This window comes from Rhipicephalus sanguineus, chromosome 3 (assembly GCF_013339695.2).
Source record: "Rhipicephalus sanguineus isolate Rsan-2018 chromosome 3, BIME_Rsan_1.4, whole genome shotgun sequence".
Lineage (NCBI taxonomy): Eukaryota > Metazoa > Arthropoda > Arachnida > Ixodida > Ixodidae > Rhipicephalus > Rhipicephalus sanguineus.
The window spans coordinates 163,228,809-163,300,897 of record NC_051178.1 but is presented as its reverse complement, the minus strand read 5'-3'; the positions used below and the strand labels follow the sequence as shown (position 1 = coordinate 163,300,897).

The 72,089-nt window shown below is 46.2% G+C and overlaps 2 protein-coding genes and 1 long non-coding RNA gene across 4 annotated transcripts; all 3 read left to right on the top strand.

Moving 5' to 3' along the window:
- The first annotated feature begins 5,084 nt into the window (after positions 1–5,084).
- Positions 5,085–6,960, top strand: LOC125757970 (uncharacterized). The gene is made up of 3 exons (XR_007415610.1): positions 5,085–5,338; positions 5,872–6,052; positions 6,898–6,960. It is a non-coding gene; the product is annotated as an uncharacterized LOC125757970 (long non-coding RNA).
- A 29,049-nt stretch (positions 6,961–36,009) lies between these two features.
- On the top strand, positions 36,010–52,431 carry LOC119387619 (cobalamin trafficking protein CblD). Of its 2 annotated transcripts, none has more exons than XM_037655060.2 (8): positions 36,010–36,122; positions 36,504–36,542; positions 36,652–36,784; positions 38,341–38,564; positions 39,939–40,026; positions 45,333–45,469; positions 47,035–47,121; positions 52,113–52,431. In XM_037655060.2, exons 3-8 carry the CDS (start codon positions 36,652–36,654, stop codon positions 52,314–52,316), a joined length of 873 nt encoding a protein of 290 aa, XP_037510988.1. In that variant the 5' UTR covers positions 36,010–36,122; positions 36,504–36,542; the 3' UTR covers positions 52,317–52,431. The 2 variants fall into 2 exon arrangements, with proteins under 2 accessions (XP_037510988.1, XP_049269542.1); XM_049413585.1 differs by having other exon boundaries at positions 36,111–36,265.
- A 2,675-nt stretch (positions 52,432–55,106) lies between these two features.
- On the top strand, positions 55,107–58,914 carry LOC119387618 (mitochondrial protein C2orf69 homolog). Its single transcript, XM_037655059.2, has 2 exons — positions 55,107–55,346; positions 55,887–58,914. Exons 1-2 carry the CDS (start codon positions 55,116–55,118, stop codon positions 56,610–56,612), a joined length of 957 nt encoding a protein of 318 aa, XP_037510987.1. The 5' UTR covers positions 55,107–55,115; the 3' UTR covers positions 56,613–58,914.
- Positions 58,915–72,089: the final 13,175 nt, after the last annotated feature.

Here is a 72,089-nt window from a genome sequence, read left to right as displayed (position 1 = left end):
TCCAGGTAAGCGGAAAGGCGTTCGCGGACCATAGTTTCCATGAGTTTGCCGGCGCAAGAGGTGAGAGAAATGGGTCTCAGGGACTCAATGCTAACTGGCTTGCCCGATTTGGGGATGAATGTGACCAGCGAAGTGATCCATTCTGATGGAAGCGGCGAGCCATCCCATATGGAGTTGATGAGGTGGAGCAGTGATAAGAGGGCCTGGTCGGGAGATTCGCCAGGAGCGATACTGTGATGCCATCCCGGCCAGGAGCCGTGCCCCGTCGCATTTTCGCCAGCGCTGCCCGCAGGTCGGGGAGCGTGTATGGAGCGTCAAGCTTGGAGTTGGGGGAACCAGAATACGTGTATTCTGGGCCCACGGGGTCGACCGTGCGACAAAGGTATCGGTCGCAAAGGTCCCGCGCGAGTTGGTCCGTCGTGCCCTGATAGGCATGCCAAGCACGACGGAGTTGACGCTGTGTTTCTCCACGAGTGGTGGATGGATCCAGAAGGCTCCGGAAAAGTCGCCACGTGCTCTTGGAGCTCATCTGGCCTGCTGCCTTCGTGCAGGTGTCGATCCAATTTGAGTCAGCAAGCTGCACAGAATGTGCAGCCGCTTCTGCGGTGAGGGCCTCGATGCGGGAGCGGAGTTTACGGTTCAGCTTGTTTCGCCGCCAACGGCGTATTATTCCGCGGCGGGCATCCCAGAGATGCCGGAGGTGTGGGTCGATAGCGGGAGTCACATTAGTGGTAGCAAGTGTCTGAGTATGCGCTCGTTGCGTATGAAGGGCATGAGATGCCCACGCCGCGTATTCGCCTGAATTGGGGATCAGGGGGAAGGGTTGCGATCTGAATTTAGTCCAGTCGGTAAGACGGGCCTGGCCCCAGTGGTGACGCATTTTCTGACGCGGTGTGAAGGCAATACGGAGCAGAAAATGATCGCTACCTAGAGTTTCATCGAGATTCTCCCACGTAGCATCGCGTATGTTACGGGTGAGGGAAAGGTCGGGACAAGTGTCACGCGACACTGAATTACCGGAACGTGTGGGATGTGCCGGATCAGTGAGCAACGTGAGACTGAGCGAGGAGATGAGCTCTTTAAGCTGTCGGCCCCGGGTCTTTTCATAGTGGTAGCCCCAGTGAGGGCTGGGTGCATTGAAGTCTCCAACTATCACAAGGGGTTGACGGGCCGCCGTACACAGGGCCTGATGGAAGAGTTGTGTGAAAGACACCCTCGAGAGATGAGGGGGGCAGTACACGTTCAGAATATGGATCGATGGTTGCCCCCTCCGCTGAGGGAGCACTGAGACCATGCAGTAGTCGTACGGGAGGTGCAGATCGAGATCGATCTGAATCGCCGTGTACGCCTTATGCACGAGGAGGGAAGTGGTGGTGCCACCTACGTAGGGGCAGTATCCGGGAAGGGTCGGGGTTGGGCCAGATTCCTGGAGTGCCAAGACGGCCGGTTGAGAGCAAAGGGATTGGAGAAAGAGGGAAAGGTGTGAGCGCTTTCGCCTGTTCCCGAAACCTCTGGAATTCCACTGTATGATTTCGAATTGTGACGGGGGAATTGAATGGGGTGTACGTTTGGTAGCCATCATGAATGTCTTAAATTTTAGATGCCCTCCGCCATGTCCTGTTCGGAGCTTTGGGAGACAGGAAGGGGGATGGAAACCGAGTTACCTGGGGTCGAGGTGCCTGAGGCCACCTTGCGGCGCCGGGGAGCGGAACCGCTTTCAGAAGGGGAACGGGACCGTGAAGTTTTGGGTTTAAACTGCGTGATCGCCCAGGCCTGGATGGCCTGCACTACCTCAGCTACAATGCGTTGCACGGAAAAAGTGGAGATGTGGTGGAGGAGTAGATTTTCAAGGCGGGGGACGCGCTCCTCAATTGACAGAGTTGGATCAATGGGCACTGGAGCCTGAGGTGCCCCGGGAGCCAACGATGCTACCGGAAAGGAAGCAGTAGCTACGGAAGGCGTGGGGGTGTTCGATGTGGGCGCAGCCTGAGGGCTAAGCTTGGGGGAGGTGGCCGGCGGGGCCGTCTGGGCAGGGACGGTGGGACCGGGTACTTGCGGAGTGCCCTGCTGCAGGGATGCAACTTGCTTGGTAAGTAACGCAATTTTCCGCTGAAGGTCCGCGTTCTGCTTGCGGAGAACCGCAAGTTCAGGGGAGGGAGGGGCAGCAGGAGGGGGAAAGAGAGGCCCGGGAGCAGCAACCCCTGCCCAACCACTCACCTGTAGTGGCGCCGTCGAGGCAGCGAGTGGCGGAAATTCTTGAGTGTCGGCCGGGCGCGCTGAGCCAGGCTGTTTTGGGCGGGCGCCCTTGTTGTGGAGTGATGGCGTGGGCCCCGGAGAAGGTGTCGAGGTTGGCGTGAACGTCCGGTATTTACCCGTGCAGCCTCTGGCCCCGGTCTCGTGAGCACCTTGGCAGAGGAGGCACTTGGGGTGGCAGTCGTGGTCGGTGAGGCCCTCGGCAGCGAGGGTCCCACACTTGGCACAGCGGTCTGGGTTGGGGTGGGGGCACACAGACGGCCGATGGCCGATGGTGCCGCATCTAGTACATGCCGAAACTGTCTTCTTATATGGTCGAACGTACGTCGCCACGCAGTGGTAGAAAAGGAAGCGGGGGAGCTTCGTGCCCTCGAAGGTCACCACCGCCGCCGCGGAGTCACCGAGTTTACGAGCCGCAAGGATAGTTCCTTGGGGCCAGTGAAGTTCCGACTTAATCTTTTGAGAGGTCTCGGCAGGGTTGATGGTGATGACCCCCCTGCAAGTTTCCCCAGAAGGCTTGGCGTGACCTCGGACGGGTAGCTGCTGGTCCCCCACCGGCAGCTGGAAATCTCCGAGGAGTTTTTGAGCCTTGGGCAGCTCGGTGGTGCTGCAGACGATGATGTTCTGGTCCCAGATCGGCCACACTTGGACTTGTGCGGTGGTCTGGTCTCCCAGGTAGGCCCGGATAGCGTCGCCCACACGGTCAGCCGGGACGGAGGTTCGGAGCTCGCAAGGAACGCGAGGCTTGAGGACCACAATGTAATCGTCTCGAGAGAGGCGAGGAGTCTGACGCGGACGCCACTTGCGTTGCTTCGCCGGCGGCGAAGGAGCAGAGGTGCACGCGGCGTCTGTGGGACGGCGCGCCGTTGCAGCGTCTTGCGGCAGGGACGCGGGCTTGGATTTCGCTTTCTTGCGTTTCCAGGTGTTCACCATGTCCTCGAGATATTCGTTCTCCGAGGGCATAACGTAGTCGGCGGAGGATGTCTCCATGGTAAGCACTTGCATTGAGGTAGGGTCGTAACCTGTAACCACGGTGGCTGTCGCCATCGCCGGGCTCAGAGCCGCGACGAGGCGCGCTAGGCCTAATGAGACGCGGCCTAGCGAGGAGCCGCGGTAGCCGGGGGTGAAAACAGTCTCTCAAGGTATCGAAAAAGGGCCCACCGGGACAAAAGTGGTATCCGAGTGAAGCACAGAACTTGGCGACAACGATAGACCTGGTCGTAGCGGAGATGGTGGTGATGGCCCGCAGAAATTCGAGAACATCCGCGGAGCCGATGCGAAGAGCGTCCGTCGCCCGCGAAGCCTGTGCCTCGGTGTGTTTATGAAGCGGGGATCGGCGCCTGTGTACCGACGGTAACTAGCACTCGAGGAGCCTGCAGTGCGTGTTTGAGTGTTGGTAGCAGTTCGTTTGCTTCGCTTTCCAGTGTCTCAGTAAGGTTCAGTGCGGCATTTCGAATTGACATTTCGGCACGTTACTTGAGTGATTCCGTGCTCGCACGGTAACGCATGAACTACGACTACGCTCTGTATTTGGTTCTTGCTTCGCCGCGGGTTAGCCCGTGCGCTTCTATTTTCTTGTAAGCAGTCCGGGCAAATGCAGTGTTCGGGAGTGAAACGTTGTGCGTTGTGAACAGTGGTGCTGTGTTGACATTTCCAAGACTTGTGAAGAGGCTGTGCCCGTGTGACAGAAGATTAAAAGCGTTGATAACCGTGTTTCGCCCTACGAAGTTGCGATGGTGCTTTATGAGGGCTTTAAGGATTTGGCGCTGGGCTTGGCGCTTTCTTTTTTTACTCGTTTCTTCTCCTTGTTGTGATGACTGTAATCCGAACGTCATAGCGTGTCGAACCGAAGTCCATTCTGCTGTAAACGTGGCTGCTTTGGCAGTACGCCTTGACTGTTCTCCGGTGAAAACTTGGACTTGTAGTACCTGGCAGCGAAAGCACGTGGACGTCACGCTTCGCTTCGGACAGAACACGCTTCTCACTGGTGCCTTGCCTTGGATGAAGTCGTAGACCAGCACCGGCTAACTACAGGTTTTCGAGTCCATCTGTCCTGTCGTTTTGCATGGCACTGGAGCCTTGACTACAGCGGCCCACGGCGATTGGTCACGCTTCACCAGTGGACGTACACGTCTTGCTAGCCTTGCATTTCTACGTCAACGGCAGCTTCCAGTCCACAGACGTCTTTTGCCTGTGGCTACAGGGCACATTCGATTCCCGATGACGCTGACGGCTGCTAATATCGTTGTGCCATCGGTGAGTTGAACTTGCGCAACTAATTTCGTTGTTATTCGTGTAGCGCTATAACGTACGTTTGTAAGTTTTTCATCCCAGCAGATGTAATGTCACCCCATGTTAATTTCCAGTACGAAAAATGTACTACTACCGCTTTGTATATACGTATATATGGCCAATATACGTATATTGCAATATGAGCAAGTACACCAGCAGTTTTTACGATTTGGCTTAAGCAGGCTTTTATCTGATTATTAAAGGGAGCCTGTCTGTTTACCACGCTTGATAGTTGAGAGAAAAATATTTGATGCGAATTTATTCTCCAGGAGCCATGTAGCACTCCTTCAGGGATTCCCTTTATATTACAAAATTACTTGTATAGAAGATTACTGCTGTGGCAGCACTATACTTTACCAGGACATGTATATCTTACGGTATGTAAAGCTTACATGGGGCTTCAGTTTGTTGCAGATTGAATATGGCATATTTGATAGCTTTGACTAAGTGATAGTTTTTGTGCTACTGCCAAATATGTATTAAGAGCGCTTTCAATGATGGTTTTTTAATATATCCTGTTTGGCCTCTTCACAGATCGCAGACTTTCGTAAGGTCCTGGAATCCATCGATTGCAAGCACTGGCAAATCAAGCCACCTTATGACTTGGAGCACATGTACAGAAATAGGAAGGACTTGTGCTCCCTAAATGTACAAGTCTTTTGCAACGGTAGGGGTGTCATCATCCAGCCGACCTCAAAGGGGCCTGGAAGCACGCATGGCAGCCTCATATGGATGGACTGTGCTCTGCCTGGGAGCTTCAAGGGCAGAAAACTGCCTAATGGCTGGTTGCTAGGTTAGTTTTTTTAAAGTACAGATGGTACAGTAAACACCGGTTAATGTACACACCTTCACAACCCAAACATTGTTAGTAACAGTGGCTGCTTGTATTATTTTCACACACCAATGCTAATTGGACACTTAAGGAGAAGCAAACTATGATGGAATTGACAATGTCGCAAGTGTAAAGTCTGCAGCTTATGAATTTTACTTCATACATGTGAGACTGGAAAGTTGTGCTTTTGAAATAGCACAAATACTTTTATTGCTTTTGAGCTCTTGTGCTTGTGACGCACTCACTGTATCAAGTGCTCTGTATGGAAATAGCAAGTGGGTGAAAATCGCCTGGCTGTTCGCAACATGCAGGGAGAAAGAGCTCAGGCAACACAGGAGCAGTAAATGCGCATTTTTTTGAAAAGCTCATCTTTTTTTCGATGTTGTTGCATATGTTGCATTTCCGTCGTACATGTTCTCAGCACAATTGCATAGTCGCACGGTTATTTCTACAAATCGTATTTGACCTGAATACACGCTTGTTGATCTCTGAAGGTGACTCTCGCTATGCCTGAGAGCCATGGGTGCTCACCCTCCTGTCCGTGGCTGGCCCAGCTAAGCAGCAGTGCAGTGCAGCCCCCACCCGTGCAAGACAAGTCATACAGTGCACCTTTGGTGTTCTGAGCACGACACAGCATATCCGTCCGGCATGGCATTGACAGCAATAGTGATGATGGTGAGTGTTTGTGGAAACCATAAGAGCCTATTAACATGCATTTGTGGATTATGAGTGCGTTTGTTGCTCACAATCATTTCTCCTAATCAAGTGCATTTTTTTTTTCAAAGTGTACTTTTGGTAGGAAAGACGGCTTTGAGAAACAAAAACACACATAATCCGCAAGTGCTTTGTGCTTTCTAGTCTTCAAAATTGTTCCTGCACACTGTATGATGACGCGGCTATGTTAGATAACGTTAAAGTGGTGAACAATAGCTGTTGTCTTGTAACATAGCAACACATGAGTACACTCTAAGAAAAAATAGAGTATTTTTTAGTATTTCTGCCACACAACAATAACGTAATCTTGCTTGCTCGGGTTTTCTTTTTTGAAAACCTGGCTCTTGGCACTTTCCTATCAAGAATGCTGTCATTCTAATGACGCGCGGTGGTAACGCGAGGAAAGTACCTGAGATGGATGACGATTGTAGTTGTGGGGTGGCAATACTCCCCAAATACTTCATTTTTTCTTAGAGTGTAGCACAGTGAACTCATTTGTGGTCGGCTTCTTGCACCTAGTGTAAAGTCGAAATAGAAGATACTTTATTGGCTTATGTCTCACTATTAGGCAGAAGTTTGTTGCCTTCAAAATGAACATCGTAGTTATACAATTATATCATAAAATATTTTTTCAAAGACTTCATTGTTGGTGGCTCTATGTTCAGACCTTTTTTTGTTTTTAATATTTCTTAATACTTGTCATCGGCTTCTGAAAATACGAGAGCTGGAGTTTCTAGCACATATCAGTTGTCCAGTTTTACACATAGCACGGTTGTAATAATCATCGGCATTTTTCTATGTTCCAGCAGTACCATGGGATCAGGTGCCTCACTGTCATCTAATTGAACAGTGTATCTCGGACAAAACGCACAAGGCCAACAAGTAGACAGCGACTACCAGTGACTGTGTCCTGCTGTTCAATGTGCACGTCAACAGACAGGATGCATTGTGATATCTGGAACAGTTTGAATTGTATGGTGAGAATCTGCACAGCTGCAGTTTAATTGTTGAGCAGTGCATCATTCAGCAATTCCTTGCACTTGAGGATTCAAAATTAATTAAATTCTGCATTTAATATACAAAAACTTGACATTAATGTACAGCACACTGTAGTAGTATTGTGCAAATTAATTTCGGCTACCTTGAATTGTTAACATGCTCGTAAATCAAAGTGCACGTGTGTCTCTGCATTTCTCTGCCATTAGAAACAGCAGCCATGGTCGGCAACCAAAACCGTGTTTTCATGTTTGGTAGTGCAATAATGAAGCCATTGAAGCGGGTAATTTTGCACTTGGTCGATATAGTCGTTCAGGATACGCGCATTAGTATAGCACAAATGATTTTCTGTTTATATAAGCTCTGGAAAGTCCTTCTCCACGGATTATTTAGATGCAAGAGGAGCGTCACTATTCCTTGTACGTCCAACAAGTTTTAGCACCTGTGTAATGTTATCCCGTCGCCTGTCTGTCCTCTTCAACAGTCACCCTCTCTGCATGTACTGTGTAAGTTTTAATTTTTTTTTCATATAGTGTTTGTTGCCATAGGTTTCTCCATTATGTAATTGTATACTCTGCAAATAGTTTATCATCTATGCAGCTTTGCTCATTCTACTGCTGAAAGTATTTATTGCTTTTTGTAGGGTGATTATAGCATGCATTTACTTATGCCTTTTGTTGCGTCTGTACAATGGTTTAGCCTGAAGAAGGCTGTTGGTATACTCTAATCTTGAAACTGGCGACTTCAAACAAATTTCTAGGCTGATAACCATTACTACTATCATCAGATAAGCTGTGATTGCTCCATGAAAATGTATTTAAGATTCTGTAAACTGTGCCAGGTAAATGTTTTTAAATTATTTTATTGTTGTCCATGTTTTATGCGCCTGAAACATAATTACTTCATCGTGGTACATTATAAAATGTTATTCTGCACATTTCTGCTGATAAACATTGCAGCTGAGGCCAGCAGCAAGATATACATGCAAGGCACTGAAGCTTCACATCACATGCCTTGTCCAGAAGTGCATTGAAATTTTTTTTCGAGCGGAATGAGAGACTGCTATACAGCAGTCTCTCAATGTGCACACTTCTAAACCTTTCTGAGGAGTGTTTTCAGGACAAGCAATAGGGTCTTGACATGTCAACAACAGCATTTTTTGTACCGAGGAGCTTAGTAACAGCGAATTGTTTTATTTAGGTATTGGTCCAGAATTTGTCCGACCTGTCCCAATTTACGTCACCTAACATGGCTTGTTATAGTGTTGTCAATGTGCCCGACTATGTAAATAAACTATGTGTCATATTGCAGACATGTACCAAAATGTGATGCATTGCGCTTTTCCTTGGCATCACATTGTCAGGGGCTCTTTTCTTATATATCGTCGTGGGCTGCCGCCCACCAAATGTATAAAAATTGCTTGTGAGTGGGCAGCAGCAGGAACTATGCATCAAATTGTTCCAGGAGGGTTCGAGAAATGCCGAGTTGGCACATAAAAGTGGTGAGAGATTTCTCTCGTACGTTACTGCCTTGAAACCTCATGTGCTCAAGACTGAGTGTATCAGCATTGTTGTTTTATAGCAGTTCATCCTATTAACTACACCTCAACGTATGTGTGTATGTATGTATGTATGTGTATGCATGTATCCTAAACAAAAACTTACGTTATTTTGTTTACTGTAACTTTTATAAGAATTTTGCTATTTGCTTTCTAGTTCTCCTTTTTCAATCTCATTTTCATTTCTCAAGTATGTTTCCTACTGTGCAAAAATGAATGTAACCTTACATAAAATGTGTGCATTCAAACAAGATGTTTCATTTTCCAACGTACAGTACTGAGCAAGAAGTTGAAAACTATGCAACCAACCAACAAAAATAAGTTTATAGGACAGTTCCTCCGTGTAACATTGCTTCTACAGATTGATTTGTCGAATATGTAGAATAGAGTAGTCGACTTCAAACCAGCATAACCAAGCTTTCGCTCGTGGCTGTACATACTTTTACATATGTGCGTGGTATTTCTACGTATTGTCATACCTGTTGCCACTTACTATTTAGGGCACAAAACTAGTCAAGCTGAATACGCGGATTTTTGTCTGTCCGCCTGTCATCTATACTTTAACTGCTGTTGATAAAGAATAAACTCGGGTTTAAAATTTTCAAGTACTTACAAAGGGAAGAGTAGCCCTTAATGACGCAAGTGAATTTGCCGTAATTTTTTCGCAGGCCTACTGCTTTGCCCTCTCCTCAGAACTCGATAGCCTGCTGGAGTTCTTTAGAACCATTGACAGAGGCATTACACGGAGCTGCGCAACACGACAGAGACCGAGAGAGAAAACACATCACTGTGTGTGTGTCTTTTCTCTCTGTTCCTGTCGTTTTGCGCTGCTGCGTGGAATGAATGCCACCCAACTAGCACGGAAACATGACCCGACAAAGGCAGTCATCTTGGCCGCAAGCAGTTTGGCCGCCGCGTGTCTATTGATGTTCTTGAAAACACCGTGATGTCTGACCGGCGCTCGAATAGCCAGAGTCGTGAAAAGTAATGCCCAGGTATGATAATTGGGTTTCGGGACTGGGCGCTCTTGCGATTGTAGTGGTTAGAGAAAAAAAAAAAAGGTAATCTTATTTCTGTGATCCGTGAGGGAGCACGGCGCAGCGTTTTTGGGTCTAAAGGGGAGTGAAAGAAAGAGAGCGGAAAGGCCACGTTATCAAAAAAAGAGTGCCCGAAACACATAACCTCAGGCATTGCTATCTGTTTTTCCATAAAAAAAAATACGTGAGTGTTTGGCGACACTGCGAATCGAACCCAGTACCTCCCGCATTGCAGCCGGACGCTGTAACGACTCGACCACCGCTGCAGTGTTTCGCAAGAGAGCTTGCCACTGTCACACTTACTTCATTGTATATATATTATCTCCCTCGAAAGACACCTAATGCAAAATGTCCGGCGAAAGTCGATCAAAAAGAGAAAAAAAAAACTCGGGATCCGAGTGCATTTGCCTAAGGTGACTCGAAGGTTAAAGCCATTACGTGTTGTTATATTACCGTGCACTTTGTATTGAGTGCGACATCACTAATCAACTATCGCTAATTGACTGCCACTAATGTCACTTTCACTAATTGAATATTCCATTTGTTTCGATTATCGTCATTTAAATAAACTTTCACTAAACAAATCACTGCTCACTTAATTTGCTTCGATTCTTATATATAAGCACAATCGCACTTTCGCTCACTTTTCTACGGCTTTCGCTCCCATAGACGTTAGTAAGTAACGCGACCGCCGTCTATTTTGTTTTTTTCTTTTTGTTAATCGTGCAAACGCGCAGCACGCGCGCCCTGTGAATCCAGGCGCACGTGTAGTGATGTCACTTCAGGCCGAGACAACTGAACGCTACTTTTTTTTTGTGTTTGCTCACGCAAACTCCGCAAGGACGAAGTGACTGCGCCGTGTTTTCTGAAAAGCATTAGCTCGTAGAAACCTTCCGACGAATCTTCCTCGTTTTACGCGTTCACATATCTAAGCGTATACGATCGCTCTGGCATTCCGGCCCTGTCAAAATGCTGTGGTTAATTGAACTTGCGGCATTACGCGCATCATGCCTTTGTTACTGCTGCTTTATATTTCTGTACAAACGTTCTCCCTAGGCTCAAAAGCCGCTCCTATGTCTTTAGTGAGATCTTTGTAATAAATGCAACATTTTACGTCTAGCTACAAAACACCCTAATGGCAACCACCATACCGTGCTCGAACATGCCTAATTAATTGAGTGGCAGCGCAGCTTCATGAAAATGCAACTAAACTGGTTGTGGTAAACAAGGGGGGGGGGGACGTTTCGCTCACACCTTCAAACCTTCAATGTTTCAATTTATGCGTGGTTTATAGATGCGGTGCATCGAGCAACTAGATTTTGGTTAGCTATGGTCATCCATGAAACGCGAGCACTTGGCTTCGCGCAAGACCCCAGGACGTCTGCTGCAGCGCGTAAGTGCTGTAGCAGACGCCCGGAACTTGCAGCTGAGATACAGCGAAAATCAGGCGAAAATACATTCGCTATCATCGTATTCGCAATGCCCATAGACTGTCGCGCCACCAAGCGGAATTCAGGAGCGTCCTCTCGAGGAGGGTTAGTAGACGACAAAATGGCGGCACTATGCAGTCGCTCCCTTGTTCGGCTGTGCTAGCCTCACTGTTAACGCGTTGGCAAGAAAGGAACACTACGACTTTGCATGTTCCCTGCATCAGTGAACAAACCGGGCCCTCCGTGACACGAGAAATCTGATTCGTTCTTACGAGACTCGAAGTTTTCGTGAAAATACGTGGCAACTCGCGCTTTCAATGCTAGCCCACAGTGTACACATACTATCAGCTTCGCGAGGCTTTCTGTAGCCACCTAGGTAAGTTAAATGTTATCGTCTGACATATTCAGTTGAAGCTCACCCTGTTTTAGTTGCATATATAATTGGTCAGTGTTTCTTGTAGTGCATGAGTCCCATAACACTGTACGCGGGAGGGAGGTCGCGCGGGCTCGCGATGTGCTCATGTATAACTGAGCGATCTCCAGTTGGCGATACATTAAAATAGGGCCTCTATCCTTTGTCAGCAAAGCGATGTTACGAATCGTGCGAGCGACGTTTCAATCATCCGAGGACGCGTCTGCTCGACGCCTTTCGTGGAGCGAACGCTTTCCATCCACGCCGTCCTTCGCCAGTGTGTTGGGTTTCATCATGGAGGAAGGAAAAACTAAAAAAAAAAAAAGTTTTCCTTCCTCCATGGGTTTCATAGCCACCGCTGCGCCGCTTGTTTTTGTACGTTTGTTGATAGGTGGCAGCACACTGCAAGCGATTTGCCTGTTGACCGGTCTGAGAGCAAAACCTGGCTAAACGTTCTCTGCGTTCTCCGCGCCCAGACGTCTCTCTAATTGTAAACGTGGTGACGCGGAGTGGTCGAAGTCGTTCGGCGGAGGAAATTCTTCAGATTGCGTTCAGCAGTGATGTTGAAAGAAACCAACTTGACGACAAGGATTTTTCACTGGACGTAGAAGACTGTGAAAGCACCGAGAGTGACAGCGACGATGAACCACCAGCTGCTAACTCACGAGGAGCGAGTTGCACTTCACGTCCCCTCGTGCGTTAATGTTCTTTCACGCTCGTAAGTCACTTTGATTGTATTTAATATATAATATCCTTGAGCGAGATCATAATAAAAGCATAGTTTCTCTTGTGCATTGCATGTATCAATTATTGTGGATATTATGGAGGGCCGCATGCCGCCAACACGCTCGAGCTCGACCAGCGAAGCGAAACGGTTAGAGCGATGGAACGTGCAGTCACGGTCACAATCCACGCCTCTCGGCGAACTTCTTCGACGTTGCGAAAAGCATACGTGTGCATTCTTTTCGATATTCATGTTTCGATCGTGCTGATCGAACCTGCAACATGCGAGTGAAGTACAAACGGCTAGAATCTCGGCATGGCTGTGACACAAGCGCTACTGAATGGCATGTTAAATGCTTGTGTTCCGTTGAAGACGTAACTCCGCGTTTCCGACTGCGCAAGTAATGACGACGGGGTATTATCACAGAACACTTTTACGTTTGCAAGCCATCATCACGCGCAGCAGCGATGGCGCTACTCGCTGGCGGCCTACTACTGCGGCAAATCCGTGAGGCAGGCTCGGTACGTACTACCTCGGAGTGCCGTTCAGCTCATACGTCTGTTCTAGTTCATACAGGTTTATGTAGCACGCACAGGATTTCGCAATGCATCGTTATGCACGGTAACGGAGCTGAAATATAACCTTTCACTTCGCAGCAAATAATTAGGTGGCGAGTACTTAGCACTTTCCATGGTTTGGGAAAGTATTTTAGTCTCATATCCATTTCAGCGCAGCTCATGACTTCATCCGGTGAAAGTGTCACGGTCCGTACGTCCGCACGTCCTATCTGTTCCTATGCTAACAAACGGGTTGACCCTCCTCCTGGCGCCATCTTGAAAAGCACGGCGCGCCACCTATAGTTCGTGGGCATTGCGAATACCCTCGATGCTAGACGCTTCGCGTGCTGCCTTGCTATCACCTGCGCGCACTTCTTTCTTTCCTTGTCGTTTCATCGGCTTTCGCATTGCCTCCTTGCCCTCAAAAGTGGCGAGTAAGTTAAATTCGTACCATTGCTATCGTATTCCCTCGAGATACGAGAATTCGTGGCTAAGAAATTGCGCAGGCAAGAGAAAGCTTTGTGAATTCGGCCCCAGATCTGCGGAATCCCGCAAGGCGGAGAAAGGTTGTGAAAAGGAAAATTGCCATCCACCCGTTTCTAGCGCGAGGCTACAAGGAAATCCATTTACGGGTAGCGACAATTAACTTCATTTCCTTGACCAGGCTAGGCCGTCCTAACCTGGCTGTTTACGCCCGGAGATGTGAGGCCACTTTGTTCCAGGTAGCCACGGAATCGGGCTGATGACGATGAAGAATTATGGTTGTTGATCACCTTGTATACTGGGCGGGAAGCTTTAAAGCACACGCTCGTTGCGCTATTAGCATTGTGTGGCGTCTGGTTGTTATTTTACTCTTCTGCCACGCTATATTACACATGTTAACGCGATTACTTGCCCGATATGACGCCTGTATATAGGATCTTTTGCAAAGCACCAGCGTGGCACTGTGGTAGAATATTCGACTGCCACGCAGAGGGCCCGTGTTCAAATCTCATGCGATCCTGGATATTTATTTCATTTTTTCTTATTTCGCGCTATAGTGGTTACGGACACCGGCGGCGGCTGACAACTACCGCACTGCCGTTGGAATCTGATAAAAGCTTTTGCTGTGAAACGTCAGGCCTGCGTGGAACACGCAGCGCAGTCATTCGAAAGCTGGAGGAGCGACCTTTCTATAGAAAGGTCGCTCCTCCAGCTTTCGCAGTGACTCTATAGAGCTTGTTGCAAACTCTGTTGGGGCGACTACCACAAGTACACTTGCCAGGTAACCACTACGCCATAAATCATCGTAATTTTGCGAAGTAGGGAACTGCTCACTACGACATTATTCATCGTTCTAGAAGCGAGGTACCCCCCACCTACACATCTGTAAGACATTATGTGCACTTCGTTGATGAGTGTGGTTGATGACGATGAAGAATTATGGCTGAGCCCTTTGCGATGGGTGAGAAGCTTTAAACCACCCACCTGTTATACAGTTCGCATTGTATGACGCGTGGTTGTTATTTTACACTTTTCTACCACGATATTAACGCGATAGCGTTATTAAAGAGCTCTTTTCGCAGAAATTCCGGTGTCGGCGTCGGCATCATTGCTCGTGAGAGAAAAATCAGCGTTGTCCGTAAGCGAAAATTCTATATATATACAAAGAAATAAAAAAAAAAAGCTTGTGTTCGAATGGGAATTGCACCCAGGCCTTCTGCGTGGCAAGGAGGTGCTCTGCCACAGAGCCACGCCACTGCTTGTAACTGCTTCCGAAACAAACTCTATACGAATGGCATGTAATGCGAGGAGTCTCGTTAACGCATGTAATTTTGCGTGTCAGAAGCGCGGAGTTGTTCCAGGCGTCAAGGCATGTGAATTGCACAGTGAGTGAGGGGTTTAAAGGCCCACTCATTACAAGGCGCTCCGACATAGGTAACCATCATCATCCGCGAAAGCATCAACAAAGTGAACAGCTGCGTAGGTACGCGTGTTGCCTTACGGACGCCTAGTGGGTATACTTCGTTGATTCGTAAAAGGAAGAATTACGACATAGTGGGCACTTCGCAACTGTACCTGCAGTATAGACAATGTAGGATAGTTTGAAATGGCTCATGTTACGCGTACGGGCGTTCTTTTGCTTGCGGCACGGTTGAGCTGTCCAGTGAGAAGCGAAGCGAGGCTATACCTACCGAGAAGGCGATGCGAACGGTGCCCGACTACGCTATCGCGTTGTACTCTTGAGGCGAAGCTCAAGCGTCCTCCAACATTTTGCATCTGTTAACGCGATTCCTTGCCCGACATGACGCCTGTACTGAGTCTTTTTGCGAAGGAAATTCGAGCACCGGCGTGGCTCTTTGATAGAATTGCTCGACTGCCACGCAGAGTGCCTGGGTTCAAATCCCGCTCCGTCCTGTATATTTGTTTCTGCCTGTGCGATAGCGGTTAGGGAGACCGGGAGCGGCGGACAACTACGCCACCGAAATCGGCTGTTGTGATCATAACAGCTTTCGCTGCAAAAAGGGAAAGGCTCTCTTGAGTGTCTGCAGATCGTGAACACTACAGTGACATTCGAATACAAGGCGCAATCAGTGGCATGCAGTTGGATTAGAAATGGGGTGTTAGCAAGAACCTCCAAAATATCACGAGTATGAGAAATATAAAAAAGAGTGGCCCAAATACCGAGCTATGTTTGTGAGGGGACCACACGTCACTGTCATAGTAGTTGACTTACTAAAAATCGTGAACTAGGATCTCATGTCTACATAATCAGCGATCTCACGCGCGAGGCACAAGAATGCACAAAAATTCCATCGTACGCTCGTCCACACGCACCACAAATTATTAAATATTAAACTCAGTCAATCAAGCATATGAAGAACCATTTGCTTAAAGATTTTTTTTATATATAATTGTTTAACACGGGGGGCCTTGAAATGGGCTTCCGCAACGAAATGAAAGCAAAAGCAAAGCCGCTCATATAAGCAGGGATTAAAGCACACATCAAGCGAAACGCTTAAAATATTGCACTGTTGTAAGAAAAGATTGCTGCTACGACCACGCACTACACGGCAGGTTGCTCGCCAGTTGCTTGAGTTGTAGAACGGCTTAACGCCACTCTGCCCTTCGTCTTGATTGGCCGGTGCTGTACGGGTTCCTTCGGCAGACGCACAGTGTGTCACGCATGGCACTCTTATAGTACCTTCGGACGATGGGTGGCGGGGGCTGCTTTCGTGTGACAAGTGTTGCCGCATCCAGTAATCGAAGTCGTAGGGGAAAAGCTTTGTTTGTTTTCGCCGATCACGAAGAGCGACATCAAAGCGCCCGAAATGGCCAGCCGCATCGCGATGCTCTGGTCGTCGAATAAACGTGGAGTCAGCTGGCCCAGTGTGTCCGCGAATCGGGAAGAGGCGAGTATAGGGCAGCTCCACGGCAGCGCGTCACAACGGGAAGTGGTTTGACGCTCATAACTGCAAAAACCGTGAAGCACACGGTGCTGGCTGCCCGCACCGGGACTACCAGCGAATCAATCAGTGTTCGTCGTCCGCCGTACGTCGTGCCAGCGAGAGTGGTCAACGTCACAGCGAAGCCGAGCGCCGAGCCGACCACGGCGTTTCTTAAACCGAAGTGCGTGACAAACGGTATGGTGGCGACACACGCAAGGGCTGACAGGGCAAAGCTCAGGCTTGCCGCAACGTCTCCTGTTGGAATGTTATCCTTCGTGGCGAACGTGTCGTAGCCGAAGCATAGCGCCGCCCACATGCAACAGATCAAGACTGTGCGTGTTCTTAGTCGACCGCTGCAGAGACTGCTGCTTTCCGATGTTCGCCAACCACGTGTCCGGAGGTCTGCTGTCTGGCGCGCCATGAGCTCGTGGCAAACCGCGGCCGAGACGTTGTTCATGTTCGCTGCACGCGAAGCTATACTCACTCGGCTCCCTTCACATTGCCGGTCGCCAAAAGCCAGATGGGAGATTCCATGACAGTGCCTCCATCGCGTCTACTGCCGCTTTTTTAAGTACGACGACGCCCACTTCCGGTTCCGGAGCTTCCGGAGGGAAGTTCTTGAGCCACTTCCTTCCGCTTTTTCCTTCCATCTTGTTTCTGCGCACGCATGTGCACACGCGAGAAAGCTCATATTTGCTTCTCCGTTTCGCAAGTGTTGTTGTTTTGAGGTTCGTCGTAAACTGCTTGCCGCCGAGCGAGTTTTCGCTCGGTGTTTCTGCGTCGCGAGGGCATGGGCGGGCATTAGGCGGGCATGGGGCAGGTGTAGGGGCGAGGCGGTAAATGCAGGAGAACGATCCTCAGGTCACGTGGGCATAAAGTCACGTGATCAAAGCGATAGCTCATCTAGATACATCTTCACCTAGGAGCAGAGAGTGTGTCTAGGGACGGTTTAGGTACAACCACCGAACACGCGGAACACGTAGTACAATCGCGTGGTGCGTGATGGGTTTGTGTGAGAGGCATGAACGGGGTGGGCGTGTGTCCACAGCTTCCGAGCTAGTAAAGTTGCGTTAATTCGTTACCACTTAAAACGTGGCAGGCCGTTTCAAGCACGTCTTCATTAGCACTGAAACCGACTCTTGGGAAAAGAAATACAGGCAAGTGAGGTGTGAAAACGCAATGTGAAGTGCTAAATGTTGAGAAAGCGCCTATGAACCAAATGTACTGGCAACAGCTAGGTTGAGGCATTTTCATTGGTGTCATGTGTGCTGACTCTACGTAGTTTCCGTGAATGGTTTGAGAAGTGTTTTGCGTTTTTTTTCCTTCATGTATTGCATGAAGCTGCACACATTTTAAGTGTCCCGTAGAAATTCTTGTACGCAAGAAGAGTAGCTTGGGCTTGTTCGTGTACATACATAACGCAAGCGGAATAGCTCACACCGAGGCAGGGACGGTGTAAGCAAGTCGACACGAGAGCATGTGTTGTCTTGCTTGCTCCGTCGCTGTCTCAGTGTGTGCTATTCCGCTTGCTCGTGCTAGGTCTAAGAGGTGCTAGCGCGCGTCCCGTAAAGCCCCTTGATCTAGGAAAGTAACGACACTCTCCTCCGCGCGCGAGTTTCCTCCTCGATTCTCCTCGCACGCCGCCGGCGCGCGCTGCGCACGGCACCATTTTTCGCCGGCGCTCCCGCGGGCGCGCCGTAGAAATCAACGGAGGCGCGTAATGTCGGGCCACTTTCGCGCACCGGTGCTGTAGAAAACTTTGAAAAATGGTGATAAGAAGATCGAGAACACTGAAATGAACGTTCAATAAAATAATAGTTTCTTTCGAAAGCCGTGTAAATGGGCCATGCTAATTTAAAAAGAGCTTTATGCAGCGTTCCATCATGCGGACGTTTTTTTCTGCCACATGATAACATGCTTTACACTTACATCTGAAATAACTTAGCTTGCGTGATGTCCGCCTGTGTCTGGATTTTTTGTCTCTTTCCTGTGCGCGCATGTGCAACTCAGGTACTTACAGCGTCGCATCTTGAAATGACATCGTGGATAATACATTGTCCATCCATGTGTTATGTGACGTGAAATTAGACTTGCGCGGTGGTCTCCAAACTGAACAAGACGCTTGCGCAGTGTCAGCACGATCAAGCGGCGCCAACAGCAACTAATCTACCGCAGTACCAGAAGCGCCGGAGAAAGATTTTTCAGAATAGTATTTTGGCGTTCGTGTCAAAGAAACTAGCACTCGGTTTAGCTGTGAGCGGAGACATTCCGCACGAATGTTAAAACACATCGGTGCGATGATTTTAGCTCGTGTTACATGAACAGAAAGAAGCTCTCCGAAAAACAGCAGAAGGGTGATTTTAAAGCATTTGCTATCAGAGCGAGAATTTTCGGCCTCTGCCTCGAAGCCGATATCGACAGCAAGCGAGCGCGATCACTAGAACACCCCCTGCACGTCGTCTCCGCGAGAAAACCAAATTATGATCGTCTCCCGGTTATGCGTGCGTGGCATCCAAATTCAAAAGCAAACTAACGAACTGAAAAAAAAAGCAGTGTTAGCTAGCTGGCGCTGCTCATGTATACAATACCGTGGGCCTACATTCTCTCATTTCATTCTGTTATTCATTTCATTCTTTCAGGGCCTGCGTTCGTTGCATTTGTGCGGCTGAAGCGCATATCAAAGTAAGCTGGAAGAATAACGCCTTTACAAGCCGCTGTTCCAATTTTCAGTAAAACAGACAACGTATCCTGCAAGAACGTTACAGCGCGGAAAAAGAAACGAGCGCGCGAGTAGAGGCCACACGGATAAGCTCTGAATTGTACCTGAGGTTTATTTGGGAAAACACGCATATTAGTCGTCTCACAAATGCAAATCCGAGCAAGGAAAATAGGAAAGCAGAAACACGGCTAGGAAAAAAAAGAAAACTGATCACTAAAGTGAGTCGTCATGTAGAAGACGACAAAGCAATACCGGTGTTACAGGGGCCCTTTTGATCGCGATCTGCTCATCGATATCTGGCTCCCAGATTGCAATTTGACTGACGTTTGCGCCAAACTTGATCCGGATAAGTTTGGACCGAATAGCAGCGATGATTGTTGATCGCGATCAAGAAATCCGATCCGGACTGATTCTGATCGCGATCAAAACTACCCGTGTGACACCGGTATAAGAGATAATCTCGTTTTTTATTAGTGAACGGAAGACGTGATAATGCAGGCGTGACCAAGACGAGCCATTTCGGTCGCGGCCTGCTAGATAACGGCTTACTTTCGCTATCAGAATGTTATTTGTTGTGCGTTGTGCTTGTGTGTTTCTTTTGTTCTTGTGACTGATCGCATTTGTGTCACAATTTCTGTGCGTGAATCCCCCCCCCCCCCCAAAAAAAAAAACCTCATTTGGGAACCAGCACCAGTAAGTGTCATCTCTATTCGTCCATTCGTTTGTGTTTTTACACCAAACATTCACAATAAACGGAATCTAACAATCACAACAAGCGCGATCGAGAAGCTGTATCATCGCGCGTAATCGTTCACAGCGGAAAGCACATCCTATAGCTGTGCACTTTAGACTGAATGAGAGTTGCCGCCGTGAGAGGTGATGGACTCAGCTGAATATTCAGCATATTGAGGACAACCCCATTTTTAAGCAACGCGCAAATAGCCTACGAAAAAAAGACGTTGATGAGCAGGCCGGAACGATATTTAAAATGTAGCATTCGGCGATGCTTTGATACGAGCAATAGGACAGGCGCCTTACCTCGCAAAGAACGCTGTTTTGTCGGAACAAAGTTTCTTTGGTCGATGTTTTGCAGCCACTGCTTCTTGCGCCAGCCATCACGCTTACCATGGGGAATGGTAAAAAGTGCATAATCGTTTGCACTCTCATTGTGGCAGTTATAGGCGCAACAGCACGGCATAGCGCCCACAGAAAGCACAGAAAACACAGCGCGCGCAACGTTTGCTACGCAGAGCCCCGGCGTAAAATGGCGCGAGCGAAAAAGAAAAATACCAGCAAAACGCAAGAGCCACACGTCTCCAAGGGCAACGGCGAAGGAGACCAATCGTCGGCGCGGAAAAGCGGCGGAGAACGGGAGGACGCGAAAGGGGCGAGGAGGGAGAGAGGAGGACGAGCGCGCGGCGGCGAGTACACTGAATGGCGGTACTTTCCCAAGATCAAGGGACTTTAGCGTCCCGGCGCTTTCGCTGCCGTCCATCGAGAGCGTCCGACAGGAGAAAAGAATCGCTCTCCGCTAACTCAGGAGACGGGAACGCGAGGCTCACTTGTTGCGGGATCGGCAGGAACTGTAGGTAAACTGGGAAAACTTGGCATCGCCTGATAGGGAATAATCGAGCTCTTGATTTCTCTCGTGGTTGACGCTGCACCGTCCCTAGAATTCCCCAGAAAGCGATGTTATACGGAGCGGTGACGTCTGCATCGAACTAGCCAATGAGAGCGAGGATCACCTTCCTGGAGTTACCGCTTCGCCGAGTCGCGGTGTAGGGTGCATCAACCGGAAAAGCAGCAGAAACATCATGGTGGCACTTCGGCTTCCGCTATGCGGGGAACCGGTGTAAAGGGAGAGGGGGCGGACGAGTTGGCGCTACTTAACCTAGCCGGCGGAAAACGCATGGAGGGGCTTTAGCTGCGGCTAACGGGATTATGGTGGCTAGAATGGGATCACGCTAGCAGCCGCGTACACGACCCTCGCAAAGTCGATGAGCCAGAGTCGGTCGCGCACCAAGTTCCAGGCACTGACGATGTTGTTCCCGTATATTGGCCACGACGTGCAGCGCACGACGCGCACCTCTGTGCCTCCGTGTGGCGGCTCGCGAATCGTGCAGTGGCTGTACTCGCCGTTCTTGTCCACTGGTATGGCCAACAGCTTCCACTCGTCGACGCTGAGGTTAGCGAAGGAATCGGGCCTTCTGCACCAGTGGTCCATGACGCCAGCCGTTAACATGAATATCTCGCTGTGGAGCAAGTAGTTCCCGAGGACGATGGCTGCGCTAAATACGTTCATCAGCTGGAACATACCATCGCCGAACGGAAGCTGCGTCTTACACAGCCACGGCACCTGTGAACCGGACTGTGAGCTTTGAGCGGGAGTGAGCTGTTTGCCGGAGGCTGCAGCCTGCTTGCTTGCTTGTTCCTTAGGTTGGCTCTTACCCACTACGGGGGATCGGCCATGAAACCGGCGGTTAATTTTTTTAGCTAAAGAATGAGGAATAAATTAATTGCCGAAAGAATAAACGAAAATTTAAGAATGACTTGTCGATATGGAATAAGGAGAATAATAATACAACAGTATGAGAAACAATGAACGAATGAAAGGAATTCTGGTAGCCATCATCCAAGAGCTCTCTTCTTCTTCTGCTGTTCGAACCACGTGCGCGCGGGACGTAGAAACCACGCGCAAGCGACGTCTTTCAATTGGGGAATCGGTGATACGACGAAATGAGGAAATTTCCAATGTTATTCTCTAAGTTCAAAAGCGACTGCACCAAGACAAGAAAACTTGTGTGCGCCCCAATTTGAGAATTTGAGAGGCCGGTTGCGCAGCGACATTTTTTTTTTAACCTGGAAGGAAAAAACTGCTTGCTCCATTGGTGCGATGCTGGACTAACAGCGGAGCTTCTGGCCGATCTAGATTATTATTGCGATAGCAGTTATATGGACACTCTCGGCTGGTTTTTGCCGTCGCCGTCATGTCCCGGATATATATGTATGCATATATAAATAAAAGCCACAAAGAAAAATAAATCAGAAAAAAAAATCCGGAGCGCGCCACTGGGACTCTATACTGAAGGAATATGTGTACGGTTAGCAAGCGCTAGTAATGAGCTTGTTCTTCGTTCGTTGTTACCTTTCATTTTTCTCACACCAGTTTTCATAACGAGTATGCCTAATTTTTAGACAGTGAAAAAAGCTTTTCTTTATCAATGTAAATTGTATATTCAGTTACCACCTAAATTTCGAAGGAAAGGGAATTTAAATGATAGTTTTTTTTTTCTTTATTAGGCACAACCTTTATGAAAACCAACAGACAATGAAACCAAGGAAAGCATAGGGGACGTTATTTGTATAGTAATTATGAAATACATGTGAACTTGAAAGTGGACGAAAAGACGACTTGCCGCCGGCAGGGACCGAAGCTGCAACCTTTGGATAACGCGTCTGATGCTCTACCAGTTGAGTTTCTTTTCTTTTTTTTTGAATACATATTTTACTAAGTAAAATATGTCTCCAAACGCTGTTCCATATGAACGAGTCGGAGGGTGAATATGCTTGCCGTTTCTGAAATCATCGTTGTGTGCGGAATGAGCCCGGAAACGGCTACAGAACATAATTACGTCTCCAGAATAAAATTAATGGACGATTCATTACTATCATCCATTTCTCGAGTGAAAGATTTAATCGGCAGCGTCGCTGATGATTTGATATATCAGATACTTTGAAGCGAGTGCGCGTGCAAGTAGAACCGCAACAAAAGCATCTTTCTTCCTGTACCCAGGTTACGCCTAGAAAAGAAAGGAAAAGAAAAGAAAAGAAAAGAAAAGAAAGTTCTTCTAAATTATGCCTGAGCCATGGGTGAAGTTCAGTATACAGGTATATTAAATGAAGAAGCGACCGTATCCATCCATCAGAAAGCACTTAGACTCTCTGGCCATTAATATCCTTCCCACTTGACCATAAACCGATCTCAAGAAACAAGGCGGAGGGAGGGGGGGGGTTGATGTATCAGCGCAATTAATAACTCCGAAGGTAAGCCTCGAGAACAGGGGGTTTCAACACTCCACTTTACGTGCGTGGCATCCATGGTGTCAGTGACCGACGCGGCAAGATATTTTCTGCAGCTTCCGCCAACCTACACGCGGAAGTTCTTTTTTTTTTCTTCTAAGGACAGTAGGCACATACACGCATATACGCACGTGGGAATACGTTCTAGGACCCGCGGCAATAGAAATTCTTCCCGTTACACAACAAACCATTCACCGCGACACTGGCGGAAACGTTTACTGCGTAAACGTTCGGAAGGACGAAGTTTAAAAAATGGATCACGAAACAGGATTGATGGACTGACGACGTGGACGACGCTTACCATAGAATCGAGAAAAATGGCTGAGCTTTTCTGACGACGAAAGCTTGCGTCACCTGGCTCGTGGCGTTCCTGTCTCGAGACGTCGCCCCGATGCGCGATCGAGTCACGTGATAAATACGTCACGTGAAAAACGGGATCGGCGAGCTGGGACTGCTGGAACCGCTTGAAACCGCGTCCGCGCAGCGCCATTCGCGAACGACAGAAACTGATTTCCTCTACTGAAGGAGTGCATAATAGGTCATTAACTGATGAGGTTGTGCTGGGTCCTTGGCCTGACGCCAACAGCACAACTGTGGTCATAAGAGCGGTCGCAGCTTTCCTACAAGCCACTGGACTGGATGCGCAGCACTGCACCACCTAGACGGGACTGTACATACTCACCTCCCTTACTTACCATCGTCATCCATCATTCTTTTTTCTTCCCTTTCCCCACCCCCGGTGTAGAGTAGCAGGCTAGAGCATACTATCGCTCAGGCCGACCTCTCTGCCTTTCTGTAAATAAACCTCTCTCTCTCTCATGCCAGTTTTCGATGTACTTGCTTTTCTTTCTTGTCGTGCTTGCACTTCAAAGCTGGCCTTCCGGGAGGACGAGGTAGAGAAAGAGAACAAAACACCTTCCTATACGATATTGCTGTACTGGATCCTGGTTGTAATGGTTAACGATATCCTATATATATGATACACGATTGGACGCTATAGATTTCGGTATACATCATAAAATGATACATATGCACCTCGCCTTCGCAGCTGGGTTGGGTTTGGGATTAATGTTGGGCATTTTGCGCAGGTTTGAATGGTTAGCCCGTACAAAAATGTATGTAGACAGTCTATACACTGTCTAAAAACGGGTTTAGACTGTCTGTAGACTGTCTATATCTATTTTTGGAAGGGAGGTAAATTCCATTCTCGTGGCATTCGCCTCGAAATGATTTCTTTGGCAGGTTGCGTTGTAAGAAAAGCGCACGTTTAGGATAGGGGGGTTTCATATCTGTCTTTCAGTATGTAAACGAGAGCTTTGAAGGAACGGCACACTGCAGCATACAAGTTCGAACGGCCATGGTAATGCAACCACAACCTAAACGTTCAAGCCACAAGTGTGTACGAGCCAAAAGGCTAAACTTTTGCTGCGTTGTGTATAAATACATGACGGAATTCGACGAAAACATACCTGTAAGCCTTAACGTGTATCTTGTGGTACAGTTGTTTTAGAGCGAACTTAATTTCACCCACATGTGGCCGCACGTGATGGTTCAATCAAGTACTTGCAGCAGAAAGTCGCTACTTTATTTCATTAATAACTGATGCCAAAGTTAAGTGACAACTATCGTTTCGAAAGGAGTATATTTCACCTTTACGTGCGCTGTCAGTGCTATATGTGGGGTCAATGTCTGACGGAATAAGTACAAACATTTATGATAAGCAAAACTGAACAAATGACAAAGTTGGTGCCCGTAATAACTGACGCATGGTTATGTGCCTGTGGCGATGACATAAGGAAACTGTGATATGCATAACGTGCACTCACGACATGCTGGCTACGAGATATAAACAAAGACATATACCGCCAACTTCGTAGTAAAACTTCTTTAGAATTCCCACGGGGCATTGCACATGTTGAATGAAGTTCTGAATTTACTACGATTGTGTATGTCGATATTCACGAGGCACGCATTCCTTAACTGTACGTAAGCCAATTTTTAATATACATACACGTACGTATATAGTATCCCGCAAGGTGAGTACATTATGAAGAACGCTGCTTCCGCGTATACGATTTGAGAACGGTATACCGCTCAGCGATCACTATAACAATCATGACGTTTTCAACGATCATAATTGGCTTTCTGCGAATTCTGCGGCGTTTCTAACGATTCATCTTCAATTTACTGATCTGCATGCCAGCATAAACTGAACTTTGCTACGGGTGTCATCCGTCGTTACTATAAGGACCACCTTACCAATAAATAGTTATAACCCAGTAAAATTAGCAGGCGAAAAGGCCACAGAAAGACAATCAGGGTATACGTACCCTATGCACGGCTGTGGGAACGAAGCCGCCACGCCGACCAGTCGACACCGTCCACCTCTGGCACCCAGCGTAGCCCGAAGTGGCGACGGTCACGGCCGCTAAGAAGAGCTTCATATTCCTTCTCTGTCCGCCATTGTGCCCAACCGCTGCGCCCCTCCCACGCATTCACCACCCGTAGGTTTTTTGCGGAGAAGACAGTCTCGAAATGACCGCGACGTCTTTCTCCAGGGCGTCTTTCTCCCTTTCAACGTTATACTCCTGGGCCGTTTGGACCGGGCCGGTCAGCTGTATATTTACTCTGTTATGAGCACCGTTGTATTAATACTGTGCAGTGCATTTAAACCTACAGCAGGCGTCAGCTATAGTTGCTGGCTTATTTCTAGAAACAATTCGTGCGTAAAGGTATCTTCTTGCCGATGCAGAATCACTGGCTATCGGGTCAGCGCATATGTGGTGGATATTTACCATTAATAGGTTAGATAGAGTAATTAAAAAACACGTTACAAGGTGTTTTTGTTCCACTTGAAATAGAAATATACCAAGGCTGTCAAAGGCTGTGCACAGTGTACATAGGTGACGTTTTGCACTTCATAAACATAGCATTGAAAATGTGCACAGTTGATTATTAACGACGCGAAGCAAGCTGGTTGCATCCGATTCCTGATTAGCCGTCGGAGGCTTTAGGTTTTGCAGTGCTGCATGTATTTAGTGTGACAAGGACGCTAGGCAGCATGCAGGGCTCGGATGGTTCCCGCTGGGCGGTCACATCATCCTGCAAACTGAACTTGGAAGTGGTCTGCAGTTTTAGTGCTCTCGTTGGCACCATCGGCACGCCCCAAGCAAACATATAACATCACGCTAAAACGCATTGTTAGGGGAAAACCCTTATCCGTCACAGCCTTGACCAAACGCGTGTTTCCACAGTTAACACTTCACACCTTCGAATGCTTATGCAGCACACTTCAGTGAAAGCGAAAGTGGTTAAAGAACGAAGAAAGCCTGTCTTCTCTGTATTCTAATTATGCATACGGCGAAGCCTCTTTTCTTTTTTTTTTTTTTTTGCAAGCAAACTGGACTTCAGGGCTGGATGGCTGTACTTATGGGAATATCTCCCGGTGGGGGTGGGGAGGCGATGAGGTCAACCAATACCCTATTGCTTGAGTCTTGCCAACAAGGAGGTTAATTTTAAACCTCTTTGCTTGGAAACCTGTAGCCCCTCCTCTGCCTCTACCTTGTCCGCCTTTCCACAAAAGCGTATTCTCCATTCGCGTATTCTCCATTCTAGGCCTTCTTGATTACATCTGGTACGAAACGTTCAAGAGCTTTGGCAGACGATACGAATCATCACATATGGGTACCGATGGCTGTAGTGCTGCCGCCGGTAGAAACAGCTTGCGTTGCTTGAACTGCATGCGTTATTCGACATTGACCTGTGCGTTCACCACTGATGCGGTATTATTCTAAGTGTGGTGCTCTACCATGCTGTCGAAACACACACAAACACACACACACACACACACACACACACGCACGCACGCACACACACACACACGCGCGCACACACACACACACACACACACACACACAAACACACACACACACACGCACACACGCACACACACGCACACACACGCACACACACGCACACACACGCACACACACCTTTGATATCTACGCGAAATCTCACACACAACTTTCGTGACAAGTTGGAGCCACCACATAAGTAAAAGAAACGTCTTTGTTGTTCTATTTCTTCCACTACCGCGATCAAGCTATATATTTATACAGGTATTTCGACACCCACGAACCTGGATGCGAAGTAGTATCTGACCGAGACATTCATCAAATTTGATTATGATTGTCATAACATTAGAACAGTTACAGGAGAATCAAAGGAAGTGAAGTTGCCATATCTCAGTTTCAACGCTTCAAGGATAAAAATGGACCACAGATGCATAAACGTGCACCATGCATAATGCTGATAGCAAGGAGAATAAACTTTTATTCTGAGAAAGCGCAGCGTGCGCCCCTGGAGGGCGGTACGTAGGAAGGAAAGAACTGCATGGTGGGCGGCCTCCTCATTCCTGGTAGCCGCGGACCATGGTCATCTGTCGTACCCGTTCTATCCGGCTGCACTGATTCTGCAGGTCTGGGTCTCTCTTTGACGCTGCTGTCGATGAAGCTGATGGAATGGGCTGGAAAAGTTTCGCAGCATCGATGTGTCGTGTGCGTCATGATTTTGTCCGTACGTTTTGCTGCGGAGCTTAGCTATTTTTGGCTTTTCTTCATTCTACATAGATGGTGGTGGTGGTGGGGGGCGGGTGGAGGGGGGAGGGGTGGGCAACATTAAGGACGCTGTAGCTGACTTACGCTACCATCAAAAACTGCTCTGCAGAACGAGTCCTTTGTACAGGTTTAAGCTAAGAGCTAATTGACTGTCCCTTTAGCTGACGCTAAAAAGAGGGCCGGCAAAAGCCCAGGCTCACACGAGACACATTACTTTGACGATCTCAGTCAAGTGGTTCTATCTCTCCCCTCCGCCCCCCTTTACCCTGAAGCCTTCGCACCTACCCATTGTTTCATACCTCCGGTACCGGTCCACCTCTGACCAAGCGACGGCGTCACGTGATGACGTCGTGCGAATTTTGGCAAGCCGAATGCACACATACATTCACTTGAGTATCACGTGACCCTTGACCGACTTTTCAAGGCGAAAGCCCTGGACGCCTCATCAAACGCGAAAATTGGCAGTCGGCGTCGGCACGAGTGATGAAAAAAATCATCAAATGACGGCACCACGTGAGACCATCATGACGTCACCTAACGTGAAGTCACATGGTGACGTCGTCGTTGCTTGGTCAAAGGTGGGCCGATCGCGGAGGCACTGCAGAAGCGCGTGAGGTGCAGAAAGCTTCCGGCGCCTCAGATCACGGAGGCAGTGCAAAACCATGTTAGGTACAGAAAGCTGTCGGAGGCGGGATCGATGCAACCGACTGAGAACAAGGTGGCTTTCGCCTTCGAGTTGTCTTCGGCAAATGCAAATCCATAAGGGATCTTGTGACTAGCTTCCTTTTTTTAGCATTCTTGAAGTCTCTACAAATCTCCAAGTTTTATTTACTCGGGAGCATCGTGCTCATGAGACTCATAAGGCTTTCGCCTTAAAAAAGCCGACAGTTGTCCCTGCGCTCGTAACGAGCAAAACCGAATGCCCACAGCGCGGTCGGATTGCAAATGGAGCCAAATACTATGTATATTTATTTGTGCAGACTAAATGAAACAACCTTCAGAATTACTCCGGCAAGATCTTTTGCTTTTGACAAAACATTTCACGAGCACAATATAGTTTCGTAAAAATTTATAATATTTAGGATTAGTGTCGCTTACAGCACAAGTTCCTTAAACAAAAATGTCAGCAGAAGACACTAAAGAAAGAAGATTTACGGGATTAGCTTTAGACAAATCGATATGCATTGGCACACTGGTACATGCGTGCAGTTCTCACTTTTAAAGATATAAGTACCCGTTATCGGGACTATGGATGGATGGAAAGTTTGGCTATGTTTAAAAACCCAAGCTCAGGTCTCCCATAAGGGGACTTCGAAGCCTTGCCTCTTCGCCGCCTTAGGGCCCGCTGGACTGCTCTTGTGTCTTGAAGTTGGACGTGCGCAGAGCGGCGGCCCGCTTCGACGCAAGAGCTACTTCCATTTTAGCTGCTGTAGCAGGACACTCCCACGACATGTGCGGGAGATAGTTGCCAGACATAACTGGCAAATAGCACTCGGCTATTGCGCGGGGGAAATGTGCCGCGATCCCACCGGACTAGGGAAGGTGTCTGTCTGCAGCTGTCGCCAGACGACTGCCTGGCATTGTTTCAGTTTTGGTTGAGGTGGGGGCAATATCCGCCTGCCTTGGTAGTGCATGGTGATGTCATTGTACCTGACTAAGCATTCTCGCATGTTTCGCACCAAGAGGTCCGAACTCGATGAGGGGTCTTCCACTCTGCGCGGCGGGTCATTTCTCACGCATAGCGGTGTGCCACCTCATTAGGGGGCCCTCGTCGGTGGGGGTGGCGACGTGCACTGGGAACCATATGATCGCGGCGCCATTGAAATGCTGTCGACCAGCTTTTTTTTTTACGACTTGGAGAGCTTCGGGAGAAAATGTGCCCCCGAGCGTAGTTACAAACTGTGGATTGTTTGTCTCTAAGAACTGCCTCGCAGAAGGGATCAGTAAGCGCAAGCGCAATCGCAACCTCTTCCGCTGTTTCTGGGTATTCGGTGCTGACACTACACGCGTGTGTAAGCCGGGAGTTAACGTCGACTATCGCTGTGAACCGGTGTTCTTTTGTGCATTCTGCCGCGTCCAGGTAGCGCGTAGTCCTCTCCCCACCAAAGGAGCGCAGCAGTGCCTTCGCACGAGCCTGGCGTCGACCCCCGTTATGTTCGTGGTGCATATTGCGAGGAATAGGGGCGACAACCAACGTGTCGCTGATTTCGTGCGGAATGGCTTGTTTGTGACCGTGTTGGACGTGGTTATTGAGGCCGAGTTTCTGCAACATGTACCGACCCGTTGCGCCGCCGCTTTCCTGCGCCCTACAAAGGGCTCCAGAAGGCGGACGAGATAATTCTTCTTTGGGTATTCACTAAAACACTAATGTGCCCGGCAGTGCTCAAACATTTTGACTCTTCACGCTATAGGCTTCAGGCCCGCACCATCTACACGGGATGGCATGAAGCAGCTTAAACTGAAGCAGCTTAAACACCACATTCTTCACAGGTACTCTGGGGCACACATAGGTCGGCAAACTCACTCAGACTCAGATCGGGCTTTCTGAGTCTGAGTGGGTCTGGGTAAGTAATATTTTGGTGTGTTTGAGTCCGAGTGAGTCCAGCTGAGGAAATCTTTGGTGAGTCTGAGGACGAGTGAGTCCGCTTGAGGAAAATATTGGCGAGTCTTAGTCCGAGTGAGCCCTACGCGCAAAAGATATTTCTTGAGGGAAGCTGAGTGAACTCCACCTTTTATTGCCGACCTATCGTATATCGTATTATCTACTCAAATTCAGCCTTCCTATCAGACTTACATCGGCTTACGTTTATACTCACGTCTACGCACAAATATCTCAACGCACTAGCGTACATGCGCCACCACAATATTCGGGCCACCACTCAAGCTCACTCAGACTCAGTTCAAGCCACGAGTCTGACTCTGAGTTAGTCCGGCTGAGTAATATGTCGGTGAGCTTGAGTCCTAGTGAGTCCGGCTGAGAAAAAGTTTGGTGAGTCTGAGTCCGAGTGAGCCCTGATCAGAGAAATCCAAAAGGTATCACAGTGCATGCAACGAGGACGAGCAAAGAAGAGACACACACAGCGCTGTGTGTGTCTCTTCTTTGCTTGTCCTCGTTGTATGCGCCGTGATACCCTTTGGATTATGCTGCACCCACTACCCAACGCTCAACCTTAGTAAACTTCACAGAAAAATATATTTGATGAGTGAGTCTGGGTGAGCTCTAACTTTATTTATTTATTTTTTTGCCGAACTATATGCTCTAGGGATACCAAAGCCATGCTCGGACTAGACTTGGAAAAGGCGTTCGACAATACCAGACACAAGTACATACTTTAAACGATAGAGGAGCTTGGACTCGGATCGAGAATATATGATTATATCAAATCCTTCTTAGGAAGGGTACGAGACACCAGCTCTGCTGTGGTTCAACTCGGCGATCGTGGAACCCCTCAAGGCTCGGTGATCTCTCTCGTTCTCTTCAACGTATGCATGATCGGCTTGTGCAGGAAACTGGGCGACATCAGCAACATTGACCATAGCATGTATGCTGATGACCTTACTATACGGTCATGGTGTGCTGGCGGCAGTGAAGGAGAGATACATCTTAAGAGCAAAAAAAAAAAAAAAAAGACCACTCGCAACTGGAGGTTGACTGAAGAGGCAAGCTTACAAATTCAGCACGTGGTGCAGGTTCTCTTGCCTATAAAAACAGAATTACTTTCCACATCTGATTTGTGAAGGCACATGCGTCACAATGAAAAAAAAAGGGAGAAAAAAGGAGGGAAAAGGGAGGAAAAATATAAAGGAAAAAAAAGAAAGGGGGGGGGGTGAGAATCAAAACTTTTCGTGCAATTGTGATAGAAAGGCGCGCCTGGCAGCAGGAGGTCTCGAACTTTCTGCAAGCGCATCTACAGGATCTGTCGGTGTGCGACCCGTTTAGCATCCCGAACTCTGATTAACTCGTAAGTTATTTACAACTGTCTAAACTAGGCGCTTGCCAGTTATTCAGCATTTATGTAGAAGACCTGTACTATTCAATGCCTTTCGATGACCTTTTGAAAGGTGTTCGGTTATGTATAACTGAAGATAATGACGATATCAAGTTCCGCAACTCCTGTGGTTTGTCGGTCAGCACCTTTTCTGGAAGTATTGTCGGCTTACCTAAAATCCACCTTTTTATAGAAAGGAAAGCAAAATTCTACCTACAAAAAACAGGAATTTATATATATATATATATATATATATATATATATATATATATATATATATATATATAATATATATATATATATATATATATATATATATATATATATATATATATATATATATTTCTTAAGTTTCAGCGCAAGGAGACACAAACACGAGCAAGAAGGGGCTCGTGTTTGGTCTCCTTGCGCTGAAACTTAAGAAATGCAGTAGTACCAACTAGCCCACCAGTCGGTTTTATATATATATATATATATATATATATATATATATATATATATATATATATATATATATATATATATATATATATATATATATATATATTTGAGGTGATTTTTTATATTGACAGAGCTGATCAGATGACTTGCTTTTCAAACCTGTTTAGTTTAAATCAAGGAAAAATCTGCACAAACAGATTTTCACGCTGGGCCGCCCTATACCGCGACAACACAGCAGTGTTTAATAACATTTTGGAAATATTACTGTGAAGTTTAAAAAGGACACCCACATTTAACCTGATGATCTGAACATTGCATCAGCAAACTCCCCAGTTTTATTTTGGCGTTGTAGATACGATGAGTATGAAGAACCTGCTATGACTCTAGTACCTTAAGTTCTCACTTATTAAACAAGAAATGTGGCTGACAAAGCAAGGTACTTCGCAGAAGTCTTCAGGATAAGCCAAGTGCCAATTTCTTTACTGTTAGAGCCCTCTAATATAAAGTCTTTCTTAAAAAGAAGACCAAGTTCAGTCGATTAATACATAAGCAAACCACATTGAGCTGGCTGTGTATAGTTAAAATTATAAGATTATAAATGACTACGAATTTATACAATAGGTGTCGTTCCTTGCCCTCCTACTTTTCCCAGCTTGGGTGGGGGGGGGGGGGGGGGGGGGGACGGAAAAGCGGTGAAGTGGCCCTTTGCTCCTCTCCTCCGGTTCCTCCAAGTAAATAGTCTACGTAAACTGTGTAAGCTCAAATTTTTCTTGAAAAAATGTTGGCGATTATAACGTTAAACTACCCCGTATTGTTTCCTTCCGTATAGGTCGTTAGCTGTTAATGAGTGGTCGAAATTTTCTGGGTCATGCTCACAACAGCTGCTCGTAAAACGACACAACAACTGACGTGTAAGTGATCCACCGCGTAATTACCACGTATGCATGACTGCGTAAAAATATAATAATAATGAACTATTTTCAATACGGCGTATTGTTTGTCATTGGTTCTTCGCTATTCATAAAAAAATTCAATGTGCCATAAAATCGCCTTCTTGTTACGCGACATCACAAGTTTGCGAAAACTCGCGGCGTTAAAATGAAGTGTGCACAATAAACAGCACATTACTGTTTTGAACAGCTCATTTTTTTCGGAATAGCCACACAGTGTCTCTTTCTGAACGTATTTTAATAAGGCTGCCCGCCAGTCACATTGGCAGCGGCTGCTTATAGCAGCGCGAGATGGATTTATGTGTATAATATATACTTTCAGTTGTAGTATAACGATGTTGAGCTCTTTTTGCGCGTGTGCAACTCTCTGTGAACTCATCGTTGCTGACAAAGAGGTAGAGAGAGAAATAAACATTATTAGGAACAGACACAATCCTTTGCAGGTAGGCAGCCTTCTTAGTCCAGAAAACCGTGGAGGCTGATCATCTTCATGGTGAGGTAGATCAAGTAACGGGGCAAACTTGAAAGCTGGGCTTCTCAATGTGCTCGAGTCCACTGCCTTGTTACAAGCCGCCACGATCGCTGCAGGCTACCCTATGATAAGCCAAGTATAGCAGGCTAATCGGAGACTAAATTGGGAATATATTTTAGCTGTCCTGGCTTTCTCTATGGTCCTGGCTAGAAACAACTAAAATACTGGACACTTCTACACACTCATCAACTCACAGCAGCTTGAATATGGAGCAGTGGCGATGCTATTCGTTTTCAAAGAAAGAAACTGAATTTCCTGAAAGAAGGAGAGCGTTTGATCGGGCTATAAAACGTTTACTGGTTCCCGCCCATATTTGCGTCGCGGATTACTTAAATTTAAGGCCAGGCAGAACAAAATAAAATCATGACAGATTGCTGTAATGTTATAGAGCCCCTGCTGAGCGATAGCGTCCTCTGCAATGCTCGAGCGCAAGACGCACAAGCGTGGAATAGGCAGCCCGCACCGCAGGTAGCCTACAGTGCGTGGTCATGACACACGGAGGGAGTCGTCACAGCGGAATCATAGGACAAATTTTATAAAATTACATTATTGCTGCGTTCAAGGAAAACTTTGCCTGACTTGTTAGTTTCCCAGTCTGCAGCTGACAATAACCACTGTCGAAAGTTGGGCGGCGGAGTTTCTCAGAGGGGAAGGGGGGGGGGGGGGGGGCTAGCGCCCCCCTTGCCACCCCGGTAGATACGCCTATGGGTATCGATGCCGTGAGGTGGTGTGCTTCGCGCGCATGCAGTTGCGCGGCTCGCACTTTTAAATTGATTTCGGATGTGTTCTGGGCTATATTAGCCGTCGATATTTTGTAGGTGGTGTGTGTGTGCCCACAAAAGACTATCCCACAAGTTATATCACCTTCAAAATTAATTCTTACGTTTCGTGTGTTTCTTATACGTTTCTTTCGTACGACCTACATTTTTCTCATAGAAACAACTGCCCTCAAGTCAATAGCTCAAAAGTTATTTGACGAGTTTTTATTGATTAGTCACTTCAGTGACACATTAGCTGCGCCATACTATTTTTTCCTTCTCGTAGTTCTTGTGCGAATATGACAGCTAGATGCCTGTATATGTGTCTGTGTGCGCATAAAACACACACGAACGCACAGGAAGCCCGAACCACTGAAATGAATTTTTGGATGCCCCCCTGAGTTCCGGTCACTTATTTGACGCCTCTTATATTGGTTGCTTACAATGTTCCCATTTTTTGAAGCTATGTGTTATTGAACGAATTATCAGTATAGGGTAAAAGCAAAGGCTCGACAGGGCAGTTTTTTGGTTTTTGGGCCATCGCGTTGAGTCTTTTTCAATAAGCTGTATCCTCCTTATTGCGTTGTACCAGGCCTCTGTAGCCTTGTGAAGAATAAGAAGACGATACATGAGCGCTGTGTCCAAGTATGTAAGCCTTCATGGTGCTGACTAGCAACATAGTTATTGGTTGTTGTTGTTATTGTTGTGCCCTTACATATATGGCTCGTACCCTCACTGAGGGATTGGCCAAGAATTTTTATTGGTCAGCGCCAAGGAGGTTTAAAAAAAATTCTGGAGTGGAAGCTCTCGCAGCGCCTTGCCAGCAATGGTGAAGCCAGCTTTTGCCCACCAAAGAGCTCGGAAACACGCTTTTTTCTGGTGGTGCCTACTTAGAGATCAAATGACTTTGATCTGTTAGTGTAAACATTACGTTAATTAAAAAATAAAAGATCGTTGTTGCCGACGAAAGTAACCCATCAAGAGGAGCATCGGGTACTTGATCTCCAATAAAATTTGCCCTAATCGTCTTTGCAGGCATTTTCATAAAGTTGTTCTCTCTCTCCATGACTTCGAGGCTTACTAAGGAAAACTAGTAATCTGACGCGTAAAAGTTGGCTTATCATGCCCCTACTAAGATGGCGGCCGCAGCCGCCATCTTTTGGTGGGCACGGCTTCACTCTTGAGCCGTGCCCACCAAATTGCCACTCCAGCAATTTTTTTAACCTCCTTCGTCAGCGCCCGTTACAGTGTACTAGCGCCCGTGCATCGTCTTCCCTTTCTGCAGTAGGGTACGCATTTGTGCTGGTCTCCGCTCGTTCCCTTTCTGTGTCCTCGTGAGGTGCGCGCTGTTTTTGCTTTGTGATTTTTCATGAGCCAAGTAGCTCGAATTGTGTTACCCGAGTCCCAGCAACATCATAGCAATATCAAAGGCGATGCTCTTGCGCAATCTTGACAGAAACACGTAATGGCCGCAGGCTTTCGAAACCGAAACCTCACCAAACTGACAGACAAAAAAAAAGAACACAAAATTTTATCAAATGAAGCCATTTTGTGCACTTAGACAAAAGAAAAACAGTTCATCTTCTCAAAAAGTGGCGCTTTATTGTGCTTATTTAATAAAGCAAGAACAAAAAAGTTCGAAAGCGCGCTCAAGTTGATGTCTGTGGCGGCATCTGTAGTCAAGAAACTGTAACGTCGAGATGAGGGAAATTCCAGCCCTAGCGGAGAACAGCGCAGCGCAGTAACATTGGTTTTGCAGGGACGTCACTAACCTGCGTACGTGATTTCTAAAAGGCGTTTATCGGTAAGCAAACTGCGCTCTCAATGTCGCGGATGATGTAATTACAGGTGTACGCACACTGTCGTTGACGTCTTCTTTTGTGTCTTCGTGTAATCGGGGCAGTTTCTCTAAAGTAATTCTCGAGGACACGACCTCGTAGTGAAATGGTGTGTTAGCGTGGTTTCATTTGGGTTTGAGGGGCCCTGTTAACACAATCTTGTCATATCTTAATTATCCTTTCTGACTGATTCCATCGTCTACCACCTTCGAAGGCAACAGTTTTTAGCGTGTCACGGTGTCTAACATAACGTAGCATGCTCAGTTTTGATCGCAGACTACAACCTTGCGACATTCGCTGACAAGCTGTACCTTATGAATATGTCTGTCTTTTTCCTCCTTTTGCAGTAATCGGTTTAAAACTTTTTATAAATCAGACCCCTCAAGGTACGTACTCTGCTTTCGTTTGTGTTTGACCGTATTGAGAGTCCTCCGATCGTTCTCACCCATGACTTTCTGGACCCCTGTTTTCTAATCTCGGCTTGTATACTTTCAGATGCATAGGCTACCTCGAAGAGTTGTTTACTGTCAGTATCGCAGCACTCTTAGAGCGCAAAGCCACAAGCGGTTCTCTTCCAGTTCGTCTTCTAGTTCTCTTGCAACAAAGCCTGTGGGGAATGAGACTAAAGGTACGATCACAGATTTATTTTAGCCAAGCAGTGGCTAAATCACTGTCTACTATCCATCTGTAGCGCGGCGCCCGCTTCGTCATTCGTGATCTAAAAATAAGCGTGCATTCACATCTTTTTGTTGCATTTTGATGTGCTATGACAGATTGTACGATTGTTTTGGCCTTCTAAGCGCATTCCGTGTTACCGTAATCATAAGGGTGGCATTGTAGATGTCGAGTACATTACAGATAATTTCGCATTCCGAATCGCATAATTTCGTAGCTGGCAGGTGAAGTTAAACCAGGCCAGAAGCATTAAAAAAAGTGCTCGGTCATTGTTTACCAATGGAAGACACTTCTGACAAGGTCAGAAGAATATGATGCTTTTTTTTTTAATTTCGATTTAATTGTTACATCCTCATGCTGACTTTCTATTTTTAATGACACAGAGGCAAGGCATCTCTTGATCTAGTACCAAACAATGCATATGAGTCTCAGCTAAACTGTATTATGATGTTTCAGACACATTTCAATGGGTGTGTAATACAGAGTGCTCATGCACTTATGAGTTCAATGCAAGTTAAAGAACCTCAGTCGGCCGAGATTAATCGACAGCCTCCAGTAAAGCATCACTTATAACATACCGTAAAGCTCTAGAATATTATATTCCTCTTATGTTCTCTAAGGATGTGTCTCACCACAGCACCTATGAGAAAGCAGTAACTCTTGCTTCGTTACATCTCTTGCTGTTTTCCATAATCTTATAGTCCTAGTAACTTAGTGCTGATCTTGCCGCATTCGTGCTTAATTAAAAGTACCACGGCTTGTTTACAAAACTCTGCTTATATGTCAATGTATATGCAATGACAAGATGTTACTTTCTGAACAGAGAAACTGCTTGTTCTAGAACTTCTGCATTGTCATAGGCCCAAATATTGATGCAAATTTGTGAAGCATGCATTTTCAGCAATATATATATATATATGGCTATTCTTCATGAAGGTGTGTTTGGTCCTACTTTCACTTAATGTATATGTTAGCTGCTATTTGAAAGCAATGATAGACACCTTATTGAGGTAGTAAACTTAGTGTACTTGACAGCTTGGATGCGTTCATACAGAACATCTGGTCATAACAGAAGCGTGTTATGACAAAGGATTCTTGTTAATGTCTCTGAGTAAGTAAATTTTACGTTTTAAGTGTTATGGACTCTGTAGCTTTTGGTTTAGTTTGCATACATTTGATGGGATCATCGATCACAAATTGCTGCGGTAAGTTGCTTGATCTGTAGTCATTGTAACCTTAGGGATAGATACATAAAGAGACTTCTATATAAATGTGATGATCAGTGAGCTTACTTACCTAAATATTGCTACAATTTTAGAATTTAAGCATGTCTTGCTAAAGAAAGTGGTATTCTCCGGTTGCAGCATGTATATTTTCTCTGGTGTATGTTTTTAAGCGATGAAAAGGCTACACCTTGATAAGCGGCTGCAGTGAACAGGTAGTCATATTCTTTCTCTTGGCATATTGTTCTGGTTATAATAGAACTTGTCATCCATCTTCATTTTGCAGAGGACCAGGGAGCTAGCACCATCCGCAATGGCCGTGAGATCTCGCTTTTTGGGCCCAAGGACTTGAGGGTGCCGCTTCCAGGGAATGTAGGTGTGGTGCCAATAGACTTTGGTGTGACCCCAGTGGCACCCGAACGTCCCAAGACGTGTGATGTGCTCTCCAGGGAGACAAACTCTGACCGGTACCACAACATTTTGGCACAATTCCTGAGTCCACCTGAAGAGGCGAGTGGCTTACTGGTTTCTCTATATGGCACTGTCATCCTTAAAAACGTTATATTTGAGAGTTTCTGTAGGAGGTCATCATCTCACATATCCATGTTAACATGGCTGCATGCTACTAGCTTTCTACATTTATACTACTGTGATGTGTTTCTAGCACATGTTCAGATTACTGTTGCATGCACTAATGTTCTTATTTGAATAGAATTTACTTGCCGTGTGTGATGCAGTGGCTTCATTAACAGTAAAATAGTGTGTACAGTTGAACCTTGTTCATACCTTCCTGTTTTGTACGATTTCCTGGTGCCAGCGTTTGAGATATCGTTGTCAAGTGAAACCGCGCAATGTTTTAATAAATTCAGCAGGGGCGTAGCCAGAAATTTTTTTCGGGGGGGGGGGGGGGTTCAACCATACTTTATGTATGTTTGTGCGTGTGTTTGTATGTGTGCGTGTATCTATACACAAGCAAAACTGAAAAATTTCGGGGGGGGGGGGGGTTTGAACCCCCCCAACCTCCCCTTGGCTATGCCCCTGAAATTCAGTCTCTACATTTTCCCGGATCATACGTTTTTTTTTTGCTTTCTTTTTTTTTTCAAAAATGTATGAACGAGGTTCTACTATAGAAGGATAGGGGGCTATGCACTGATGTCATTGAGGTTGCCATCATGTGAATACTTCATGCTCCTTTTCGTAACTGATGGAGGTTACAAAACCAACCTCTGTCAAACTTGGTATGAGTGAGCTACTCACGGTAGCGAGAGCTCACAGTGGCAAATGTGACTGCAGCCCCACATTAAAATGTCTTGCTCTAGGTGAAAATACTGGTGATGGGTGTTGTTTGTGCATGTGCATCTGTTTTCACAGCAATGTAATTTTTGTCCTTTTGACGAAACAGTGTAATAACATACAAAGATGGAATGTCTCTAGCGATCCCAGAAAGATGTGTCGAGCAGCAGACAGTATTTGCAGCAGCTTTTTATTATACTATGTAGCTTAGGTCAAAGTGTGAGTGAGTGGAAAATTTGCACTCACTCATGCAAAAGCTGCCCATTATTCTGCTTTCCTGGTTTTCATGTATATATACTATGTCAGATTGAAACATTTTGATTGCGAGACATCCACACAGTTTCGGCATTAAATTACTACAGGTATAAGGCCTGCGTTGGGCTTTTTTCATATGTATCATAAAAAAACTGGCTCATTAAAAAGCAGTTTTCAGTCCCTGTAATGACAGCTTTTTCAGTTGTTGTGCCTAAACTTTAGAGTGTCTCTTAAGAAAAGATATATAGGAATCATCCTTATGTACTGATTACTGGTAGTGTGTATTTAATCGGCATCTGTACTGTCGCTTACTTTGTTTCACACAACCTTTTACAGCTTCTGAATGAAGCATTTGGCGGGGTTCCTGGTCCACCTACTATACTTGAGTGCATTGCTCAGGACTGTCCTGACCTGATGAAAAAAGGCAAGTGCGAAGCTCTTGACGTACTAAAGGAATGTTGCACGTCTTTTGTGTTGTCTTCTTCGTTCAGCGTTAACCACCGATGACATTGTGCATAGGAACCTCCCAAGGTTGTGTATAAATACATCAGTATAGACTTCTTAGACAGCTACGTAAGTTACTGCATAATGCACACTGCTCATAGCATGAAAAATGCAGTTCGTGTAATGTGGCTTGCCAAAGCAGAATGTGCTGTGTACACTGCACATTGTTGTACTGAAACGGGAATCACACACAGCCTATGTCTGCGTGCAATTGTAGGGAGATGCAGGCTGACAAGTGCTGGTCAGTTATGTCGCAGAATACAGTAAAAGCTCGTTAATTCGACACCCGTTAATTCGGAAATTCGGATAATTCGGACGGCTCTATTGGTCCCGGCCAAAGTGCATGTTAATCTATGGGACCAAACCTTCGTTAATTCGTCAGAATTGGGCTCCGCACCGCTTAATTCGGACAAATGCTGACGGCTGCCGCTACACAAAAGTGTGGTAAAGCATCGCTGGCACCACTGGAGCGAAACCGAAACCTGAGTGACATCGCCATCGTCATCAACTAGTGGGGGCGTGCACCGCTCTGGGCGTGCACCGACAGACACCTATTGAGGCAATACAGGGAGACGTGGGGTGGTCCTCCTTCGTGGCTCGTGAGGCGGTGGCTAAGGCAACGTATGAGAAGCGTTTCATGCGCCTCCCCAGTGCCAATCTCGCGCGACAGGTGTGGGTGCACACCATCTTTGCCAGCTGCTCAACAAAGTGGGCACGTCGCACACGTAGCCTGCGGGACCGATATCACCTCCCCACTGTCTGTCTGGAATCCACGCAGGGCGATGTGAAGGTGGCAGTGCCAGCGGTCAGTACAAGGCAGCTGGTGCGGCAGCAGGAAAGGGAAGAGTGGGTGAGAACGGCCGAAAAGAAGTCGTCTATGACTGTGTACATGATGGGGAAGGGAGACATCGCCAAGGAGGCTTTTTTCGACAATTCACGAGGAAGTGGTCTGTTGGCGGAGGCACGATCTGGCGTGCTACGTACTCGACACTGGAGGGCACACTATGTTGACGGGCAGCAGACGCAATGCATCCTTTGCAATGCAGCAGAGGAAACAATCGAACACATAGTCCTCCAGTGTCCGAAGATCCACCCACCCTCCGAGACAACATCGCTACAGACGGCACTCGGTTTTGTCGAAGGAGAAGACCAGCGTAAAGGCACCAGAACACATGTGGAGTTAACCAAACAACGGTTGGAACACTGGTGGCGGTATGGTGCGCCGCGGTGACTCCCGTGCCCATGTTTCCGGGAATGTCTTGTCTTGTCTTGTCGCCTAGATCTTGGCTCATACCCACAAGGGGGATATGTCTTGGAGCTGCGATGCTCTGAAATACGTTTTCTTTTTCATTCGTCTTCTTTTTTTCTTTTTTTTTTCCCGGCTACGCCGCGCATTGAGCGCAGGCGACCCAATTCAAAGGGTATAGCCAGATCGCCATCGCCATCGCCATCGATCGCAGCGTCACCGAACGTCGGCGTCTTCTTTCTTGCGCCTCCGACGCCATTTTCCCTTGTGTTGTGTCGGCACCGACGCCGTCTCTTCTCGCGGAGTTCTCTTATTTTTCCCCGTTGTGACCGTGTTTACATGTGAGGCCCGAGCATGCGGCAGTAGCTGACGATGGCATCGACGAGTTATCAGCCGAGTCCACCGACGATGACTGTCCGACCTTCGATGCTGTCCTTCCCACAGATATGACTCTTCAGGACTACATCGCGATTGATGATTGTGTCGCCACGACTGGTCTCCTGCCCGATCAAGAAATTATTAATGATGTCGTGACCTCATCGTCGCACCTCACGGGAAGTCTCGGAGGCGCTTTCGATATTAGAGGACGTTTGCCTGAGCACTTGCAACAGTTTGCGTGCTGTTGGCCGTTTGGAAGAGTTAAGAAAAATTGTAATGTCAGCCGAAATCTGCGCGAAAACGCAGACGACCATTACAAAATACTTCAGCAAATAAAGGTATGCCTCTGCAACTTGATTTTAATGTTGTTTTTACTGTTTATTCGTTAATTCGGCATTCGGTTAATTCGGACATTTTTTCCGGTCCCGTGAAATCCGAATTAACGAGCTTTTACCGTATTGTTTTCAGCGGGTCTCGGATGCAGGAAGCTTGTAGGAAAAGTTAGCACTGTATTTGTAGAACGTTAACATAGGTTGATTTGACGTTAACTAATGCATTTTTAAAAAATAAACCTGATGCCTCGGATTGTTTCTTGATGCCCAGTATATTATTTTTCATGCGGACCTAAGTTTGTCAAATTGCACTTTTCTATGCATTTTTGGAAACAATGGCCTTCGTGTTCTAGGCCAGTCACTCTAGCTGGAGCCTTATTCTCAAGCGATCGCAAAAGGCGACAATTGCAAAAGTATCGCCTTTGGTGCGCGCTGATTGGCTATTGAGAAAAACCAGAAAAGTGAGGGTGCCATCTAGTATTTCCATCGACGTGACGGTGCTCTATGGCGCTCCTGACATGCCTGGGATAAACGAACACACCTCATCACCGTTGGTTGGTGGTGAAGTCTAGCATTTCAGTGACATAGACGATAGCTTCTAGTATTTAATCCTCGGTGGATTTGCGCAGCATTTCTTACGCTGAAGCTTCTAGTGAGCATTACCTTGGGGTGTTTTCAGTACTCGTTCTTTGCCAGCACGTGTTTTCTCGTGGTTTGAACATTCCAGGAACATGAACCGTGCATTGCTCGCTTGGTTTATCGCGCGCCGGCAACATATGTTGAGATGTTGAGGCGATATCGCTGGGGCGGCACACTACAGCTGAACTCTCTAAGTATGTCGTGTTAAACTCTCATGAAAAATACATTTCACACAACGTTGCATTCTTTAAATATTATACTGTGCATTAAACAATTGCACAAAAAAAGTTGAAAGCACTTTCTATGCGACTTATATTTCAAGCAGCCACAGCCTAGCCTGACACTGCGTAGAAGCCAGCATACGCTCGAAAACACCGCACTCGGGTCGCTCTGCGCTCGTACGGTACGCTCACTGCTATGTTGCGAGACATTCGTTAACACCAACGACTAGTGCAACAATGAAGTCATAGGCAAGTGTTTCTTCAGTTATTGAATGCATCAGATTCTACATCACGAAATGCGATCGTTTGAGAATACGGGCCCTGAACTGGTTCAGGCATCCACTCACGCACAAATTCTGATAAATATAGGTTTGTTATGATGGTAAACCTGGGGTACTATTCTCAATTGACAATCTTTTAATTGACATTTAAATGACATTAATCGGCATTTAATTTCACTTTTACCTGCTGTAATGCTCTGTGCAACACTTCACCATACAAGTTTTATCCTGTCACTGTGCTTCGCAAGTATGTCACATAAAAATTGCGCTGATGAGAAGTGTCCCACTCCTTTATTCACTTGCACTTGCACTGGCGCTGCCATCTAGTGATACCCGTGAAATCACTTGATCAAGAACTGTGTCTCCTGCCTTTCCGCTCTTTGTGATTAACCCTTTCAGGGTTAATGATGCACTTATACGACACCACAATACAAGTTCCTGTGTGGTCGATTCCTTACATTTGTGGTGCTGTCTGTATGTTTTAAAGACGCACAAGTGTTTCAACTCTTTTGTTTTTTTCTTAGCAAGTGCTGTTGCCCTGAGGCAATGCAAGAAATTTTTTTCCTGCACTGTCGACCTTAGGTTTCCATTCCTAGGTGCTTTTCAGCCAGCGCTTCGGTTACGGCTCACACGTGCATGGGCATGTGGTGGTAAGTTCGGTAGCAACTCGTAGGCGGTATTTGTATGTTCTGCTTGTAAAGACTGATGTCTAGTATGTGGTTTTGATCTCTCTAAAGGTGACCACTTGGCACTAGCTCATTTATTGCCCACAGAAGTGCGGTTTCAGCTGTTCACAGATGGGTGCTGGTATATACAAACAGTGTCACCATGCCTGCACATTTTCGTTCTTGAGAATCATGAAAATTGATAGCCTGTCAGTGGCAGTGGTATGAGGGACTGCTGGAAGTAGTTTTTAACTCTCTTGGTTTTGGTTACGGGCGCAGAACCGTAGAGTTTTCTTGCATGCGCTAACATATTCAGTTATCGCCATAACATGTCTGCAATGGAAATGCCTTCTTCGTTTGTGGTCACGAACACTGGTCACCATAAGCTTTTTTTTCCGCACTACCTAACGTTGTACGAGTACCGAATGTCATGTTTCTACCATGCCATAATGCCTTTGGCGGGAGGATATTACGAAATAAATAAATAAATAAATAAATAAATAAATAAATAAATAAATAAATAAATAAATAAATATACGTATACACACTGACGATGATATAAGTGTGCATGCCAGTTTCTCTGTTGCGAGTGAGTCCAGTGGTGATTCCTTTGATTTGGACTAAAACTCCAAATTGGAATCAGATTTGTCGCATGTCAGCTGTCTCGACGGCTGACATGCTACATCTTAGAAGCATCTTAGAAGTGGGTAAGGCACGACGATTCGATTTTGACTGCCACAAAGGTAACCTGATGTGCACGTTTTTCTTAGCCTGGGAAACATATTCATTCCGGTGTAAATACTTTTTAATTAATAATGTAAGTTTTTTTCTCATTTTTTGTGATATTATTCATGAATAAGCAATGAATTTATAGAAATGGAAATATTTTTTTTCACTTTATTGCTTCTCCAAAAAATTTCGGGTAAATATTTGCTTAAATACTCACTGAATATTTTAAATCTGCAATTAAAAAAAATTTGGCACGGCGGGGCGGGGCGGGGCGGGGCGGGGCGGGGCAGGGCAGAAAGAAAGAAAGAAAGAAAGAAAGAAAGAAAGAAAGAAACGTCCAACGCCCTAAGTGCCTGAGGTTCACCAAGAAGTGCTTCGTTTAATAAACCGTGGGGGGTCGCATTGAACGAGAAATTCTACCCTTGGTTAACTACCTTCATCGACTTCCCAGCAACACAAAAAAAATTTTATTTTTCCATAGAGAGCACTGCACCCAACATTAAAAAACAGGCAGGGAGACTTGCAGAAGAGGTTTGTTTACACGCTCAGACACTTTACCTGTGGAAGCTAGCAAGTTACTGAGCACAGCTTAAGAAAATTTTTCCTTTCATAGTTTAATGCATTCTCATTCTGTACTGTTCAGTTTGACCTAAGTTAATTTCCTGCTTTGTGTACCTCTATTGTAAGTGAACAGTTCTGTCACTAAGCCATTAAAGATGTGTTCTTCCATATTAGACTTTCAGGACCTGTTTCCAGCGAGAAACATCTTTGGCGATCCACTTACTGTGATCACCTTGACCCAGAAGACTGACAACGACATGACCTACTGGAGCGAGGATGTGGATATAGAGAGGGAAGAGCTCACGGGTCAGGTACGCTCTTGTGGCAGTGTTCTAGTAGGCTTTTGAATGCTTAAAGCTGTATGCGATCTATGTAATTGGGCATGCTTGGGGTTATGCGGGCCAGTTTTTCATACCAAGATGGCAGTGTAAAGTAAATGATACCTTCTTCCTTTGTTGCAAATTAAAATGTCATTATGCACTTTGCATGGTTTACAGTGGAAAATATGAATTATTGAGATTCCGAGCATGCTATATTGCACTAAATACTGTAACAATCCAAATACACTGATCCTGAACATAATAGAGGGGGGAGGGGCCGCTTTATGAATAGAAAAAGTAAAGAAAATTATCCACATACTATAATTTCTATCATGCACATTTGCTACACTTTGGTAATACAATAGGGATCCGTTAACTAGACTCAGGTTAATTGGATCTCTTGGTTTATACGAGCCTGATAACAGGTAAAAGCTGGCAACCATACACTTCTGCAGACCCAAAGTTTCGGTAATTTGGTTGTAAAATTGGTCTTTACCAGCTGCCCCTATTATATTTTAAGCTGCTCCCCACCCTCCTTCCTTTTTTTTTGTTTGGTTTTGTTTTTGAAAAGGGATCTGTAAGATGGTAGCGGTGGTTTGAGGTTAGGAAATGACATTTAGTTTTGTAACCCATAACGGAGCATGGTGTAATGTTTCAAGTGGGGAAGGAAGGAAGGGAAGAGAAAAGGGGGAGTGGAAGACGGAAGAGAGTGTCAAAAAGGAAAGGACACCTTTTTGAAATGGGTACACACACCAGCGAGCACAAGGTTGGTGTACTTCTCTCCCAATTAGAAAAACTGGTGGGTACCTGGCAGCGCTGGGGATCCAACTTGATACCATCTGCATTGAAGGCGCACACTCTACCGCTTGACCATTGATGTGGTTATGTTGAGGATTATAGAATAATTAAAAAACAGATGCATGTTCAGAGCTAACATGTGGCAGTTGTGTAGGTAGGGGGCAAAACTCACATGGTCCCTTATGCATTCACCTAAGACAACTCGAAGGCAAATGCCATCATCTTTTTCTTCGCAGTAGATGTATTGTTCCTGCCCTGCCACCCTTCGAAAGCTTTCCCCACCTAACATGGTTTTGCACTGCCTCCGTGATCGGTCACCTTTGGCCAAGTGATGATGTCATCATGTAACGTCATGTGATGTGATATCACAGTGATGTCATAATGACGTCACAAACTTTGGCAATCTGTGGCGTAATGTGATGACGTCATCACGTGATGATAATTTTTTGCATCCCTCGTGTTGATGCCGCCGACGCGAGACGTCGACCCAGGATGCCGGTCAATTTCCGCCTTTGATGAAGCATCTAAGGCTTTCGCCTTAAAATACGTATAGGCTTAGTGCACAGGCTCTTGTGCTCGGTGCTCATCACTGTGCAGCAAACACATTTGGTGTGGATATTAGGCCTGTCATGCATAGAGTTTGAGCCGCCTCTCCCCCCTCCCTGTCTTCCAAGAGCAGAGGGAGGGGGCTTTCCTGTTTCTTTATTGATATAGGCCTGTCATATTACTGTTCAGTGACCAATTTTCTGTGTTTACAGTTTGTGATGACTGCCCGGAAGATATGCAGAGCCCTGCAAGAGGCCGGGTACTGGGCCGACTTCATCGATCCATGCAGTGGAAGGCCGGTAAATTATGTTAAAACATTATATTTTTTTGTGTTGATGGAAGGCACATCATCCTATTAATAAGCGCACATGGAGAGCTGGCATTGAAATGTTCGATTTTTCTTGCATCATACAGCCTAGAAGTTCTCAAAGAGTAAAATGTTTCAAAAAAGCCATTTTAGGATTTTACAAAACCGCAGGCTATAGTTTGCGATACCTGATTGGCATTGCCGTCAAACATTATAGGAATGCCACAACTGTAATGATATCGTAGCGCTGCAGTAAACAAAAATGGGAGAAACACTTGAATGTTCGCAGGACAGCTTTATGAAGGCCTCCAATATAGTTCAAGGAACTGTTGTGACTACATATTCATTGGTAGTGTGTGTCAGTGACACTTAGAATGTTCATCGACAGCACTGATGTGCCAGTGCTGCTTATGGTAGTAGACATAAGCGTCGAGCTTAGCATGTCACGCGTCACGTCTACTACATGGTGTCATTCATCACTTCATTGTCAAAACTGATAAACGCTGGCTGGTCATATCTGGCAGTTGTGCCAGCAAAAGCTACGAATCAATCAATAAATTGCACTGACCTGGTTCTCTTTGAGCATACTTGGCACTTGCAGCACGAAATTCTTGTATTCGTCACGAGCATGGTGCTAATGTGTGTCTGTTCTCTTGGGTGCCGTAATGGCTGAAGTGGGAACCTTTCTTGTCAAGGCCTCACTTTAAGGCTGAGAATGCAATAGCTACGTGTGATCTGCTCTGTGCCATAGGAGCTCGTGTGACTGAAAACCTTCCATTCTGCCATTTCCCAATTTATTCTCATACGCTGTCACATTCTCTGTCATATGCACTTCATTTTCTTCTTCTTTCTGCTTCTTCCCATAACTTAAGCTTTTATTCCAACTTCTTTGTTGTTTTTGTGCGACCTTCTTGCGCATCTGTGCACATTTAAACTTAAGGAATAGTTGTGAAACCTTTGGATGCTTCAGTGCCAATTAAAAGGATGCCTAAGCGAAAAAACTATTTTGCTCATATTAGTAAATTACCATTTCACAATGCGAAAAGCACCATTATGCGACGAGAAGATGCTTGGTAAGTCAGAAAATTTGTCAAAAGAAAATATACAGGTTGTGATGCTGCTTCAAACTTTCCACACCAAACTTTACACACCAACGGTCGGCGACTGTATATATATATATATATATATTGCAAAGAGGCTGTCATCGGTTGCCGTAAGGCAAATAGGAAAAAGATACACGCTTCTCAAAAGGCAGTTTATTTGTCAACGTTTCGATCGGAGACCGATCTTTATCAAAGCAAAATTTACGAGGCTTCGATGCGCTTTTAGAGCATCTTCCTCCGTGCAATGTTGTGTCTGGGTATTTGGATCCATCCTACCGCTGCAACCAGTTGTTGCGACCGGTATTTAGACCCGTCCCTCCTCGGCAACCAGGTTGTTGCTACGATAGGGCAGCGTCGTACCCGGACTCCGTTTGGTAGCGTAGTCGAGTCTCCGGGTTGAGGAACTGATGCTAGCAAGATGGGAAAACAATAACAAGTTTACTGGTACTTTTCGTACACTCAATTACATCGTGACAAGGTCAGAGTTCAGTTACGAGCGAACTGGATGAGCCTGTTGCCGAGGGCTCAGAGCCCCCTTTCTCACTTAGCACCGTCGTTTTAGCCCCTCAGGCTGGCTCCTTCTTCTTGATGACCACCAATCACACACATGAACCCACCCACCATGGCACAGTCCATTTCTCTGTCGCTGAGGGGTCGTTGAAACAGAAAGGGTCTCTTGAAACAGAAAGGGTCAGGCGGTCGACGGCACGCTTGTGGGGGAAGCAAGGCAACAGGTTCCTCGGGCTTGTTCTTAGGACTCTTCCCTGAAGGGCAGAAAAGGGTCTGCGGGGACTCCTGTCAAAACATACAGGTCAGGTCGTCTTGGCAGCACACCAAGCCAAATCCAGGTGGCCTATTGTCGGTCGTTTCTAGGAAGGATGCAGGTGCTCTAGCAGTGTGAGAACGCATCGCCCGTCCCTTCTCATGGTCAGCGCGTCGCCACCGACTGCCAGTCATAACAGCAGGTAGAGCGAGTAAAATAATAATAAAAAATGTAGAAATGAAAACATCAGTAACCAAAAGACCACACGCATGCACTCGGACATAGAAAAAACACGCGCATCTTCGAAAAAAGAAAGAAAAACATATAGATGTCTATACAGATAACAGCGGTGGACACATCCGTTTCGTACATTGTCAAGCCCCACCTCTCCGGCTCCCCCCCCCTCCCTCATTTGTTCGTGAAGCATAGTGAGGGGGTGAGGCTTCAGAAGAAGCTCGAGATAAGCGCTTAAAAAAAAAGGGGTCTATGCCCTATAAGCTTCACGAGTTTAATATAAACAAATTATCACTGCGTAATACATGCACACAATACGCGCCAAATGCAAAAAAAAAAAAACGTATGGTAGACAAAAACAACAATTCCAAATATGATATCGTGAAAGTATGATGCAACGCCATTAAAAGCAAAAGCTTTTTTTTTCACTCAATAATAGTTTCAGCGGCGTTACTTCAGTTACGATCACGATCCATGCAATTGATGTGTCACAGCGAGCGCATCGTTTCACGGTTTGTACACAACGATTACCTCGCACGGCGTTTCTCATTGCAAGGCGTTCGTGCATCGAGCGTGAGACTTACGCGACGGGCACTTCGACCTAGCACATCATTATGGGCTGGTGGAACTTGAATTCCATTAAGACGACGCAACTGCGCCAATACGCACATGTCACATAATCACACACGCACCAGATGACCACAATTATCTTCTTATAATGCACACACCACTGCATATTCTCCACACCTGGTTTGTTTACTTTCGCATTGTGTTGCGCTAACGGGCTATGTTGGTCGCTTTCTTTCTCTCACGCTCCGTCCGCACATACATCACTCGTATGCGCACAGAGCAAGGCGCATATCACAGTAGATCACCAAGATTCCCACATTGCGAGCTCCAAGTAACACACACACGCACTTGTGGCAACACTAATGCCATGGCTTTCGCGGGCGGTAAATCGTACACGGACGCGCACATTTTGACTCGCTTTCACCTCACCGCACACGAATGAACGCGACGACAATCGCCGATGTGGTGACCCTCAGGCGATATGCTTGGTGTATCCGAACGATCGAGGGAACACACGCCGTGTTGCAACTTGACGCTGCCGAAACGACGGAACGCGCTAAAGCGTTGTAAAACACTTCGAATGCCGCTTCGGTGCACTTCAAACGCGGCACAGTCACAAGCTTCTACTGCATCGGATGACGACCGGCGAGGATGATGCTGGGTACTTGCGGATAACAGTAGGAAATAGCTTCTTCTGGCAGAAACAAACACCGCAGGAAATTCGAATGGACGGATCTCGGCCTCGGTGCAGCGGTAAGCGGTACCTCACCTCTTGTCGCGAACAGCGCCATGTTGCATTTTTCATTGGTTCGTCTTAACCGTTACGTCATGGTAAAGAGAGGCTGTAGTTGGATGCGCATAGTACAAATGGACAGCGGTACAGTTTACTTTTTATTCTTAGCTTGTCACCGACTATAGATTGATAAATTTTGCTCTAAGAAATCTAATGTCATTAATTTCACCATCAAAGGCTTATTAATAGAGGAGAAAATAAAGGTCAGGTTTTCATTTTTAAATTTCGTGCCAAAATTTAAGCATGTGACATCACAGATTTCAAAGCATATTTCTTGTATTTCGACGGTATTGGCTCAGTGAAATTTCCTGGGCATGTTCAGTCCATGGCTTCCTCAGAGGACTATGTATTTCATTTTTTGTTGATTAGGAACTGTGTAGGACCTAGCAGACGACTTCAAAATATATCACGTCACAGCGTTTTGCACGGAAATTTCAAGGCAGTGTCACCACCCTCATTTTCTTTTTGCGCGTTTTCTCCCTTACCAAACACCTTCTCATGGCAAGCGTGGCGATTTTGGAACTGTGAAAGAGTAATTTACTAGGGGTGTGCGAATATTCTAAGTTTCGGATATTTTTCGGATAGTGTTTGCTATTCGATTCGATTCGCACTGGAATTTTACTATTCGAACAATTCGAACTTGCCAAAGACAAATACAGTCAACATCCAATTGAAAGTGACCCTTCAGATTTTCAATATGCTTCACCTCATCACACCCTCGTATTGCGGCAAAGCTGCCTTTCAAGTTCCGCTACGGGCGCAAGTGTATTAACTCGAGAAAATGCTGGTTCCAACATGGAGATGAAAGATGTGGCAGAGATGTAGGCTCAATTAATGCTGTTTTGGACCTCAAATTTGGGCAGGAAGTCCAAAAAATTGCACGCCGAAGCTTTTTTAGCATCCCAAATTTCAGATGTTTTAATATATCGATGTCTATGAGGCAGATTTGGAACTTCGGACTTGAAGGGAGCACATCCTTGTCCGCCACATCAGTTGGGTTTCCACAGAAGTTGACAGAGGAGGAGAGGCTGAGGAAATGGCATCTTTGCTTATCATGTGTAAAGTGTCGTCGGCAACACTTTGGTTGCGCCAAATCATATACATAAATACAATTCGGCCTCTACATTGCCTCATTCTTGATAAGACAATTATGAAACATCACCCCACCAGCGCGTCATCAAGCTAGCAAAAAGAAACATTTTCATGTTGCTATCTCATAAGAATATGCTTAGGCATCTTTTCCACCTTTTTTGCTGCAATTTCACTTCGAAGTATTAGAATAATATTAAAGAAATATTCGACAAATATTCGAAAAATATTCGATTCGATTCACACTCACACTTCAATATTCGAATTCGCTTCGCACCCCAAATTTTGCTATTCGCACAGCTCTATAATTTACCAATATGAGAAAGATCGTTTTTCTCTTTAATGTCCGTTAAAAGACACATGGCTAATTTATATACGTTATGTAATCTAATCTCTGCATTGTTGTTTCTGTCTTTTTGTTCTTTGCGCAGTCACTGGGGCCTTACACCAATGCAACACTCCTGGAAACTGATGAGCGTTACAGGCACTTTGGATTCACCATTGAAGACCTTGGGTGTTGCAAAGTGATCACTCATCACTTGTGGGGAAGCAATGCCTTTGTGGGCTGCTTGTTTACAAATGCTCCTGCTGACAGCCTAGAAGTACAAAAAATACTGTGTGAGCACAATGAGTGATTTCCAGTGGGACACTGCCAAAGGACATATAAATATTTGTACATTGCTGGCTGGGCGCTGTGTTTGAGATATGCACTTTCGCGTGAACAGTGAGAAAATAAAACTATTAGGGATACATTTTGTTTCCTTTTCTCGTGTACATATTGTAGGTTGGATGAACCATGTGCAAAGATGCAGTTTTATGCAAGTACTTTCAAAGTATTTGATGTATCGTTTTGAACAGACTTGAATTCTTAGTCTTTACATGCCAAAGCCATGATATGAATATGAAGCATGCCATAGTGGGGGTCTTTAGATTACTTTTGACCACCTGGGGTTCTTTAGTGTGCACATGAATTGAAGTACACGGTTATTTTTGCATTTCTCTTCCATTGAAATTCAGCCTTAATGGCCAGGTGTCAAGCCCACGTCCTTGAGGTTAACGACACAGCATCTTAGCCACTAAGCTTCTACAGCGGGTATTGCAACTTTGTGAAGGCACTGTATAGATACATTTGGTGTGTTGTCCACTACGTTCAGTCTTCCTAAAGAAGGGACAGTGATAGAGATAAGGTGCCTCAAGTAAACTCGGTCAGGACTTGGCACCAATGCCTTTCTAAGTAATTCTGTGGTAGCAGCATACTTGGATTGTGACGATCGTGACTTCTCAACAGCTGCAGGTGTGTGCTTCTTTGTGCACTCTCATTTATCAAAGTGATATTTCTGTACATCTTCTCTCTCAAATTTTGGGATACCGTGCACACTGTGATGTGCTCACATGCACTTTACATACATAGAGCTTTCGTTGGGTTGTGTGCCTGTGACGTAAATTAAATGTGCCATCAATGGTGAGGTCAGAGTTGCTTGTTTAACCATGATTTAATGTTTAACCGCGATTTAACAATTTATGTATGTGTGTGCATTTGTATGTGTGCGTGTATATACACATGCAAAATTTACCCCCCTCCCCGGCCCTCTGGCTATGCCAATAGCCGAAACACATCACGCGCTTTCACAGTCACAATCAGCACTTCAATCCATTGTGTAGATACGGATTAAACAACAGGCTTATTAATGATTCAGAGTGTATATGATTTAGGATACTAAGAGCGGGCAAAATATTTCCAATATGAATTGAATGTTCCCTACAAATCTGTATTGGTTTCAAGAATTAACTCTCTAAAGTTACCCAATATTTAGTTCTTTCTGAATATATAAGGTATGAAAATATTTATTGTAGTCTATGGAGCTGCGGAACAGTAGATATGAAGACCGTTCTAATCGTCTTTCTGCGGGATACCTGTGGTGGTGAGTACAGAGGTCTGATGTAATGCACCCATAGGGCATATAACTTCTGTTCAGGGATTTCCAGAAATTTAATAAAAAAGGGCTGCTTTTAGGTGGCTCATGTATAAATTCGTACAATTAATTATTTCATCATCCTCACATTGCTTGCATCCATAACTGATGCAGTGTTGCAGCACACAGTAACGGCCAGCGAACACAGCCCTGAATGGGATGCGTTTCCAAATTCTTTGGGTGACCACGGTAGCTGAAACCAGTTCATCACATACAAGCACCTCAATTGCCCAGACATGTCGTGTGGCATTATAGATGCATGTGTCAAAGTAGGAGCCTAATTTCTCAGGCTCTTACGAAAAATGCAGCCCTCGCCCCCCGTCAGTAAGAAGTTAAAGCTACGCATCTAGGCTTGCTAAAGAAGGTGCAAGCCTTAGGCTGTTATGGGCCTCTATGTGATAGAGACGCAAATGCTAGAGCCAATACGAGTGGTGAATTTACAAGGAAGCAAGGAAAACGGAAGCGTTGATATAAATGATGAATCAACACCATGGATGCGGTCTCCAGACAATGTGCAGGCTAATGGAACTGCTTATCACAGATGTTGGCACATTGTCAAGACTTCTTTTGGCACTTGTGCTGCTCACGCTGGTGGGGCCCACACACTCCCTCTTTGCGCCTTCTTCTGAAGTGTCCACAACCGGCACCTGTGAATCTCCGTGCCTCGAGCGACGTTTCATAGTGACATTTCTGGTTTATCAACATAATACTGAACTTGGACTCACCGCCGTGTATTCCTCTTTTATCTTATAGCCGTCATCCCTTATCAAAGCTTTACTATGGCGTCTAGAAGCATACCCTTACCACCTTCACATCCCCGTTCCCCTAGGCCAGAGCTCGCTAGCTCAGGCCGGCCTCTCTTTCTTCAAACTAATTTTCTCTGTATTGTCACCATCGTTTCTGCTATCCCACATGCTACCGCGCTTATGTCTATGCCTTTCAAGTGCAGTGAAAACTGTGTGCCTCACGAATACGCGAAAAAAATGCATTATTGGTTAAACCAACTGTCAGAAACGGTTGAATTTGCCGCCTCCGCTGTACGGCCCTCGCGCAGCAAGAGCGAAACTGCTGGTGTGTGTATTCATGCTCTCTTTCTCTCTTTTAAATCTCATGACAAGGTGCTAAATATTCATATAGTAGCAACAAGGGCTGGATTCTGGGTCGATTTAGGTTTAGGAGCTGCTTGTTGGCTTGGCTTGTACGACGTAACGAAGACATTCCCTGGAAATTCATCGCCATCGTGACCAGTCATTCTAAAATGTCGTGTTTACATGTTAGTAGCCGCGTTTTGCGTGTTACGAAGTTGCTTGCCTGCACTTGACTAACTGAACCGCTTTGATGAGGACAGGACTTCACGGTTCACGCACGGATACTACAAAATGTACTTACATATACCTCGTTTCGCCCTTGTAAGGGTAGGGTAGAGACCTAACTGAAGTCAAGTACCTTCAAAAGTTTGATATGCTGAGGTGTTCCCTGTGGGTGCTGGCAAACTTATTCAGCAAGTCCCTCTCCCACTCATTTAGCGCATGTACAATGTCGGGGACAGCTGACACGTGCCCTATATCTGTCCTTGAAAGGTTTGAAAAAGTGGAAGGTTCGACGGGAAAGTTTAACGATCTGGTGCTGAAGTACCCAGTGAAGATGGGAGACGCAAATCAGGTCGTTGTTTTCTTCGGAGGCGACATACAGGTAAAATTCGTTATGCAATAATACTCACGTTTCGTTTTGTGCTCATTTATCGTGTCTTTTGGTGCACTACTTTCGACTTGCACGAGTGTACAGCTAGCCAGCCCTGAGCGGCGCGTGATGTGCAGCTATCGCATTCATTCTTGGGATCCACCTGAACCTATTTACAAAATGCACGAAATCTCGCGGTCAATTTGCTAACTGTCCTGCTAGTAGTGGGGAGTTAGTAAAATTTCTAATTCCCCTATACTTTAATGCCCAAGTTGCATTGTAGTGGGACTACGTGCGTGTGAGCTTGCAACACCTTCACTCCCGCTACGTTACCGAAACCACTCGCATGAGAACCGTGTTCCAGACTCGGTGTGAAGCCATTGCCTCGCCGTTGCATTCTTTGCTGTTGCGTAATTATTTTACCTCTTCGTTGCGCTGAGAGAAATCAACAGTAAAGTCAGGAACGTAAGGCTAGTGGTATCTTGCTGCTATTTCCTAGTGTGGCATTGTGTAGAATTTCCCACATAACGAGTATTTTAAACTTTCCTGCAGGACTTTCCAGAGGCAATGATGAAGCATCGTGATAACAGGCGGTACGTCCAGTGGAACCTCGAAAACATGGCCACATTGATGGGAAAGCACTTCCCCACCGCTCACTGCATCGTCGTAAGGCCAAACAGGCTTCAGTACCTCACATTCAGCTGTTATGACAACTTTGTTGAGAGCAACGACATGGGGGCACCGACTCACGAATTCAGCATTACTGCATTGGAGCACATGCATGCCCTCCTGAGCACTTTGTCCGTGAGGCTGAATGAGAAAACAGACAAGGCAAAGTATGGTCCTGTTGCCACGGGCATGATGGAACTTCCGGTGGTGCTTATTGGATTCAGCAAAGGCTGTGTTGTCCTCAACCAATTCCTCTATGCTATGAAGGCACTGGAAGTCGCTCCTGATGATGATGTCAGTGAGCTTGTCCGCAGAATAAAAGCGATGTACTGGTTGGATGGTGGTCACTCCGGTGGATCTAATACATGGGTAACCAAGGAGGCGGCCATGAAACCGTTGAAACATTTGGAGATCAAGGTGTATATCCACGTGACTCCATACCAAGTGCTGTGTAACTCAAGGCCCTGGATAGGCAAAGAAGAGAAAGTGTTTAGAGAGACTCTGAAGAAATTGGGGGTTGACGTGACACGGAAGATCTATCATGAAGATGAGCCTGCTTCTCTGGAAATGCACTTTGGTGTTCTTAAGGAGTTCAAGGAAGCTGCGTGACTGTGGGACTTCTACTGCTTGTTTGTGCTAACACGTGCTTTAAGGCGTATGAGAGTGCCACATGTTTAATGTCTGCCTTCTTCAGCGTGCAACATTTTATTAGTTTTTTGCATCTACCATTTAATGCGACTGGTTCTGTGAACGTCACGGGTCACATTAATGCTTGTGTACTAGGGGTCTGTGTGAGCAGATAATTTATTGAGGCCTCGTGACTTCGCTTACGTCATATCTGTGTGGTGGATTTGAATGAACTTGGACTGCAAGGCGAAGCTGTTCTGTGTGGATAAGCCCGGTGTTGTAGTGACCTTCTCAGAGACCTACCTAACAGCGACTTGTTATCAGTGGCTGTGTGATTTGTGTGCAGAGAAAAAAATATTCGTGCGCAACAAGAGTTGGTTGATGCATTTATAAAGAGAGATGTGTTGTGATCATAAAGAAATCAGTGATCATGTGTGAAGATAGGATTGACTTAATGCGTGTTGCTGAAGGCCACTGTCTGTTTAGTCTAAATGTTTGTTACTGATACGTTAGTGATACTGCTGCTGCCACAACTGAGACTTTGGGTGACATTGATCTTAGTAAAGTGCATGACCAAATGTACTCCAGAGGCAACAGATATTTGTTAATCTTGTAGTGTGTCTGGCCTTTATAGTGAGTACTAAAATGCATACAGCTGCATTGCAACAGATACTGATCTTTGATGTGCCATATGCTTTGCATTAAACGTTACCAAACGTGATCAGGAAAAAAGAAGGTGCAGAATTACGGAGGAGCTGGCGGTTAACTATAGTGTAAAATGTTGCATTTGTATTATTGCTATATTTATTTGTCATCCTTCGTAGTTGTATGCATCACCTTGACAGTGCTGTTATGGTCTAATGTGCTACACATTTTGGAACTGTTTGGATGTACAGGGAAAGAGCGAAACATAGGGATGGCAGTGTGCTCATCAATGCTCGGACAAAGAGACTTCATCTTTCATGGCATTAGTTGTGGTACTTGATGTTACCAGTTCCAGCATTGAACCCAGTAAAAGAGCATATCAAGTGAGATAAGTGAAAGCAACAGTTTGACTGTGCATGCAATTATGTCTTTTTTCACTAGTGTACGCAGCCGTAGTACTATAATTGTGCCTGGTGTGATTGGAGCAGAGATTCAGTTCACAAACATAACCTAAAGAAACATGTTTCAGGATTGGCTACAAAGTGGCTCCAAGGTGCTGGTGAAGACCATGTCTCTAATGAATTTAATCGCAAAAACTTTGCGCATGCACGCCACAACTCAGCTTAATTTGTTGATATCTGCAGCTACTGCTCGGTTCCGTAGGCAAATGAAAATGTTTAATGTTCAGTGCATACCCCAAAGCAGTGTGCACAACCGAAAATTTGAACTAATGCATGTTTCTAAAAGGCCATTGTTTTGAAGAAAAGGCTTGTGCAGCTTTAAACATTGCTTGCTGCAAACTATTTCTGGTGGATTGGCAGTACTAACACTGTGCAACAAAGTTGATTGTGTGCAGCCAAAAGCCTGATGTTTACCTCTCAGCCAGGCCCATAGCCAGGAATTTTTTTCGGAGGGGGGAGGGGGGGGTCATCCTTGCTGAAAACTTTGATTATTTGAGAAAAACACCTATTTTTATTATTTATTTTTGGTAAAAACACCTACTTCGCCAAAATTTCGAGGGGGGAGGGGCTAGGGACCCCCGCTACTGGCTACAGGCCTGCTCTCAGCACTTGTTCTCCAGGAACACAGTAACAACTCCTGTGAACCGTTAACTATCTAAATATATGTGTCATTACCATGAATATACTGTTGGTCATCCCCCTGGGACTGAGCTGTTGCTAAACCTTAGTAATTCATAAATTTGGAACAGAAAATAGCAGTTTAAACGATTTTAATGCACCGTACTATCAAATGATATTTCTCAGACCGCATGAGTATGCATATTGTGGCTTCATTTTAAGAATATGCTTCTCTAAAATTTACTGGTTTCCTTTTCTTGCACAATGTGGATTTGTCTGTGTACAGAGATCTAACATTTTGATGTTCAAAGGAACTGCATAAGATTATTGAATGGACCCTACAGAATATCCATAATTTTAATAAAGTACAGTGTAAGCATGAAAAGAAGACAATGATAAGCTTCTTTGGGCCCATGCACGCTTGTGCTCGCCTGCCACTGAGGAATCGGTCTAGCCGTGGCCTCGGACCAGTAAACATGTTTCTGTTGTTTGCTGCTTCCATGTCCTCTCAGAGGGCTCTGGCCTAGTGTCATCCCTGAGCCTACAATATATATATATATATAAATAAAGAAAGGTTCCTGGCTATTCGGTTAAAGATATGAATAAAAAGTTGTGGTGAAAAACATGACATTTACTTTGACGTTTCGGCCGGGGACTGGCATGGATAGCCAGGAGCTTTCTTCTGAATCTTTATAACAATGGCTAGAGGCTCTATCACAGTGTCAAACTTGGTTTCCCCAAGAATGTAATAATATCGATCGTCGTCGAAGATTCTCAATGCGGACACCTCCATAACCACTGCGATCCTGGGGCAGAGAGGAGCACCAGCTTTCCATCTATCTCTCAATCAATCCGGTGCAAGAATCCAAGACACACATTCCCGCTGGACTTTGTGCCAAAAATGACTACCTTCATTAATAGAAAGCCTGGTCCCTGGCTGAAATGTCAGAATAACTGTTACGTTTTTCACGATGACTTTTTATTCACTCGCACACACTGCACTGACACAGTAAGATGTTTAAGAAAAATAATTCGATGTTGTGCTGCAGGCAAAAATTTTTCACGCACAAAAAAATTTCCCTCTAACTCAACTGTTTTAAAAGTTAATTTGAATATTTAGTGAGGTGGCTTTTCAAAATAACACACAAGGTAGATTTTATGTTGCGATTCATTTAATAAATGTGAAAACTGCCTAGAACTTGCAGAAAGCAAAAAAAAAAAAAACAGCAAGTTGACCATGTGTTTTTTTGAAGTTGAGACCAGACAGTTTGCCGTAGACTTCCCGCCAATAAGTTCGCAGCCGACACGTGCTCTTGACGTTTGCCTCCTCTTCACAGCAATAACACCATATTGAAGCTCTCTGATTGAGACGCTATGTGATTCTTTGCCACATTATCTCTAATAATGTGTGCTAAATTTTTAAGGCACAAGACTGGCACACGAATGCATACGCATAAGACTTTTGATGCACAAAACTGCCAGCCCCTCTGGCAGTGGGGGCGCGAAAGACTGACCTTGAGCGGTGGCCTCCGCGATTAGCTCCGGCCACGCGCGTTGCCAGAGCTAATCGCAGAGGACCACGCTTGAGCCGCTGCTTTTTTTCATTCGCGAACGCGCCGGCGCTAGCGTTTCGCCGAAGCTCTTTGGCCGGCGTTGCCACGACACGCGAGGCACGTGGAACGAAGGATGTGATCAACGCGCCGACACATTGAAGGAACGTCGGCGCGAACTCATCGGCGAGAACTTAGCGTGATCTCGCGGGCAAACTGTAAACTATTTTCTGCGGTGCTGACGCAAGTCAGAGACGGTGGCATGACTTTGGCTGAGCTTGATCGTCAGATTCACGGAACGAGCCATTTTCTGGGTTTGTATCTGGAGGAGTAGAGGTATCGCTCTAAAACAATAAAAACAGAAAAAAATGCAGTGGCCTACGTTGTGGTCCTGCACAGTGTTGGGGGGTTCAAACCCCGCTCCTCAGTTGGGCGGAGGTCTTGAAATTCCCGCACCAGCTCGCCGTGACGTCATAGATCTTGACTGCATCCGCTAAGGCCTACGCAATCGTTTATCGGCAAACCTTGCTTACGATGTGTTCTGAGGGACCCAAAGTTTCAGAAAATATTGAACCAATGTGGTAAAAATAGGCAAAAATGAATAGAAGTTCATGACTTCACACTGATGTTTACGTGCTGAAGTGTCGACGCGAAAATCGAGAATGAAACTCTGACCTTCATTTTCTCCTCTAATAATTATCCTATGATGACGAAAGTAATGATAGTAGAGTTCTGACAGAGTAATTTATCTATCCAAACTGATTTAATTTTTCACTTTAGTGTCCCCTCAAGAAGTTTCATCGGTCCGCAAGATGAGAAAATAGCAGTCTAAAGACTGTCTAAACCCATTTTTAGACAGTCTATAGAATGTCTAAATATATTTTTGTAGGGGTTCTCTCGTTTACAACCTAAGAAAAAATGTCAGCTCCACTCACAGCCATAGCTGTCCCCAGTGGCGTAGGCAGAAATTTGTTTCAGGGGGGGGGGGGGGTTCACCCCCTTGATCCGACATGGGATCCAGGCAGCTAAGTGTGGTCGAGTGTCATTTTGTGGGCTGTATCCCATGGGAGAAAAAAAATTCGGGGGGGGGGGGGAGGCGCGGGCCCGGTGTGCCCCCCCTGGCTACGCCACTGGCTGTCCCCACCCATAGAGAATTCGTACAAATGCTCCACACAATCACGCTTACTCATTTTCGTGACATCAAGCAGCTCCCGAGCGTTTCAGATAGTTGATTTTACCATAAAGACACGTTTGTGCCGCTGCTTTTAGGTCGAAAACTTTAACGTCCTGGTAAAATTTGTCAGGGATTCTGACGTCACTGTTCAGGTAAACGTAGTCTTTTAGGTAGTAACGACGAACATTTAACTCTTAATGCGCGGAGTATTTACATTAGCCGAGAAAACGTACTTACGGTTCGAGCGCAAACAGGCAGCACGACTGTCTTTCACAGGTGAATGGCAGGCGCCGTGGTTATGTGGGCGGAACTATTTTGTCTTAGGTTGTAACCGAGTATAGAACTGCTCATCCGAGAACGTGCTTCAGCTGGCTTTCATTGCTTCCATTGCAGGAGATCCACGGATGCGCCAGAAGGGACGGTAAGATCACACCGCAGATAAACGTTCGTAAAGCACTGGATATCTTAAAACAGCTGTGACTTCCCTTGTCTCGTTTTCGCAAAGGTACAAGGATATCTCAACGATATCACATGGGCAGCTGCAACCATTTCGTCTTCTACAAGCGCTGACTCCGCGAAGTGGAGAGAAAAAGTCATCCTGCTCCGCTGCTGTCCTTTTGTTGATTCGAGGGGTATTTCCCACTAACCAGTCTGCCTTTTTTAAGTGCGGAGCACTTTAGCGGTCCGGCCTGTCGTACGCTGTCGTATGCTGTCGTAGAGTTTGGTGTAACGCCGGCAAAACCACCAATAACATATATCCATAGAGTAGAGTATATAGAGTAGAGTAGATCCTTGAAACTCTAAGACACATCCACGCTGGGGGATTGGCCAAGAACCGTATAGTGGATAGGGTCTTTCAATGGAAATGTTATTACAGAGCATTTGTTTACATTAAAATACAGATGTATACAATCAAGCCAACTTTCTACGGCTGATAAGTATGATTGCAATATTTGTAATAGCTTGTGAATACCATCTGCTGACGAAAAAAATGCAATGTCATCAGCATGTACCGATGTGTGTACCTCCTCATGTCGTGGAATAGAACTCATGATGATATTAAATAATACCGGTGAAAGAACTGCCCCTTGCGGTACACCTCCTGATTGCACGTACGTATAAAGATGAGATGGCGCTTTGGATGCAATAAAACGTTCTTTTTTTTCATAAAAATTCCACAAATCATGCCTGAATATACTTTGGAAAATTCAGGTTGGAAGCTGATTTATTAAAACGATGGGCTCAACACTGTCATATGCTTTTGCGATGTCGAGGGTGACTGACACCGCATATTTTCTTTCACGCCTGGATAGCTGAATACGACTTTCGAAATCCATATGGGCCTAGTGCCATATAGAGCACCCTGATCTAAAGTCAATTTGGGATGGATTTAGGATTTCTTTCTCATTAATGAAATTTATTATGCGAACATTTAAAACCCTCTCGATTAATTCGACAAAATTTGAAGTTAGCGCAATGGGCCTAATGTTGTCCAATACATGCCCCTTACCCGGAACTTTACGTAATGGTATTATCTTAGGTTTTCCAATCTGATGGGGAGCCATGCCATTCTTACTAAGTAATTGACTACATCTAATAAATAGTCATGGGATTCCTTATTCATAATTTTCAGCACGGCCGACGAGACTCCGTCAGCGCCCGGAACCGATGATGGAAGGCTATAGCTAACACCTGTGATAATTAATCACCAGGAAGTTTCTGTGAAGTCGTCATCACTGAATGCAAGCAAATTGAGGTGGTGATAGTCGGGAAGAAAACCGATGCTCCAGCCCCCTACCAATTGCTTCCAACGAATCTTTTATTTCATCTGAAGACAAAAATGATAGCTTCTGGATTCAGATATCGCGGAATCATTTTCTAGGCTTTTTACGTAGAAATCTATTGGCCTGGTGTGCGACCGATGGCGGCGCTGCGAACGGCGCCTGTATGACTTCGGAGCGGGGATTCGCGCGCTTTCGTCTGCTACGTAGGCCCAGCGCCGTGTTGAAACCACCGTTGTGGTAAATCTCAACAAAAAAGCATTTCAATTGGTTATCTTGCGTATGGTGGCTACTGACGCTGTTCGAACAACCGTGGGACTGTTTTTAACGTTCATTTAGAACTACAGCTCTTTGTTTCTTAGAACTCCGCGGCCGCTTGTCTCCGCGGCGAGTGCTGCGCAATGGTGAAGTACTGCTCTGTGCCTCAGTGTACTTCGTCCTCTCGTGAAAAAGGCGTTAGCTTTCACAACTACCCTAAGGACCCAAATCTGAAGAAGTGGATCGTCAAGCTCAGAATGGGGAAAGCGCCTCACGCCTTCATCGACCTTGTTCAGCAAGCGCTTGTGACCGTGGTTAAGCGCCTCGCCAATACTTAAGCCGTTTATTGCACGCAGGCTATAAGCATAGGCGACTTACACCATGTGCGGTGCCTCCCACAACCTGCCGCGAAGGCCCCTAGACAAAAAGCCGACGACGCGGCCTTCGAATCGCTTCGCAGGTAAGCGCGCCTCGTGAGCTCAGCTGAGCAGCGCAGGATATCTGAGACTACGGCTGCATTTGGATGGTGTACATACGTATTTTACTTATGAAGGCAAGCGCGCGCCTAGCGGACTGTTTATCATAAAGTCGTAAGCGAAATCTGTTGCCGCTGTTTAGCGCACATTCTCTAAATGTTTTTACCTGAGGCAGTGCAGACACTTTTAGATTCGAAGTATCTTAAGGCGGAGCTCAATCCGGTGGTGGTGGTGGTGGTGGTGTGCGGCGTGACCACCCTTACTGCGCATGCACATACCCTCTCCACACACCTCCTCTCCACTTTCCCTCTCCCCTTTCCCCTTCCCTTCTCCACTCTCCCTCTCCCCTTCCCCTCTCCACTTTCCCTATCTCCTCCCCCTTTCCACTCTTCCTCTGAAACGCGGGCTAGACATGCCGAAATTCTCTCCTGCGCAACGCCGCGATGAGCTCGAGCGCATGCGCGTCCCCTCCCCTTCTCTCTCCTCTCCTACGCTGCCCCCCTCTCGCCCGCCTGTCGACCGCGTTCCCCGCTCGCCCTGTGAGAATTAACGGCCAGGCTAGATGGAAGATACGACGCGCGTAGCGTCCCTCTTCGCGTTCCACGACGCGAGGTCGGCAGCATGCCCAACGACCGCCAACGGAACGCGATCGTGCAAGTGCTCCGGCTTCGCATCGCCTCATGGTCCCCTTTAGCGGGAGATGGTGTCATTTTTTTTTAAAAGCGGACCTCTTTAAGCTTTTCGTTAGGTTGCGTGGCGTGAAACTGGACCCAGCTTGCCTCTGCCACGTTAATCTCTGTGGCCCTTTGCGTGGTATAATCAGCGATTAACTATTTGTTATATTCTAATACCCATGCGACGGCCCTGTGCGGTATTAATATGAACTACGACGTAATATCGTTCTCACTGAACCAACATTACGGGTCAAACTGCGATCATGGGCATCGGCAGGGGGGTGTGCAAAAAGGCGGCACTTGCGCACTTGTTTGCAGGACGGGAGCTGCGACGGTGATGCGATCTCCGTTGACGGCCTCGACCGCGCATTCAACAACGTGGCCTGTGTTGTACACCGCCTCGCCCTCGATGAGGCACCGCGACCTTTCACAAGCTTAATCTACGTACTTGTAGATGCTGGAGCACGGCACACTTACTGAAATATCGAAACACCCAAAGTAATTAGTATCATACGGCGGAAACAAGATAACGAGCGAGAACACTCACACATAGTTTCACTTTCTTACCAGCAATGCGGTCGGTGGCATCGGTACAGTGTACTAGAAGGGGGCAGTGGAACGAACGAAGCGGCCGCGCCGCATCTCGGGTGATGCTCCGACGGGCGACCGTAGCGGCGGCGCTGTAGTCACTTTGTACTGAAGCTGTGGAGAGCGTCTGCATTTGGCGCGCGCTCGTCGCGGCCTACGAAAGCGTGTAATTGCGCGTTTTGAGCGCGTTTAATGCATTACTGAGCTTCAATCGGTGTCTCAACGCCTGCTACGCGTCATGGTGCATGAGTGAATATGCAGGCGTGCCAAAATTGCGCCGAGATATTTCCTGTTCTTGGAGCCTGCCGACCCCCAAAGAAGGTGACAATCGGATTTTGCGCACATGCATCTAGCTGCTCACTGATTGCTGTGCGGTTTGCAAGCAGCACTTCGAGCCGCGCTACACTATAAGTGACTACGAACACTGACTACGAAGAACTAACGAACCAGCGACGAAAGCCTACAATTCTGTCGGCAGTCTGTATACGATATATCCAGAGCATTGATCTCTGTATGAGCTCCAATGCGCTCGACTGTTTCATGAGTAACCGGAGTACAAATGACTCTATCGCAACATTTATATTCGTGACGGCTGAGTTCTGCCAGTTTTGCACTGTTTCTTTAATGCCGAAAGGCTATCTTGTTTTAACAGCATGCTTCCGCGGTTACGATGCACCGGTTATGCGACCTCTGAGGGCTTAAGGGCTTAAAATACCAGGAAGGCGAGCCAGGAAGCCGAGCCGAGGGCGCGTGTATATATATATATATATATATATATATATATATATATATATATATATATATATATATATATATATATATATATATATATATATATATATATATATATATATATATATATATATGTTCACCTCCGAGGAACAAACTTCATGCATCAGGGCTTATCTCAAGCATATTAAAATGCACATATGTAAATATAGCCCGTTGGTTATTCTGCCTAAATTCATTACAGCCAGTTCTCATTTTCAATGGACACCTTATATTGCACTTTTCCTGATCTTCTATCGATGCCATTAGAAAAACTTCTTTTTGACAACGTTTTGTATTATAATTTCATTGCTTTATCTGTAAAGTGTCAAAAGTGAAGCCAGGAGGGGCAGTGGCGCTCTATGCTTTGCGAGGTTATGTTTATATATATATATATATATATATATATATATATATATATATATATATATATATATATATATATATATATATATATATATATATATTTGTACGCACAAATACGGACAGTAAAGTGTCCCCTCCCCAACCGGCGCCTAGCAATTAATAACAATATCCGTGCAAGGCACCTGAGGACGACCGTTATTTGTACCGGTCGAGTTAACCTTGAGTTCCAATACCTTTGAGCCCTTGTAATGTTTAAGTCGTATTTACAGCACATTTGTAAAGATGCGCACCGTACACGCATGCAGCTTCGCCAACGCGCGGTAAATGTTCGGTGTGCTTTCGGCACAATATCAGCTCACAGCTTTCTGAGCACAGTTAAATTCCATTAGAGCAGCTCAGTTACTCTGAATAAACTAGACGCCGAATCACCACCAAAGAAAGCATTAGGGCAGAAGAAATCAGAATAAGACACGCCCTTTTTGTTCCCTCTGTCTCTTTCTTCTGGCGGTCGTTCGGCGTCTAGTTAATTGAGAGTAATTGTTCTAAATAGCCCAGCAATAAGTTCGGCTCAATTACACTGAGATCGTGAATATTCACGGTCGCTGTCAGCCCGTTTTCATTTTTATATTTTGCGTACTTTCCAGCAGTCACTTCGGCTACAAGAACTGATTTGCAGTATCTCTCAAAGGCATATATGAAGCAAGCATCCATTAAAAGCTTTGAAGTTTCGTCCATCAAGGCTTACGAGGACAATTCCTACGCTTAATAATGATAGACACACAACGAAACCCGCATCGGTGCCGATTAGCCGGGTGCCGCCGACGCGTCCAGCAGTTCTAGCGGCTCGTTCTAGCGCGCCGCGCCGCGCGCCTTCAGTACCGAGCGACTGCAGCGCCGCCGCTACGGTCGACGCGGAAGGCATCAGGCGGCGAGGCGCGTTCACGCCACTCAACAGTTCTAGTACACTCTAGCATCGGCGCACTCGTCGGCCATCCGGGGGATTTCTTGGCCCTGTCAATTGGGCCGTAACTAAAACAAGTTCAAGATTACACTCGAAAACGTTCGTCGCAGGCGTTAGTTGACCGTCGCGAGGCTGTTCGTTCGACAAAGTTCCCGCCTGAAGCAGACGATCCGAATACAGGAGCAGCGGCTGCTGCAGCGCGGTTGAGAGCGGAGTCCCCGCTCTGACGTCACACGGGAGAGGGCGCCACTCCAATCTGGAGGCCAATATAATTCGCGTTTATTGTTTGATTTCGAAAGATAATCGCACGTCCGAATGCCGTAATCTTCTTTTGCCTTCGACACTGTTCGTTTAAAAGCACCAGCGCAGAACTGGTAATCCTTCCAATTTTGAGGGCATAGCCATCTGTAGCATACTGAGCGCTCGCTCGCGCCAAGGAGAAGTCTTCTTCCTCTTGTTCTTCGAGCGCCTTAATGACGATAAGTGCGGAGCACTTTAGGGGCCCAGGCTGTCGTATGCTGTCGTCCCTTGGCGTAACGCAGGGAAAACCACGTATAAAAATAGAAAAAAAAGAGGAAGCAAACAAGAAATCGAAAGAGGGAAAGAAAGGGTAAAAATAGGAAGAAAAGAAGAAAGAGCAAGAAAGAAAAAAGAAATAAATAAAGAGATACGAAGAAATAAATGGACAAAAAAAGGCAGAAAAAAAAGGAAGAAAGAGAGGAGGAAAGAAAGAGAAAATTGAGGAGAAACAAAGAAGGCTGCCCAGCTCCGCACTTCCCTCAGGCTTGGCACCACTTGTGCGAAGCTGCCTTGATTTTTTTTCTTTCACTTTGATCAAACTTTAACTGTGTGTACGCAAACTTGAGCGAGTTTGAGTGTACGCAACCTTACAGCCTGCTTGTGTTGAACAACAGAGTTGTGCCTGTAGCGGCCAGGTGGGTTAATTTCCTACTCCCTTGCTAAGACGTTTGTGGTTCCTTCTTAATAATTTGAAATTCTGAGAACAAGACACTTTGAAATGTACTTAAATGACAGTAAAAATACTCCTTTCTCAGAATATTTGCAAGATATCAAATTACTCTGAAAGGTCTTTCGGGTGGAATAAATTGAGCAGAGAATTTAAGTCAAGTACTGGTCTGTGATTGCAGATTCGACTACCACTGGCGTAGCCAAGGGTCGGGGGGTTCAAACCCCCTCGAAGATTTTCAAATTTGCGTACACACACATGCAAACACACGAACATACATAAAGGGTAGGTTGAGCCCCTCCCCCCCCCCCTTGCCTGCAAAAAAATTCTGGCTACGCCCCTGTAGGCGGCTTTGAACGCATTAACTATAAAACCACGTACGATGACTTGCGTTCTACTTGCGTTCTACACGGAGGCGCGTGTGTCGCGTTGACAAGACCGTCTACAGCGACGCGAAAATATGCACATTTCGATAAAATAGCGCTTAAAAAACACCAGAAATAGGAGCCGCACAGGATAAACACTTCGATAAAGACGTACGTTGCCCTTCTCGTGTGCCAAATCGGAATGTGAGTTCCGTTTGTTGTTGTCTGTATATGTAAAGTTCCGCCAGAGCAAGGATGCGCGTTTTCTGTAACATTTTTCTTTCTGCAGAGAGCTGCCGTTGTACGTGTGTAGGTTAACTGCGTAGTCCGGACCATTGGTTTGGTCCCATGAAAGACTTAACGCATTAACAGCAATAAGCGGTAAATTTAGGCTTTAATTAAGTACAATGCGCACGAGCAGTCACATTGCGTCAGATCAAAACAACGTGATTTGACCCCGGATTAGTTAGAGCATGCGCGGACAAATACGTTCTTTATTGACTCATCGGATTAAGCTGCTGCTGGACTAGGGTTGCCACCTTTTACCGAAAAAAAAAAACCGGCCCTTCGACGGGGGGGGGGGGGGGGGGGAGTTAACAGGAGATTAAAATGTTGAACACTAGACGCTATGTCAATTCTTCGGCATGCAGTGCCATTTAATGTAACATTGCTTTCATTGAGCCAAATAAGCGCAATGCAAAAACAAAAGCAGCACAGTCAGCTAACCAACTAGCCTAACTGCTGACATAAAAGTACCCGTGATTGGAAGGACGCTTCGCTTATTACTCTGAATGTACTGCACTGAAAAGGAACCACAATGCTTCGTCCATAAAAAAGCTCTTCTTTGCGTCTGAATCCAACAGGCCAGTGGCATTATAGACACAGAGGAACGTTAAAATGTGCATATGCCACAAAAATGTCGGATATTCATGTACCATACACGCGCAATAATATGCTCTATTCCAATGATCGCTAGGCTTGGAGGGATCTCAGGAAGTGGTTGACTAACAGCGTAAGAGTTTTGGTGATTGACGATAAATTACCGTCGTAGTTGTTGAACTGACGCTTATAAAACACCCAAAAAATAAAAAATCGCGATATTATGACAAAAAAAAAAAAATGGCCAATGGCGGCCGGTGCGGACCGGCAACCGGCCCACCATCTGAAAAATCGGCCTGGCCGGTCTAAAACCGGATCAGGTGGCAACCCCATGCTGGACATGTTGGACTATCCCTTCACTTTGAACATTCTTATTAATAACATTTGGGTTTTACGTGCCAAAACTACGATATGATTACGAGACAGGCCGTATCAGACGGAATGGACGATCTGGTGTTTTTTAACGTGCACTGACATCGCACATACGCGGGCCACTTCATTTCGCCTCCATCGAAATGAAGCCGCCGGGGCAGTGATCGGGCCCGCGACCTTATGGTCAGAGCCGAGCACCGTAACCATTTTACCACCGCGGCAGACTTTGAATATTCTTGGTGCACAATATTAATAAATATTTATTTATTTATAAATACTACAATCCCTGTTTGGGATTTTCGTAGGGTGGGAAGTTGAACAATACATTATATGGTACGACGAGATTCATGAAACAGGTGGCAGGCGCTACCGGGTCACATATTTCGCGAGACCGAAAACAGAAAATGGGTTGACAAGAAAGGAAACGCAGTCACACATCAGTACATACACGTACACATGCATATAAAGTATATATATATAATGTGTTATCTCGATGTGTATGTGATATCTGTATGTGTTATCTCGATGACATTGTGATTTTCGGGCGCACATTTAGTGAACATAATGAACGCGTGGATGTTGTTCTGGAATGCATTAGAAACGCTGGCCTGGTTCTTAATGCGAAGAAGTGTCGTTTCGGCGCGCGACAAACATTGGTGCTTGGACACCTCGTCAACCAAGATGGCATCAGGCCTGACCCCAACAAGACAGCGGCCGTGAAAGCGTTTAAACCGCCTCGCTCAACGAAGGAGCTTCGTAGCTTCTTAGGCCTGTGCTCGTATTTTCGCCGCTTTATTCCTGCCTTTGCTGACGTTGCCTTCCCCTTGACCAGCCTGCTTCGTCAAGGTGCTAGTTTTGAATGGACACCTGACTGCGAGACTTCCTTCAACCAACTGAAGTTCCTACTCACGTCGCAGCCTATTCTCCGGCACTTTGATCCTTCTGCGGCAACTGAAGTTCATACTGACGCCAGCGGAATTGGCATAGGTGCAGTTCTTGTACAGCGCTGCAATGGAAAGGAACACGTCATTGCATATGCCAGTAGAACTTTAAGTAAGCCGGAACGCAATTACACAGTGACTGAGCAGGAATGTCTGGCACTCGTCTTCGCTGTACAGCGATTCCGCTCTTACCTGTACGGTCGTCCCTTCCAAGTGGTCACGGATCATCATTCCTTGTGCTGGCTTGTTAGCCTTCGCGATCCATCCGGCCGTCTTGCACGCTGGGCCCTACGCTTGCAAGAGTACGACTTTACGGTATTGTACAAGAGCGGCAGGAAACACGCTGACGCTGATTGCCTTTCGCGGATGCCGCTTGATACGACAGCTTGCGATGCCGACAATTTCGATCACCTCATTGCGTCAGTGACACCAATGTTCCCGGACAAGGCCACCTTTGAAACTGAGCAGCGGAAAGACGTCAGCTTGGAGCCGTTATTTGCTGACGCACGCGCATCCACTTCGGGAGGCCGCTTCTGCGTTCGTGAAGGACTGCTTTACAAGAAGACCTTCTCGGCCACGGGTTCCCGCTTCCTGCTGGTGGTTCCGGATAAGCTACGTTCCTCCGTTCTGCGCGCCATGCACGACGACGCAACTTCGGGTCACTTGGGAATGACGCGAACACTCCGTCGTACACAGGAGCGCTTTTACTGGCCACACATGCGCCAGTCAGTTGAGCAGTACGTGGCCAGTTGTACCCAATGCCAGGCGCACAGATCAGTCACGACAGCTCCAGCCGGTCTCCTCCAGCCTGTGACGCCTCCCAGGGCTCCATTTGAGCAAGTTGGCATTGACCTCGTGGGCCCTTTTCCACGCTCATCGAAAGGCAGCAGATGGATTATAGTGTGCGCCGATTATCTTACCCGCTACTGCGAGACGGCCGCCCTGCCATCTGCAACTGCTGGGCAAGTCTCCTCCTTCCTTCTGCACTCGATTATACTGCGCCACGGACCTCCTCGCGTCATAATAACTGACCGCGGACGTCAGTTTACGGCAGACGTTGTCGAGGAACTCCTCCATATGTGTGGCTCAGAACTTCGACATTCGATGCCTTACCATCCACAGACGAATGGCCTTACCGAACGAACAAACCGGACACTGGTGAATATGTTGTCAATGTACGTGGCGTCCAACCATAAGAACTGGGACGATGTTTTACCGTTCATCACGTATGCCTTCAATACTTCCCAACACGATACCACCGGCCACAGCCCTTTCTTTCTTCTTTATGTTCGACCCCCTCGTTATACCCTCGATACTATCTTTTCGTTCTCTGATAATGACGATCCTTCTTTAGCCGAAACTCTCTGTCTCGCTGAAGAAGCCCGCCGTCTTGCCCGTCTGCGTACCATAGCATCACAAGACCGATCGAAGCTCCGCTACGACAGCAAGCACCGGCATGTCACTTATGAACCGGGAGACCTTGTGCTCGTATGGAAACCTTTGCGCAAGCGTGGCTTGTGCCAAAAACTTCTCGCCAACTACGCCGGCCCATTCGTTGTCCTCGAGCGCCTCAGTGCAGTGGACTATAGAATAGCACGCCTGACAGCTAGTGGGA

Excerpts from the sequence above, each read along its gene's own strand:
- LOC119387619 (XM_037655060.2), top strand. The coding sequence starts at position 36,652 with ATGCATAGGCTACCTCGAAGAGTTGTTTACTGTCAGTATCGCAGCACT. Across the intron at positions 40,027-45,332 it reads TCCTGACCTGATGAAAAAAG|ACTTTCAGGACCTGTTTCCA; the intron begins GCAAGTGCGAAG and ends CTTCCATATTAG. Across the intron at positions 47,122-52,112 it reads ATCCATGCAGTGGAAGGCCG|TCACTGGGGCCTTACACCAA; the intron begins GTAAATTATGTT and ends TTCTTTGCGCAG.
- LOC119387618 (XM_037655059.2), top strand. The coding sequence starts at position 55,116 with ATGCTGAGGTGTTCCCTGTGGGTGCTGGCAAACTTATTCAGCAAGTCC. Across the intron at positions 55,347-55,886 it reads TCTTCGGAGGCGACATACAG|GACTTTCCAGAGGCAATGAT; the intron begins GTAAAATTCGTT and ends ACTTTCCTGCAG.